This window comes from Cherax quadricarinatus, chromosome 54 (genome assembly GCF_038502225.1).
Source record: "Cherax quadricarinatus isolate ZL_2023a chromosome 54, ASM3850222v1, whole genome shotgun sequence".
NCBI classification, from domain to species: Eukaryota; Metazoa; Arthropoda; class Malacostraca; order Decapoda; family Parastacidae; genus Cherax; species Cherax quadricarinatus.
In genome coordinates, this window is record NC_091345.1 from 12168596 (window position 1) to 12240684 (window position 72089).

The 72089-nt window shown below is 40.2% G+C and overlaps 3 protein-coding genes across 12 annotated transcripts in view; 2 read left to right on the plus strand and 1 right to left on the minus strand.

Annotated features, from left to right (window-relative positions):
- Positions 1-7791: 7791 nt before the first annotated feature.
- ThrRS (threonine--tRNA ligase) lies at positions 7792-35089 on the minus strand. 5 transcript variants are annotated; one of them, XM_053791586.2, is made up of 8 exons: positions 34942-35089; positions 30651-31043; positions 25510-25659; positions 25024-25224; positions 23723-23977; positions 22714-22833; positions 22309-22459; positions 7792-12421 (listed from the first exon to the last, which is right to left on the minus strand). In XM_053791586.2, exons 2-8 carry the CDS (start codon positions 31014-31016, stop codon positions 11232-11234), a joined length of 2433 nt encoding a protein of 810 aa, XP_053647561.2. In that variant the 5' UTR covers positions 31017-31043; positions 34942-35089; the 3' UTR covers positions 7792-11231. The 5 variants fall into 5 exon arrangements, with proteins under 5 accessions (XP_053647561.2, XP_053647562.2, XP_053647565.2 ...); XM_053791587.2 differs by having other exon boundaries at positions 34812-35030; XM_053791590.2 differs by lacking the exon at positions 30651-31043.
- Positions 35090-36615: 1526 nt separating this feature from the next.
- On the plus strand, positions 36616-56927 carry LOC128699077 (Fanconi anemia core complex-associated protein 24). 6 transcript variants are annotated; one of them, XM_053791594.2, is made up of 7 exons: positions 36844-36968; positions 37863-38070; positions 48912-49053; positions 50548-50622; positions 51722-51833; positions 52081-52135; positions 56587-56927. In XM_053791594.2, exons 3-7 carry the CDS (start codon positions 48918-48920, stop codon positions 56863-56865), a joined length of 657 nt encoding a protein of 218 aa, XP_053647569.1. In that variant the 5' UTR covers positions 36844-36968; positions 37863-38070; positions 48912-48917; the 3' UTR covers positions 56866-56927. The 6 variants fall into 6 exon arrangements, with proteins under 6 accessions (XP_053647571.1, XP_069952711.1, XP_053647566.1 ...); XM_053791593.2 differs by having other exon boundaries at positions 36893-37006; XM_053791596.2 differs by lacking the exons at positions 36844-36968; positions 37863-38070 and adding an exon at positions 36616-36651.
- Positions 56928-64596: 7669 nt separating this feature from the next.
- Positions 64597-72089, plus strand: part of LOC128699064 (uncharacterized) — a 64985-nt gene continuing 57492 nt past the window's right edge. Inside the window, exon 1 of the mRNA XM_070096614.1 lies at positions 64597-64812. The gene's annotated coding sequence lies outside the window, so the exon portion shown is untranslated. The remainder of the gene's footprint in view (positions 64813-72089) is intronic.

Below are 72089 nucleotides of genomic sequence, written 5' to 3' on the forward strand. Positions count from 1 at the left end.
AAAAGAAAATACTTTCATCATTCAACACTTTCACCACACTCACACATTATCACTGTTTTTGCAGAGGTGCTCAGAATACAACAGTTTAGAAGCATACACATATAAAGATACACAACATATCCCTCCAAACTGTTCATTACCTTTATTATATTTAGAGAAGCACTAAACCACTAGGCATCATACAGTGCCTGGGAAATGGAGGTAGTGAGGTTTGATCCAAAGGAGAACAAGTACAATTTCTTGGATCAAGAGCTCCTCACAAGCATCAAGGAACCTCCAGAGAGGTCATTACCTTGAATGTCTGTGTCCAAATACCCAGAAACATACAGTGGAGAGTCATTTCTGGATAGTTTGTAATGCACTTAAGTGTGAAGTAGTGAGGTGGACTATGGTTGAAATGTGTTATGATAGCATTATTATAATCATTATAATCAAGGGGGAGCACTGAACCCGTAGGATTATGAAGCGCCTGGGGGGGGATGTGGAAGGTATTCAGGCTTAATTCAGGGAACTGGAGCACAGATTCAATTCCCTAGATCAAGAGCCCCTCACCAGCATCAAGGAACCTTCTTTGAGGGGTTTATGATAGCAAGTTACTCGTTGGCAAGTATCTTCTATAGAAAAAAAACTGTGACGAGTAAGAAGAAAAGAGATAGCCACGTGCCTTGCTGCATTTATCAACTAATAATGACATTGGGTGAACCAGAAAGAATGCCAAGAGTACTACACCACTGGTTACCACTCCTGGAACTGCGGGCCTTGCCAGATGGCCTCCGAGTCTTACCCTCAATTGATCCAATTTCCATTAGGTAGAGTGATTTGAGCATCACTGACAGCAGCCACATTACAACAGGGCTGATAGTAGTCCCCTGTCTAGGAGAATGATTTCACTGAAGGAAGCTTCTCCACTGAGGCATGGGAATGGGAGAAAAGGTTCAGTTCCTCAGACCGAGACCCCTTTGCTGCAGCAAAGAATTCCCCTTCAAGGAAGTCATAATTAATGCATTAACCAGCTTTAGTTAAGAATTCAGAGAAAATCTGCATTAAATGTATGATTTTTGAGAGAGGAATTATTATTATAATCAAAAAGAAGCGCTAAGCCACAAGGGCTATACAGCGCTGCAGGGCAGGAAGGAAGCGAGGGCATCAGGTGGCAATAGGGAGGTGGATGAGTAATAGGTTACTGATAACAGCGGAGAAGTGGATGGTGAAAGGGTAAAGGGCAGCAAGAGACTGAGCTAGAAAGGGCTGAGGGGAGTGCGTAAGCTATTATCATCAGAGTTTGTGGAGTAAATCAGTCGTTGTCAAGAAGTCAATGAGAGAGTCAGGATTAAAGGAGGGTCCATCAGCAAGAAGGGAAGGTAAAGAGAGAGTAGTAGAATGAAGACGGCGTTGGAGGTAAATTCTGCGTGCTCGTTAATAGAGAGGGCAGTCTAACAGAATGTGGCTAATCGATACAGGAACTTGACACTGCTCACAGAGAGGTACAGGGTGCCTCTCCATGAGATACCTGTGAGTAAGACGAGTGTGGCCAATGCGAAGACGGGAGAGAGTGGTCTCCCAACCACGGCACTGATGACAAGAAGACGGCCAGTAACCTATGCTCGGTTTAATAGAATGAAGTTTGTTACCAAGCAGAGTTGACCAACGTTGTTGCCAACGGGCGTGAAGGTGGGTAGCTATTGCAGCAACATAGTCCACAAATGGAACACCTCTATAGGAAATTGGTAGGTCATGTACTGCTGACCGCACAGCAGTGTCTGCCTGTTCATTGCCCTGTACATCGACATGACCAGGGACCCAACAAAAAATAATATCTTTATGCTTCGTAGAGATACGGCGTAGCCAAAGTTGGATACGGAGAACTAGGGAGTGAGATGTATCAAATTTTCGTATAGCCTGTAGAGCACTAAGGGAGTCTGAGACTACCACAAATGATGACACAGGCATAGATGCGATACGAATAAGTGCTGCAAGAATGGCATACAATTCAGCAGTAAAAATGCTAGCCGAAGATAGTAAATGCCCCCGCACGACGCTGTCCGGAAACACTGCTGCGAATCCGATGCCGTCTGAAGACTTAGAGCCATCTGTGTACACAGCAATGGCATGAGAATGGGAGTGGAAGTGATCAAGAAAAAGAGAGCGGGAAGCCACCATAGGCAGTTGAGCTTTCGAGCACGGGAGTGAGAAAGAACAGACCCGAACAGCTGGAACTTCCCAGGGGGGTAGGGAAAAGTGAGATCCTACATGAACATATAAAGGTGGTAACTGAAGGGAAGACAAGAGTGAATGTAGGCGAAGAGAAAAGGGACTGAGCAAACGGGCGGCGAACGAATAAAGAATGTCTACTAATATCGGTGACCATTCTATAAATGGAAGGATTGTGGAGATCGTGAGAGTGTACATAGTAGCGAAGGCAATGGGCATCACGGCGATCAGACAAGGATGGAACATTCGCTTCTGCATAGAGGCTCTCAACAGGGGAAGAGTGAAAACCACCAAGGCACAAACGTAATCCTTGGTGATGGATAGGGTTAAGGCTAGAGAGAGTAGCAGGAGAGGCCGCTGAATAAATCTGGTCACCATAATCGAGTTTCGATAAAACGAGGGCTGAATGTAGGCAAAGCAGAGTTCGACGATCAGCTCCCCAGGAAAGATGAGCAAGGGTTTTAAGAAGGTTTAGCCGGCTGTGACAAGTTGCCTTCAGAGAGGTAATGTGAGGTTTCCGGGATAACCTATGGTCAAAGAGAAGGCCTAGAAACCTGACTGTATCACGTTCAGGGTTACGGGAGCCATAGAGATACAAAGGATGATCGGAGATGACAGAGCGTCTAGTGAAAGTAATTTGGTGAGTTTTGGTACTTGAAAATTTAAACCCATGCATGGTGGCCCAAGTGGAAACATGGTCGACCGCATGCTGGAGAGAAACTGCAATGAGATGAGTCAGCGCCTGCACAAGCAATAGCGAAGTCATCAACATAGAGTGATGACCAAATATTGGGTGGAAGAACAGAGGTCAAATCATTTATAGCAAGGAGAAAAAGTGTTGTGCTTAGAACACATCCCTGAGGGACACCTTCAGCTTGGACGAAGTCCGGGGAAAGAACATTATTGACTCGAACACGGAAATGTCTGTCAGTTAAAAAGTTCTTAAGGAAGGATGGTAGATTGCCTCGGAGGCCTAAGGAGTGGGCCTGGGCCAAAATATTATACCTCCAAGTTGTGTCATATGCCTTCTCAAGGTCAAAAAATATGGCAATAACTGAGTGATTATTCGCAAAGGCATTATGAACATACGTATCCAAGCGTAGTAACGGGTCTACGGTAGAACGGCCCTTACGAAAGCCATACTGACTAGTGGAGAGACTGTTGTGTGTCTCTAAATACCACATTAAACGTCGATTTACGAGATGTTCCATCACTTGGCAAACTGCACTAGTAAGAGCGATGGGACGATAGTGGGAGGCATCATGTCCTGTAGTACCCGGTTTGCGGAAAGGGAGAACAATGGCAGATTTCCACAGCTGGGGAAGAACGCCTTGTGCTCAAATAAGATTGAAGAGGTGTAAGAGGAATATGAATGTCGTCAGGCCCAGCTGCCGATGATCGGCAAGCTCAGAGCGTTGCCTCTAGTTCTTGAAGTGTAAAAGGCACATTATACTGTTCTTCTCTGAGAGAAGAAAAGTCCAAGGGTACTAACTCTCTGGCAGACTTTGAGGAAAGAAACGAGGGGCATAGGTGGAGCCCCCGGGAAATACGGACCAGATGTGTGCCAAGTTCAATGGCAACGTCGAGAGGGTTTGCTACATCAACACCAGCGACCCGTAGAACAGGAGCCGTGTCAGGAGAGTATTTACCACTCAATTTCCTCACTTTTTTCCAGACTGCACTCATAGAAGAAGCAGAGGTGATGGTGGAAACATAGTCTCGCCAACAAGTGCGTTTAGCTTCACGGATGACACGGCGAGCAATCGCACGCTTCTGCTTAAAATCAAGAAGTCTCTCAGCGGTTCTATTGTACCGGTACCTGCCCCATGCAGCGCGTTTCAAACGTACTGCACAAGCACAAGCAGGAGACCACCAAGGCACGCACTTCTGAGAATGCCTGCCTGAGGTTTGGGGTATAGAATGAGAAGCTGCGGTATAAACCGACGTCGAAAAGAGGTGTAGGAGTTCATCAATGGAGGATGAAGAAGGAACCTCACTAAAAGCAGTGAGGTGTGAGTAAAGATCCCAATTTGCCCGATCAAATTGCCAGCGAGGGCTACGGAAAGGTGGTGAATAGGAAGGAGAAGTAAGAATGATTGGAAAATGATCGCTGTCATGTAAGTCCGGTAGAACAGACCAGGTGAAGTCTAGTGCAGTGGAGGAAGAGCAGACTGATAGATCGATGCAAGAGAGAGTATGAGTACAAGGATCAAAATGGGTGGGAGTACCCGTATTTAAAACATGGAGGGGGTGAGAGGCGAGAAAAGCCTCCAACTGGATGCCACGTGAGTCACAATGAGAGCCCCCCCAGAGGAAATGGTGGGTGTTAAAATCACCAAGTAACAGAAGTGGTGGTGGTAAGGATGAAACAAGAAAGGTAAAGTCTGGGATAGAAAATGCTCGAGAAGGAGAGAGATATAAAGAACATACTGTAAACCACTTATTCAAGTGGATACGGGCTGCAGTGTAATGCAGCGAGGTATGGACAAATAGTTGACAGTATGGAATATCATTGCATAGAAGAAGGGCACTTTCATTAAAGGTCCCATCTGAGAAAGGATCTGAAGAATACAATAAATTATAGCCTAAGATAGGTTGGAAAACAGCCGAGTGTAATTTTGGTTCTTGTAAGCAAGCACCAACAGGGGAAAACCTGGAAAGCAACATCTGAAGTTCACCCCGATTACCCCTGAGGCTGCGGATATTCCACTGTAAATAGGCCATGATTGGCGATGAAGAAAATACCAGGAATCCGTAGGGAAAGGCACCTACAGACTAGAGGGGTTAGAAAAGTCAACGTGTGGTGGCATTGGAAGAAGTTCAAGCAGCGAAGGAACCGAGCGTTGCGAAGAATGGGGTTGTGAAGATGGAGGAGAGGGAAGAGAAGGAACAGGAAGGGAATCAGTGTCCATTGAAGGTTTAGTCTCTGCAATGTATTCTGAAATGGCTTCAAGTGTTTCTGAATTCAAAGATGTATGGGAGACCATTTTGGAGATAGAAGGGGGAGGGTGAGTAAAGATTGGGACAGTAATGGACTGTACCAAAGTAGAGGGGGGGGGGGGAAAGAGTGTAAGGCACTGGAGATGAAGTGTGGGGGGGGGGGACAGAAGAGGCAGAAACCTGGGAGGTGGCAGAAGAGGGAGAAACTTGGGAGGGGACGGGGGTGGAAGGCATAGTACGAGGAGGAGGGTGAATCTCCACACTTGTAATAGAGCCAGAGAGAGGGGAAGAACTAGGCCCAGAGACTGGAAAGGTAAAGTGTGGAGGTGGAAGAAGGGAAGGAAGGGGCAAAGAAGATTTGAGCAATGTGGATTTTTTGGACTTCTGAGAAGTAGAGGGGCGATTGGTATTAGGTGTCGTACGAAGTCTTGTCGATACTGGGGCTTGTGAGGAAGGACGCGAAGATGTGAGAACAGACTGAGTTGTAGTCGGGACGTCAGAGCCAAGGACAGCAAAAGGATTAGATTCCGGAGTGGCTATGGGAGGGGTAACAACAGAGGAGGCTGCAGAAGATGGGACCCCAGAAGTGGGGGGATGTTTTGAAACACGAGAATAAGAAACACGGGGTAGTCTCCCTTGGAGGCGGAGATGAGTAACTGCCATAGCATAAGGGAGACCTTCTGCCTCTTTGAGGCAACGGATTTCACGTTCATTTAAGTAGACCTGGCAACGGCGGGAGTACAAAGGGTGAGCTTCATTACAATTAAGGCAAGATGGAGGTTGACTGCAAGATGTATTAGAATGGTCGTCAGCACCACAGACTGGGCATTCGGCCATAGATCTGCAATATTTCGCTGGGTGACCAAAACGCCAGCAATTTCTACACTGTTGCGGTGTAGGTATCACCTTTCGAACTTGTAACCGATGTCCCACGACATATACAGAGGACGGGAGTTCTCGGCTGTCAAAAGTTAAACGAGCTATATTGCAAGGGTAACGTCTCCGCCCACGGGCAGGAAGGACATAAGTGTCTACTGTGAGGATTGGGAGATCCTGGAGTTCCAGCTGTTCAAGAATGTCATTGCCACATGACTGGAAATTCTGTTGGACTATGGTATGGGGCAGAATGACAGTACCACTACAAGAATTGAGAGAAAGATGTTTTTCAATAGTGATAGTAGTAGTATCTATATGCAAAAGGAGAGAAAGATCATGAGCTTGGGTAGCATTCTGGACAGTGACGATGCGCGTACCGCTCTTGAGAGCATGAAATGAAATATCTCTACCAACATGACGCAGGAGCGCTTTGCCAATACTATGGTCAGAAAGGTAGGCAGAAGAAGTCGGTCTTAAAGTAAAGAATTTAGTCCATTGTGTGGTTGGAAACTGAGCGTGGAGAGGGAGTGCATGACGTGTCGGTCTTTTCCGAGTAGAATGGGAAGGTAACGAAGGAGCATCATCAGGAGATTGACGTTGGCGTTTAGGGGTAGGACCGGAGTTGGTCCGGCGTGAAATAGGCGGGCGATTCAAAAATTGCCGTACTGTAGAGGGAGAAGCCGGAAGCATAGTCAAAGGAGAGCGGAGTTCAGATAAATCGAAGGAGTCAGTCGAAGCCCCAGTACCTGAAGCGGGTGAGGAAACAGCACCAGCAAGAGGTACAAGGGCATCAGGAGGGTCCGAAGAGTGGTCTAAAAACAAGGCAGGGTCAGAATGGGGTGCGGTATCAAGAAGGGGCCCGGGGGTAGTGGGTTCATGGATTGGGTTCTCCATGGTTAGGTTACTCCTTTGCTTTTTGTTTTTAAGAAAAAAAAAGAAAGAAAAGAAAATAAAAATAAAAAAAAGAATAAAAAAAGGGGGGAGCGGGGAGGAATAGTTCCCAGGAGGAATGAAAGGGCCGGAAATCTCCCTCCGCGCCCAAGAGGACCTCAGCACCGCTAGTAGCGCAGATGCAGCATGGAACCCGTGCCATACCCTACCCTTCATGCCAGTAAACCAGCAATCCGGGATAGCAACCTCACATCTGCCGAGCTACCTCAGTGGACAAAAGAGAGGGCGGCCGGATATCCACCACAAAGCCTACCTCCTTCGGCCACCACCCCCGGAATCCGAAAGGTGGCTTCCAGAGATACACCCGTCGCCCGAAAGACACCCAAAGCTACTCCGGGATACCGGAGAGGGATCGGGACATCCCCAGGCGATCCAGATTCCACGGCAAACTACGCCATCGCCAAGAGCCTCAACAGAATGGGATGGACCCCGGTATCCTTTCCCCTACCTAGGAACTAGTGCGCCTGTGGGAGAAATCCCAAAGGCCAAAAAGAGGAAGGGCAAAAGGGAGGGGTGGGGAGGAGGAGGAGGGGGAAAGGAAAAAGGGGAGGATGGGATAGGGGAGGGGAGATTGGGGGGTAATTAGGTTTGGTGTGAGGAAGAAGACCGACAGGTCTAATTCCTCAGACCAAGAGCCTCTTCACCACGCCAAGGAGCCCCCCTTGAAGAGGTTTGAGAGAGGAAGCCAGACAGTATAAGCATATTTTTATTCTTCTTTAAAAAGAAGAAATTATACCCGTGTTGGTAATACAGCAAAACATGGAAGTGGGGTGCTGGTATCAGTAAAGTGTGAAGGTCAGGTACATGCACTAATGAGGAAAAAGTTTATTACAAATCAGCTTCACAAAGACAAATCTGAGTTATGGGACCCTTCAGATGTTCGTCTTATACAGGTTTTTCGTCATTGACTTAAAAAAAATAGCTGTACAGGAAAAAACATGCCTAAGAAAGTGCAGTTAATGTCTATTTGAGTACATACAAATTGTCATTCATTATTATTACTGTAAATTTTGGGAAGCACTAAACCCATAGGGGTCATATAGCCCCTGGAAAAATGGGCAGCAATCATGTTTGTTCCAAATGGAGGGAAAGACCAATTCCTTACATGAGGAGTCTCACTGGCCTCAAGGAACCTCCCTTGAAGGGACTATCAGTTTACTTACACCATCTATTTTCATGTCATTTTCATTTTAGACAGTGACTACCAAACTTTTATATGTGATGACCCCTTTCAGCTTCACATAGGTTATTGTGCCCCAATTTGAAAATGAAACACTTTGTATATGATAGGTATTTAATAAAACTAGAAAATTAAGGGAGCTATAGTAACTGTATATGTCAAAATATAATAAAATTGAAGAAAATAACAATAAAACCTGCTGTATAGCCCTTGTGGCTTAGCGCTTCTTTTTTATTATAATAATAATAACAATAAAACCTGAGATTATAGTGGATAACTAGGCAGATTTTTTTCTTATATTTTCATATATTACAGCCCAGCTGTTATTTTTATTTTAGAAAAAAAAAATTATTGTTGAAGAAAACATTTTCCTTGTCATAAATGTTTCCTTTGACATTTAGAAATGTTTGGCTCAGGATTAAAATTTCTAAAAGAATTTGGCCTTTTTCTAATATTTAAATTATATGAACTCTTAAGGGTCATACAGAGGCAACCAGATCAGTCCAAAGAAGGGGACATTATTACTGTACAGTATATTCCAACAATGTGCTAAATCCATCCAAGAAAAGGTCAGGTCCAATTCCTAGGATCACGAGCCCTTCAGCAAAAACCCTTTTCCTGATAAATTAGGGAAATTACTGTATATTTAAAATACCTACCATGCAGTCTTTTCATACTTCATAAATGAAAGGCATGTTAAAATTTTCATTAAAATGTATTGAAAGTGGCTCAATAAAACTTATAATGAACTTTGGTCTCATTTACTTTTTTAATAATGTTTTCATACTTCAACATTTTCTTCAAGCATTCCCATATCAAATGTTGCATATATTTTTCATTTTCATTCCCATCCCTAACACTGATAAAGCACTAAACCCACAATGGTCTTACAGATTATCGCAAAATGCACCAGACCCATGCAGGTCATAAAGTGTTCGAGTCACACACAGCTGCATCCCCCCAAAAAAAAGTTGGTCTAAGCCATAAGATTTTTTTATTATTATTACCAGCGAAGAAATTTTGGTTTCACCTCAAAAAATGCTTAGCAACACCACTTGGGGTCACCATTGCTGTTATGAACCCCAACTTAAGAAGTCAAAGAATGTGTCTAGGTATAAAAAGGTGATATTGTTCTTTTATTGCATTTTATGAAGTGCTAAACCAGTGTGGGGCTTTCAAATAATGTGTGCTCTTTTTATAATAAAAACTATCCAAATACTTTACACTGTTAGCTGATCCTGACAATTTTTGCAACAGCACTTGGCAAATTTCCACTACTTTAACTAACAGTGTCAGTGCTCCACTATTAGCCATCTTGCAAGTATTGATTCAGTAGTGGAAAATGATAGAAAAAGAGCAACTCCCTGTGGCAGACTGTAAGGTCCTTAACTGCAGAATATGCAAAGCAGTGTGGCAGCTCATTACCCTGAGCAACAGAATGGCCAGAACCAGTAAAAGATGACCTCTGTGTCTTCTGAAATGTGACACAGCAACAACTTGGATGACAAAGGTACAGTATCAATTTCACTAACTGTTAACTCTCTTGTTCATGAAGTGAAGGGAGACAATGGTTATCTTGGCAGTTCCATAATGAAGGTAATAACCACCAACATTCTAAAATGAGCACAGTAGTTAAGGATTAAGTTCATTTCATCGATATACAGTGGACCCCCGCATAACGATTACCTCCAAATGTGACCAATTATGTAAGTGTATTTATGTAAGTGCGTTTGTACGTGTATGTTTGGGGGTCTGAAATGGACTAATCTACTTCACAATATTTCTTATGGGAACAAATTCGGTCAGTACTGGCACCTGAACATACTTCTGGAGTGAAAAAATATCGTTAACCGGGGGTCCACTGTATTTTGTTTGCCGATAAATAAAATGCGTCAGTGACACTATCCCCTTTACTAAACCTCACTTCAGTTAGTTTTTATTGCCCCAATGGAGAAAATCATGTGCAAAACATAGAATATCATTATTTATTAAATATTAAATAAAGCAAAATTACCATTTTATATTACATTAAAATTATACAGGAGTCATTAAATAGTGGTATGTACAGATGTCTCTACAAATTCAAGAGCTTCCTTATTTACAGGTTTCTACTATCTAGTTTTTATTGATGGGCAATTTGCAAACAGATTTAATAATTCAACAGGTTTTCTGGTTTGATATATTTCTCATGCCCAAATCTGTCACTCAGGTCCTTACTTTTCATATCAATATGTACTAGTATTAACCAGATTAGAGTGCTCTATTAGATATGGTCTCACAGGCAAGTAGATGAAAAGTTCTTCTCTCCTTGATCATGAAGGACTTACAATTACATAAAGGCTATATTTTTTTTTGTGTGTGTGTGTTTAAATTCTTGTCTCAGAGCATTTTCAGTTGAACACTTTCAATTCTGAACTAGAATTCAGTACAGTAATTTTAAGGTTAATATTTCATAAACTGATAATTACCTTAGAATGAAACAGTAGTAAAACATGTACATGACTCAAATCTGTCTAAAAGATGAGGATCTTAGGATTTAGTAAATGTAAATTTCATTCTCTTTTTATGCCTTCTTACAAAAGATGTGAAATAAATTGAATGGAATTAAGGATCGTATAGTGAAGCAGCATCAGCCCTAGTGCAATCATTTGATCATCTGGACATGTTCTCAGATATTATTAGGTTAATGAATATCCTGGATATCAATTAAGAATGCAAGAATATTTTTTAATTGTAAGTATATAACACTCCATGAGGAGTGGAAAAAATTCTTCCTCCACAAGCCATGCTTGTCGTAGGTGACTAAAATGCCTGAAACTTTAGGAGAGAAAAAAGTACATATACAGGGTTAATTTTGTATTACTTGTGGTTTTTTTATTTCACCGGACCTCTACGAATGTGACCCCTAAGAATTTGTAGGGACGAATGTACTGCAATAATTACCATGGGTTGAAAACAAAATACTTCATCAGATGGAATGCATTAACTAAAAAATTAGGTCAAACCAATAATTAATCAATAATTAATAGCACTTACCGTATATGAAGTATTATATTAAGTACTTTAACTCATATCAAAATGAATCTTCCCAGTTTTTTACACGGTCAGCTTTAAGAACAGACAACTTTTGTATGACATCTGGAATACTGTGCTCACCATGTACCTTGTTGTCACGAGTACGCACGTTGAGAGTATTGTTGGTCTTCTCTTTTTCTCCAACCACAAAAATGAAATTGTACTGCTCAAGCTGTGCATTTCTTATTTTTTTATTCATGGTGTCACCAGGATCAGTGTCATAGTCTGCCTGGAACCCAGCATCATGAAGCTGCTTAGAAACATTCTTTGCATAATCATCGAAGGGTGGAGCCACAGGTATAACCATGCACTGGCGAGGGGATAACCAAAATGGCCATTTTCCCCCATAAGACTCAGTTAGGATGGCAATCATTCGCTCCACAGAACCTAAAATAGCACGGTGAATGATTACAGGACGCTTCTTTTCTCCAGTCTCTGACACATATTGCAAGTCAAAACGAATTGGAAGCTGGAAATCAAGCTGAATGGTAGCACACTGATGTTGCCGTCTTAAAGCATCTGTAACAACGATGTCAATTTTTGGACCATAAAAGGCACCATCACCAGGGTTAAGTTTCCACTCCTTACCAAAGTCATTAAGGGAGTTTTTAAGCTGCTCTTCTGCATCATTCCAAAATGCAATATCTCCCAAGAATTTCTCTGGACGGGTGGACAATTTAAGTACAAAGTCAAATCCAAAAATGTTATAAACAGCTGACAAAAATTCAAGGCATCCCTTAATTTCATTCTGAATCATCTCAGGAGTACAGAAGATGTGTGCATCATCCTGCTGGAATCTTCGTACTCGAGTCAAACCACTGAGGGCTCCAGAAAGTTCATTACGGTGGAGTACACCAAAGTCTGCCATACGAAGAGGCAATTCTCGCCATGACCGACTGGTATATCCAAACATTAAGCAATGCCCAGGACAATTCATAGGTTTCAGGGCATACTTTTCCTTTTCTACTTCAAAAGCAAACATATTTTCAGCATAATGTTGCCAGTGACCAGAAGTTTCCCACAATTTGGTATTATAAACATTTGGAGTCACAACCTCTTGGAAACCTCGTTTGCAGTATTCACCACGGATAAAATCAATCAACGTATTGTAAATGTATGCTCCGCGATGGGTGAAGAAACAACTACCAGGACTTAACTCATGGAAGAAGAAAAGCTTCTGCTGAATACCTGAAAGAAATAATTAAAATAGAAATGTAAGACTGGAGTTAGATAAACTTTACACAAAATTATATTTTGTATGTAATACAGTAGAACCTCAAATTTCGAACTTAATCCGTTCCAGGAGCTAGTTCTAAATTCGAAAAATCTGAAAATCGAAGCAATATTTCCCATAAGAAATAATGGAAATACAATTAATCCGTTTCAGAAACCCAAAAATATTCACAAAAAAAAAAAAAACTTTTTAGAGATTAATTACAGTTTTACATACACACAACAAATACTATAGTGCTCAATTATGTATATAAATAAAAAACATTTTTCCTTACCTTTATTGAAGATTGGTGATGGCATCTGGAAGATAGGGAGGAAGAGAGAGGGAGTTGGGGTTAGTGTTTGGAAGGAGAATCTCCCTTCATGAGGACTTCAGGTATCTAAGTCCTCTCTGGGTTACTTCTCTTCTGTCTTTTAATGCCACTAGGACCAGCTTGAGAGTCACTGGACCCCTGTCTCACAAAATAACTGTCTACAGTCCTCTGCTTCTGTCTCACAAAATAATTGTCCACAGTCCTCTGTACATCCTGGCAAGCTCAACAAGTCTCACACCACTCTTATACAGTACTTCTGTATTATTTCCTTCTTCACATCTATGGTGTTTCTCACTTTCTTTACCACAGGGGTGCCACTAGCAAGTTTCTTTGGGCCCATGGTAGCTTATTTCACAGTCCCACAAGCACTAAACACAATGAAATAATCGTAAAATGTTTGAATGAGAGCGCAGGTTACTGTTCGCTCAAGCATAAACAAAGCCAGACTGGCTCACGGCGCCTGCGTGGGGACGCGGACAGAGTGGGCTGGTGGACAGGTCCGGTACCCAGCAGTCCGAAAATAGGGGCGCATTTAATAATAGGGACAAAGTTGGTTCGAAAAAAAGGGTTCTATTTTTGAAGCGTTCGATATGTGTTACGTTTGAATTTTGAGGTTCCACTGTACAGTATATGTCATTGCACTGTGCTGAAAATCTAATATTGCAAGATATATAACTTGTCTACAGTATACTGTACTTTTGATTACTCATTTCCTAGCAAACTACCACTTTCTTGAAAGGGCCACTCACAATGACTTTTATTCATACATTTTAAACATTTTTCTAGTACACGAGACCACTTTAACCCTTAACCCGTAAACGGTCCAAACGTATATATACGTTTTTTTCAACATTTGAATGTATGTAAAAAAAGTAGATCTTCTTTTTGTTTTTCTACATTTGAAAATGTGTAAAAAAACTTTGATCTACTTTTTTTTTGTTATATTTGAAAATATGTAAAAAAACTTAGATCTACTTTTGTAGAACTACACATGCGAACGTAGATCTGCTTGGACCGTTTACGGGTTAAACTGTCCAAACGTGGATCTATGTTATTTTACATTCTTTCTTATGGGGAAAATCAAGGTCGGAGCACTACGCATGAAAATCTAGATCTATGTTTGGACAGTTTAAGGGTTAAAGAACATCTGAAGTTTAGTCATCTAATTCCATAAGCTTGTACAGTTTTAACAATTCCACATACTTAGATACTAAATAATTTCAAATGGTGGCTTAATAATCATATTGTAGTTATCAAGTGGTTGGTCACAGTTCAGTTTTTTTCTATGGTTACATTTTGCACTAAAGCAAAAATATAGTTGTACTCTGTGATCAAGTCAAAGAACAAATATTCACTATCATTTGCTCAATTACTGTCTTTTCAGACAATTAAATGATAGTAAATTCAGTAATTTAAAGTCTTCAAATTTATAAGAAATAAGCAAGCTTTAGTCAAGTTAAATTATTTTTATTTGCAGACTGTTATTGAAATTTCTAAATTATTTGCATCAAGTTACTTGTTTAGCAGAATTTAGAACATACCCATGTTTTATGGAATAACAGCTGAGAGGGATAAAGATTACAGAATGTTATACAATAATCAGTTATACTGAACATATAAATTTGGTAGAAGAATGGTCTATCAAGACATGGTGTCATCTCATGATGGAAATACTCTACCCTTCATTAATTATTAAAATTAATGTTAAATTTCTAATTCTAAATTATATTTAAATGTTAAGTTACTGTACAAATTCTCTCTGAAACACCTGACTATCCTTTTTATTCTTCTCTAATTAGCCCAGCTCTGGGACATTCATTTGTGATACGGATGAGTCCTTTCTTAATGTCTGTACTACATCCACGCACATTGCAATAACCCAGCTCCAAAATTCGATTATATTTTTCTAGTAATTGATATAGAAAATGGGGTCGCCAGCCTTTTTCTCTGGGCATTTTAGTTGCCTTCTATGACATACATGGATTACTGAAGCAGCTTAAGGGGATAGGCTGGTAAACTGAGACTCCTGGTTCGAATCCTGATCACTTCACTGAATCATTAAATTCATTCATTACAAATTTTTAGCACATTAACAAGTTACTTTGCGAACTAATTAATCACTGGTTGAGTCATAGTTTCTTCATAATCCATAACTGGGTCTTAATAAATGGCCATTACCAACCTGCACAGAATTTTGGTTGGGTAAACCACATGACTGCAGTATATATGGAGAGGATTTCGGAGGTCAACGCCCCCGCGGCCCAGTCTGAGACTAAGCCTTGTGGTGGATCAGGGTCTGATCAACCAGGCTGTTACTGCTTATGTACGAACCACAGCGCAGCTGGTCAGGTACTGACTTCAGGTGCCTGTCCAGTGCCTTCAAGAAGACAACCAGGGGTCTATTGGAAATCCCCCTTATGTATGCTGGGAGGCAGTTTGAACAGTTTTGGGCCCCTGACACTTACTGTGAACCTTAGTGATTAGATAATAATCAAAGATCATAGGCCTGAATCCCAATCACTCCACTGAAACATTTCTCAATAATTGAGCAAAATTATTATTATTATAATCAAAAAAGAAGCGCTAAGCCACAAGGGCTATACAGCGCTGCAGGGTAGGGAAGGAAGCGAGGGTATTGGATGGCAGAAGGGAGGAGGGATGATCAGTAGGTTACAGAAAACAGCGGGGCAGGGGATAGTACGGGGGTAGGGGGTAGCAAGAGATTGAAGTAGAAAGGGCTGAAGGTATCAGAATTTGTGAAGTAAGTCAGTTGTTGTCAAAAAGTCAATGAGAGTGTCTGGATGAAAGGTGGGTCCATCAGCGAGAAGGGAAGGTAAAGAGAGAGCAGCAGAGCGAAGACGACGACGGAGGTAAATTCTGCGTGCTCGTTGATAAAGTGGGCAGTCCAACAGAATGTGGCTGACTGATAATGGAACTTGGCAATTCTCACAGAGAGGAGCAGGGCGCCTCTCCATGAGATATCCATGAGTAAGACGAGTATGGCCAATGCGAAGACGGGAGAGAGTAGTCTCCCAACCTCGACACTGGTGATAAGAAGACGGCCAGTAACCCATACTCGGTTTAATAGATTGAAGTTTGTTGCCGACCATAGTAGACCAACGTTGTTGCCAACGGGTGTGAAGTTGGGAAGATATTGCAGCAAAATAGTCCGTAAATGGAATACCTCTACATGAAACTGGTAGGTCATGTACTGCTGACCGCGCAGCAGTGTCTGCCTGTTCATTGCCCTGTACGTCAACATGACCAGGGACCCAACAAAAAACAATATCTTTATGCTTGGTAAAGATGCGGCATAGCCAAAGTTGGATACGGAGGACTAAGGGGTGAGGTGTATCAAATTTCTGTATAGCCTGTAAAGCACTAAGGGAGTCTGAGACAACCACAAATGATGACACAGGCACAGATGCAATACGGATAAGTGCTGTAAGGATGACATACAATTCAGCAGTAAAAATACTAGCCGAAGATAGTAAATGCCCTTGTACGACGCTGTCCCGAAACACTGCTGCGAATCCTATGCCGTCAGAAGACTTAGAGCCATCTGTGTACACAGCAATGGCATGAGAATGAGAGTGAAAGTGGTCAAGAAAATGAGAGCGGGAAGCGACCGTCGACAGTTGGGCTTTCGAGCAAGGGAGAGACAAAGAACAGACTCGAACAGCTGGAACCTCCCAGGGGGGTAGGGAAAAGTGAGATGCTACATGTACATAGAAAGGTGGTAATTGAAGAGAAGACAAGAGTGAATGAAGGCGAAGAGAGAAGGGACGGAGTAAACAGGGGCGGCGAACAAATAAAGAATGTCTACTAATATCAGTGACCATTCTATAAATGGAAGGATTGCGGAGATCATGAGAGCGTACATAGTAGCGAAGGCAATGGGCATCACGGTGATCGGATAAGGATGGAACATTCGCTTCTGCATAGAGGCTCTCAACAGGGGAAGAGCGAAAAGCACCAAGGCATAAACGTAATCCTTGGTGATGAATGGGGTTAAGGCTAGAGAGAGTAGCAGGAGATGCCGTTGAATAGATCTGGTCACCATAATCAAGTTTCGATAAGATAAGGGTGGAATGTAGGCGAAGGAGGGTTCGACGATCAGCTCCCCATGAAAGATGAGCAAGGGTTTTAAGGATGTTCAGCCGGCTGTGGCAAGTTGCCTTCAGAGAGGTAATGTGAGGTTTCCAGGATAACCTACAATCAAAGAGGAGGCCCAGAAACTTGACTATCACGTTCAGGGATACGGGAGCCATAGAGGTACAAAGGATGATCGGAGATGACAGAGCGTCTAGTGAAAGTAATTTGGTGGGTTTTAGTGCTGGAAAATTTAAACCCACGTGTGGTGGCCCAATTGGAAACACGGTCGACTGCATGCTGGAGAGAAACTGTAATAAGGTGACAGTCAGCGCCTGCACAGGCAATAGCGAAGTCATCAACATAGAGTGATGACCAAATATTTGATGGAAGACTAGAGGCCAAATCATAAATAGCAAGGAGAAAAAGTGTTGTGCTCAGAACACATCCCTGGGGGACACCTTCAGCTTGGATAAAGTCCGGGGAGAGCACATTATTAACCCGAACACGGAAATGCCTGTCAGTTAAAAAGTTCTTAAGGAAGGATGGTAGATTGCCTCGAAGGCCTAAGGAGTGGGCTTGGGCTAAAATATTATACCTCCAAGTTGTGTCATATGCCTTCTCAAGGTCAAAAAATATGGCAATAACTGAGTAGTTATTCGCAAAGGCATTACGAACATACGTATCCAAGCATAGTAAGGGGTCTATGGTAGAACGTCCCTTACGAAAGCCATATTGACGAGTGGAGAGACTGTTGTGTGTCTCTAAATACCACACTAAACGTCTATTTACTAGGCGTTCCATCACTTTGCAAACTGCACTGGTAAGAGCAATGGGACGATAGTGGGAGGTTTCATGTCCCGTAGTGCCTGGTTTGCGGAAAGGGAGAACAATGGCGGATTTCCACAGCTGTGGAAGAACTCCTTGTGACCAAATAAGATTGTAAAGGCGTAATAGGACTGCAAGGGCTGACTGATGTAAATGTTGTAGCATACGAATATGAATGTCGTCGGGCCCAGCTGCTGATGATCGGCAAGCTGAGAGTGTTGCCTCCAGTTCTTGAAGTGTAAAAGGCACATTATACTGTTCTTCTCTGAGAGAAGAAAAGTCCAAGGGTGCTAACTCTCTGGCAGACTTTGAGGAAAGAAATGAGGGGCATAGATGGAGTCCCTGAGAAATACGGACCAGATGATTGCCAATTTCATCGGCAACATCTAGTGGGTTTGCTATATCAACACCGGCAACCAGCAGAACAGGAGCCGGGTCAGGAGAATATTTACCACTCAGTTTTCGTACTTTTTTCCAGACTGCACTCATAGAGGAAGCAGAGGTGATGGTGGAGACAATCTCGCCAGCAAGTGCGTTTAGCGTCACGGATGACACGGCGAGCGATCGCACGCTTCTGCTTAAATTCAAGAAGTCTCTCTGTGGTTCTATTGTACCGGTACCTGCCCCATGCAGCGCGTTTCAAACGTACTGCACGAGCACAAGCAGGAGACCACCAAGGCACGCATTTCTGAGAATGCCTGCCCGAAGTTTGGGGTATAGAATGAGAAGCTGCAGTTAAAACGGAGGGCGAGAAGAGGTGTAAAAGCTCATCGATGGAGGACGAAGAAGGAACCTCTCTAAAAACAGTTAGGTGTGAGTAAAGGTTCCAATTTGCCTGATCAAATTGCCAGCGTGGGATGCGAAGAGGTGGTGAATATGAAGGGGAAGTAAGAATGATTGGGAAATGATCGCTGTCATGTAAGTCCGGAAGAACAGACCAAGTGAAGTCTAATGCGGCGGAGGAAGAGCAGACTGAGAGATCGATGCAAGAGAGAGTGTGAGTCCGAGGATCAAAATGGGTGTGAGTACCTGTATTTAAAACATGGAGGGGGTGGGTGGCAAGAAAAGCCTCTAACTGAATGCCACGGGAATCACAGTGAGACCCCCCCCCCAGAGGAAATGGTGGGCATTAAAATCACCAAGTAACAGAATCGGTGGTGGTAATGACGAAACAAGAAAGGCAATATCCGGAATAGATAATGCCCGAGAAGGAGAGAGATATAAAGAACAGAGCGTATACCACCTATGCAAGTGGATACGGGCTACTGTGTAATGCAGCGAAGTACGAACAAATAGCTGATGGTACGGAATATCAGTGCGTAGAAGAAGGGCACTTTCATTAAAGGTCCCATCAGGAGAAGGATCTGAAGAATACAATAAATTATAGCCTGAGATGGGAGAGATAACAGCAGAGTGTAATTTTGGTTCCTGTAAGCAAACACCAACAGGGGAAAACTGGGAGAGTAACATCTGAAGCTCACCCCGATTACCCGAGGCCGCGTATATTCCACTGTAAATAGGCCATGATTGGCAATGATAAAGATACCTGAAATCCGCAGGTAAGGGTTCCTACGGACTAGAGGGGTTAGAAAAGTCCACATGCGGAGGCAGTGGAAAACGTTCAAGCAGCGAAGGAACGGTGCGCTGTGAAGAAAGGAGTTGCGCAGATGGAGTAGAGGAGAGAGAAGGAGCGGAGGGTGGATCAGTGTCCATTGATGATTTGGTCTCTGCAATATATTCAGAGATTGCTTCAAGTGTTTCAGAATTCAGAGACGTAGTATGGGAGACAATATTGGAAATGGTAGGGGGAGGATGAGTAAAGATTGGAACTGTAATGGACTGTACCAAGGTAGGGGGGGACGGAAGGGTGGAGGGAACTGGAGAAGCGTGGAAGGGGACAGAAGAGGCAGAAACCTGGGAGGTGACCGAAGAGGAAGAAACTTGGGAGGGAACAGGGAAGGAAGGTACAGTACGAGGAGGAGGGTGAACCTCTACACTTGTAACAGAGCCAGTGAGAGGGGGAGAACCAGGTACAGAGACAGGGAAGGGAAAATGAGGAGGTGGAAGATGGGTAGGAGGTGTTAACGGACCTTTTTTTGACGTTTGAGAAGTAGAGGGACGATTGGGAGGTGTCATACGAGATCTCGTCGCTACTGAGGCTTGTGAGAGAGAACACGAAGAAGCAAGATCAGACTGAGATGTTGAAGTAGGGACGTCTGAGCCGAGGACAGCAAAAGAATTAGCTACAGGAGTGACTATGGGAGAGGTAACCACAGAGGTGGGTGCAGAAGATGGGATACCAGAAGTGGGGGGACGTTTTGAAACACGGGAATAAGAAACACGAGGTAGTCTCCCTTGGAGGCAGAGATGAGAAACTGCCATGGCATAAGGGAGACCTTCTGCCTCTTTGAGGTAACGGATTTCCCGCTTGTTTAAGTAGACTTGACAACGGTAAGAGTACGAAGGGTGAGCCTCATGACAATTAAGGCAAGAGGGAGATCGATTGCAAGACGTATTAGAATGGTCATCGGCACCACAGACTGGGCATTCGGCGATAGATCTGCAATATTTCGCTGGATGGCCAAATCGCCAGCAATTTCTACACTGTTGCGGTGTAGGGATCACCTTTCGAACTTGTAACCGATGTCCTGCTACATAAACTGAGGATGGGAGTTCACGGCTGTCAAAAGTTAAACGAGCCACATTGCTAGGGTATCGTCTCTGCCCACGGGCAGGAAGAACGTAAGTGTCTACCTTGAGGATTGGGAGATCTTGGAGTTCCAGCTGTTCAAGAATGTCAGTGCCACATGTCTGGAAATTTTGTTGAACTATGGTATGGGGCAGAATGATGGTACCACTACAAGAATTGAGGGAATGATGCTTTTCAATAGTTACAGGAACAGTATCGATATGGGAAAGACGAGAAAGCTCATGAGCCTGGGTAGCATTCTGTACGGTGACGATGCGCGTACCGCTCTTAAGAGCATGAAAAGAAATATCTTTACCAACATGGCGTAGGAGTGCCTTGCCAATACTGTGGTCAGAAAGATAGGCAGTAGAGGAAGTCGGTCGTAAAGTGAAGAATTTAGTCCACTGTGCAGTCTGAAACTGAGCGTGGAAAGGTAGTGAAGGACGTGTCGATCTTTTCTGAGAAGAACGAGAAGGTGGAGAAGTATCATCAGCAGGTAATTGTCGTCGTTTAGGCATGGGACCAGAGTTGGTCCGATGTGGAACGGGCCGGCAATTCGAAAATTGCCGCACCGTAGAGGGAGAGGCCGGAAGCATAGTCAGAGGAGAGCGAAGGTCAGATAAATCGAAGGAGTCAGTCGAGGCCTCAGTACCTGAAGTGGGTGAGGAAACAGCACCGGCAAGAGGTACAGAGGCATGAGGAGTGTCCGAAGAGTGGTCCAAAGACGAGGCGGGGTCAGAACGGGGTGCGGTATCAAGAAGGGGCCCGGGGGTAGCAGGTTCATGGACTAGGGCTGCCATGGTTAGGTTACTTCTTTCTTTTTGTTTTTAAGAAATAAAAAGAAAGAAAAGAAAATAAAAATAAAAAAAAAGAATAAAAAAAGGGGGGACCGAGGAGGGATAGTTCCTAGGAGGAATGAAAGGGCCAGAAATCTCCCTCCGCACCCAAGAGGACCTCAGCACCGCAAGTAGCGCAGATGCAGCATGGAACCCGTGCCATACCCTACCCATCATGCCAGTAAACCGGCAATCCGGGATAGCAACCTCACATCTGCCGAGCTACCTCGGTGGACAAAAGAGAGGGCAGCCGGAAATCCGCCACAAAGCATACCTCCTTCGGCCACCACCCCCGGAATCCGAAAGGTGGCTTCCAGAGATACACCCGTCGCCCGAGAGACACCCAAAGCCACCCTCCGGGATACTGGAGAGGGATCAGGACATCCCCAGGCAATCCAGATTCCACGGCAAACTACGCCACAGCCAAGAACCTCAACGGAATGGGATGGACCCCGGTACCCTTTCCCCTACCTAGGAACTAGCGTGCCTGTGGGGAAAAAAAAAAAAAGGCCAAAAAGGAAGGGCAAAAGGGAGGGGTGGGGAGGAGGAGGAGGAAAGGAAAAAGGGGAGGATGGGATAATGAACGGGGGATTGGGGGGTAATTAGGTTCGGTCTGAGGAAGTAGACCGACAGGTCTAATTCCTCAGACCAAGAGCCTCTTCACCACGCCAAGGAGCCCCCCTTGAAGAGGAATTGAGCAAAAGCTTCTATAAAAATAAGGTGCTTCATTTTGGAGAGGTTTTGGGACAATAATTAAGTTATTACAGTAAATCTTATACACAACACCATTCTGCCCTTATCCTCAGGTTTCTTTCAACTTATTCACTATTGTGTTTAATGTGGGAAAGGAAATTTGTATATTTTTTGAAGCAGTCCTCGGTATTTCCATTTATTTATTTATGTAAGCAGTGGTAGCTAATCCATACGAGTGATTAATTAACTTTTTGTATAAATTCTTGCTCCTTTGTGTTTCAAAACATTTGTTAGATGTGTAAAGTGAACATTTTATGCAAGTCCATTCCTGAATGAATCCCTCAACAAACATGGTTTGCAAAGATATAAGAAGACTTAAAAATAATTTACCAATTTTTCTGTGATCTCTCTTGGCTGCCTCCTCTTGGAAATGCTTCCATTCCTTCAGTTGTTTTGGATCGGGGAAGCTGATCCCGTAAACTCTTTGAAGAGATTCTGCCTCACTGTTTCCTTCCCAGTATGACGAAGAGTTCTTAGTCACCTGTTAGGTTAGCAATATTTGCCTATTACAACTGCTCACTGTTATTTTTTAACCCCTTTGTATTATTTTTCTAACAATTCTTTGTTTTAAGGTACAGTATTCTTATTGATATAGACTACATTCAACAATAAAAAAGAGGGATGTTTATTTGTTAACATACTTAATGAGTGAAATAAGAATATTTTTCATTAGTAATATTGATTTATTAACTAGTAAAACTTTTTCCAAGCCCAAATTAAGTGAAAAATAATTACCGTAAAGGCTTTAACCTTCCCAGTGTGGCGAACATGTGGACCTCGGCACAAATCAATGAGAGGTCCACAGCGGTATACAGTGGTGGTGTCAGTCTTCACTTTCTCGTTCAACAAGCGCACCTACAAAGCAGAAAAATCTCATAGGGTAAAGGAATTAAGGCAATTTTTACTTATGATGCAATGCCTTTCCATAATTATGCTTGATAAACATTATACATTTTACTAGAGTAAATTATAAACCAAATACTGTATATGAGTTGTCAAAGCCCAGTACAAACTACTGAACTTTATAAATCATTTGAATAATCAAGAGTATATTTATATGATTCAGTGGGTCTGAAGTTTGGGCTGATTTTTGAAGCTAGATCAACAGAATACATTTCAATACTGTACTTTCTTATCTCTCTTTATAATCACCCTGTAACAGGTAAAAACTAAGCATTTGTTTCAATACTCATTTTGTGTTGATTATCCAGAGATCATCTTTATTAATTATTATGATTATTACCACTGACATACGTACTCTGTTAACTGAGTTTAATCATTTCTTAAGCTGCCACAAGACACTGAGAATGTACACACACAGATGAACACACCAGCTAACCCCTTTACTGTAAACTTCTTTTGTACTTCCATTTTCCTCTTGTTTTTCCTCTTCCAATTGCTGCTGCACTTCTATCTATCTTGTACTATGGGGTGCAAAATAAAGTATAAATTTGTAAAATATGTATTCTTGGAGACTGAAAGCTAGTGTACTGAGTGGCTGCAGGAAGGAGATTGAGATGCCCGACGCTGAGATGTCGCGCTGCCCGTTTCTATGACCTAAGTTCTTGTATGGCATACAATACCGACTTGTCAGAGAGCCCATCGTAACTCCGAGTTTTCAGTAAACGAGTACATCAGTAAGTGAGGAGAGGCTGTACGAGTATAAGCACTGTATAATTATAAATAAAAAAATTTGGAAAAAAAAAGTTAACATGGAGCTACTGTATTTATAACAAAAACTAACCTTAAATTTATTGTATTTAAACATCTCGAGTAGATCTTCCTTTTTCATCTCTAGTCTTTCAAATGGTTGTTTTTCTTTGGTGATCTTCTTCATCACCTCTTCAATGCCAGGAAAGTCCAGGTTGGACACCCCTGCACCCTCTGTGTACATATCATAGTAGTAGCCCTCCTCAATGGGAGGTCCATAACAAAGGTGTCCACCATACACACGCTCTAATGCTTCACCCAAGATATGGGCAGAGGAATGCCAGAAGACCTGTGTATGGAAGAATAATTATGAGAGTACGCAATACTTGAGCAATATACTGAATCACGGCTACTTCAAAATATTTTTCAAGTTCCTTCCTAAGTAAACTTAAAATTAAAAAATTAATAACTCATAATATACCCATTACAGTACTGTATGCCAAGATATCTTGCCGTGGTGCTACCATATGTTACACTTTGTAATTTGCATAATGGTGGGTAATTACATTATACTGTACATAGTATATAGGTATATTTAGGCTGAAATAAAGCATTCTAATCTAAAATAACTAAAATTAATTGAAAGCAGAAATAAAGAACTTTCAAGAAGTTGATGCATAGTATTGTTTTGTACTGTATACAGTAATGCACAATAAAATGAATGGTTTAATTCGAGGCTAGGTTGCTACTGTACCTAACACAGGAGTGTCCAGGACAGATATACTATAAATAGAAACTGGACATCCATTATGAGTTTTTAGAAAGCCTAGGCTACCATAGAGGCCAACTCCTTATACAGATTCAAAAATAGATAGTCCATTTCTCTAAACAATTATGGTACATCAAAACTAAACATACAGGACAGCCTCCATATCTATTTCAAGGCACGTATAAAAAGTTTAATTGTTTTTTGCAGCTATAAACATGAAATCACTCTTCAAGGTGCATATTTTCTCAAACATTCCCTTGAAAATACTAATTAACAGTATTTTTTTCTCTTACAAATAGCGAGTACTAAATTCAGTTTTATGCTCAAATTCATCATATATCTTTGCTTTCTTATTAATTACCATAAAAAGAATATGTAATGAGGCTAATTTAAATACAAATACAGAACAGGTACTACAACTTCAGAGGTTTTACCTAAACAGACAAAAGTAAAATGTATTAGTACAGAGAATTAACATAATTTTTACAATTAAAATGCAAGGATAAATTAATTTTTTGGTATTACCCATCACCAAATTAAATTTTCAAGTAAATTCAATGTTAGCTAATATTTACAAAAGTAAAGATAAATACTGTACAGTATTAAGATTCTTAATGAACACTTACAGTTTTTGCCTCATCATCATCAAACTTGAGCAACTCTAACTTGCAATCTTGTTCCAATGGACGATCGAGATCCCAGACTTCTCCATTCACTTTAGCTACCACAGTGTTTTCTGCCAGACCCTGAGAGATACTTTGGGCTACTTCATATGGAGTAGTTTGCCAAGATTTACCATCTTTGACTGCACCATCAGGCAAAGTAATCTAAAAATAATATTTGCAATTAATAATTTTTTTAATCCACTGGCTATCTCCTGTACTTACTTTATACAAAAGATAATTACTGGCAACTTTAAACAGTAATAAAAATTTTAAATAGTCAAATGAAGAATAAAAATAAATATACTGAGGCTGGAACATATCACAAGCAAATTAAATCAGGAGCTAGATACTTATGATCTGTGGGCTTGTAATCCAGCATAGACATTATCAGTGTAGCATTTAATATTACAAGTGCATTACTATTTAAAAAATTTAATGTGTACCTACTTTAATGGGTTCAGGAACTTTAGCTTTTAGAATTTCGTCTGCTTCCTTCTTAAGTCTGTCCCACATGTTGAGGCGCTCATGGATGTAATCTGGCCATGGATTCAGCTCTATTGCACCCTTGCCATTTCCTCCACCTTTTTCCTTTTTACTCTGCATAAACAGAAAATTATTAAACGTGTATTATTATATGGTACAGTATACCATATGTAAACAACTCTAGACAGTAGGAGTGCCGTATCCACAGGTCTGGCTTCTGTAGTTTCAGTTGTCTGTGGTTTACCATGACCTGAAAATATAACCCTTAATTTTGCTTAATAATGACACCAAAGTGCAAAAGTAGTGATGGTGACACTTCTTTAAAGCCGAGAGAAGTCACGAAGTGCTTCCAATCAGTGAAAAAGTGCTAATTCTCAACTTACTGTGTGTAATTTATCAATTAAACTTTATCATAGGCATATATGTAAGTGAAATATTACTTAAATACAAGGTTTGCTACTATCCACATTAGGTCTTGGAACTTATCCCCCATGGATACGGGGATCCTACTGTACATAGTTTAAAAAAAATTACATTATACTACCCATATAATTTTTACTAATACAAATTATCAGAAATAAAATTCACAGAGTACACAACTGCAAAAATGTTATTCAGATTTTATGCATTGCTACAGATCCACATTCCATGACATTAACTGAAACTGTCAATGTAAGCAGGAAGCACATGCAGTACTGTATTTGGGTATCTGTTGATGTTTTAAAACACACAAATACAGTGATTGCCTAACAGACTTTCTCTTGCCAGAATTTTCACCTTAATTGCAAACACCTTACCAGTTCAGATATAAAAAGTGATATAGTTGTTTCAGGTTAAAAACTTGAACTGTCAAAAACACATGGTTATTTACTTTTCATTTAAAAAATTACATGTAGTATTAAAATACAATTATTATAGTACGTATTATTATTATTATGCTTTGAAGAATACGTATTTATTAACCATCAGAAATAAAATACTGTACAGTATAAGACATGATTAGGGCTGGGAAGGTACCAGAATTTATGCTGAGACCTATACTCAATTTTAGGCTAATACCAATAACATCAAAATTAGTCAATACCCACCAATACTGGTAATTTGGCACACCCCAAGACATGATAATATTCTTATGACAGAATATGTATTTAGTGTCATGTGTACATGTACTATATACCGTATTATCAAAGCTTTTATGTATACATTTCATTGTTTGCGAGTTGGTTAAATGAATTTATATTTAAAAAAAAATATGTCTATGAGTAATGCACACTGATCTAGTTTTAAAAAAGGGAGAGGAATTTCAAGTGTGTAAAAACACCTGTGCTAGCAAGTGTCCTCACAGGAAAGGCATGGCAAGTGCTACTTTGCCTGCTGTAGGAAATATATGTGAAGTCACATTTCTCTACCTTGTTTATCAAATGCATTGTATATTTTAGGAAATGGTGGATTTGGTAATTAATTACTCTACTATATTTTTCTTTCTTTTAAGCTAAATGTTTTTACCCTAATCCTTGTTAGTAACTACAATGATTGGGATTTGTTTTAAATTACAATTTATAATCACACCAGAATATTTAAAGTTTACCTGAACCATTCTTTGCCAGGAATAGCTTACATCATATTATTCAATTATGTAATTTTTATTTGTCTCTGAGAGGTTGGTTTGTCAGTATCAAAAGTAAGCCATACCATTTTTTTGGTTCCAAACATATAAATTATTATTTAAATGTCAACAGTACATCATGTGCAACAACAATCACAGCACATGCCATTCAGATTTTCAGGAAATCCCAATGTAATACACAGTTTTGACATTTTTTACAGATACATCAATGCTCTCCAAAAGTCCACTGCAGTCTGGTGACTAAATAAAATTAAGTTAATAAAATAAAATTAAGTTAATATATAAATAATTGACCTGACGATCTGTTGGAGTGTGAGCAGGGTAATATTTAGTGAAGGGATTCAGGGAAACCGGTTTTCATATAGTCGGACTTGAGTCCTGGAAATGGGAAGTACAATGCCTGCACTTTAAAGGAGTGGTTTGGGATATTGGCAGTTTGGAGGGATATGTTGTGTATCTTTATACGTATATGCTTCTAAGCTGTTGTATTCTGGGCACCTCTGCAAAAGCAGTGATAATGTGTGAGTGTGGTGAAAGTGTTGAATGATGATGAAAGTATTTTCTTTTTGGGGATTTTCTTTCTTTTTTGGGTCACCCTGCCTCGGTGGGAGACGACCGACTTGTTGAAAAAAAAAAAATAAATAAATAAATAATTGGTTGCTATGTCTGCTGCTTATTTTGAGGCCCATCTTATTGGACCCACCGCATCCCTTATCGAAATGAGGGTACTGTCTAGACAATGAATAGGTAGACACTACGGTCACCAAATACAGTACTGTACCGCCTCGTCCTTAGAAAAAATTAACCCACATGCCAACTAAAAAGAAAATCATGGTAATACAAAAAATAAGTTATTAAATATTATACAGGATATGTATAAGGTCAACTAAGAGATTTCTTTGGCATCACAAGAGCAAGGTTACTGGCACATGCAGCAATGAAGGGGATGATATAACAGAAAATGGTTTGTATATACATAAGGAGAAGCAATTAATTTATGAAAAGTGTTGTGGTATAAAATGCTAGTTGGCAAACAATAAGATTATAGAATAGTCTTTCAGTTGATGTCCCACTGTTCACACCAATCACAAACAGCATCCAACGCTAATCTCTTTGACCAATGTTGGTTTATTACAAATAGGATATTCCTCCAGCAAGAGTGGCTTATCTTTTAAAATATGCATTCAAAGCTAATCCATTCATCAGTTGCTTACAAAACTGTACTGTACTAAGGATGGCGCCCAGATTTGGTTTTATATCTGTGAACCAGTTACAGTTTTAAGACAAGCCAACAGAATTATGTATGTATGTATATGCTAGAAATTAGCTAAACTTTAATTATGATAAGTTGGAGCTGTATTCTATAACAAATGACCAAAACTCAGTTAATGGAAAGAATTACATACAGGTAACTACCTGTTTGAATCTACAGAAGCAGAGTAAAGATTATGGTGTCCCATCATTCATACTATAGCACTCCTGTGCATACACAGTATCGTGCAGTAATTTTTCCACTTAATGACTATGACAGGTTCCAAGGAAAAGTATTTGTTTGTTTTTTTTTACTTGGAGTGAACTCCAGTTTCTAAAACAACCACACTATAATCCAAGATGTGTTCCAAGAAAATATTTCAGTTATACTTGTTCTATTAAAATTTTAAAGAATCAAATAGGCACCAACATGAATATGATTAAGCTCTGTATAGAAAAGTACAAGTTTCTGTATTACTTTACAGTTATTTTTTTTTTTGTGCAAATTGAAGTGACCAGCCACTGAACATCAAAGTTATGATACTATTTACAGTAACAATATGTACTATTAAAAAATAATTATGTACATATGTAAAAATCTCCTCCATGGGGAAGTGGAACAGAATTCTTCCTCCGTAAGCCATGCGTGTTTTAAGAGGCAACTAAAATGCCAGGAGCAAGGGGCTAGTAACCCCTTCTCCTGTATATATTACTAAATGTAAAAGGAGAAACTTTCGTTTTTCCTTTTGGGCCATCCTGCCTTGGCGGGATACGGTCAGTGTTTTGAAAGAAAGATGTAAAAATCTAATACAAATTGAAGCAAAAATAGTAGTCACTATTTTAATCATACAAATGCATACTGGACAACTAATGATGCCTATATATATTCACATTTTTTATTTGAACACAATAGACAAAGTTAAAAATACATATATACAGATTTTTTTTTTCAATATTTAGTGGTAATCTTGATGTTATACTGCCTCAATCAGTTCAATTAGCCTAGTCTGAATACTGATAGAGTGGGCACAGCATAGGTCATAACTAGATCGTGCTTTTGTATAGTTTGAAACCAAACAAGAAAATCCTAGATTACGAGAGAAAACAGGTTTACCCCCAACAGCTGCACCCAATAAGGAGATGAAAATCTGGCAAAACTCATCTTTCCCAAAGATTAAACCATTCTTGGCTTCCATCAACTCCATTGCCAACCTTTTGGTCATCCAAATCCAAAGCATTTCTTACACAGTTGTGCTTCTGAAGAGTAACATTTTGAGGCAAGTATTGATCCATCTTACTTTTAAGTTTCAAAACCCCAGCAACCTAATCAAGGAACCCTTATGACCCTAATTTGGGTTAGGGCCCTGAGGTTGGGAACCACTGGATTTAACAGTTAGGTTAGGTTAGAAAGGGAAGGAGGGTGTGAAAAATTGGAGTTGCCCAACAGCAGATGCTGAGGCAACTACTGCAGCTCCAAATTATACAAAAAATTATACTGTACGTTGAAGCACAATTTTATGATGAATATTGAAATCCCGCAAATTCTCACTAACGAGGCTTAAATTATATCAAGTATTTGTAAAAACATATTTGGGGCCACACACTGAAATAGAGGAAGTATCCAGAGAGTATAAGACCTTTAGAGAGACCTGTATATTAGCAATTTACAGTATCAGAAATTAAAAATAATACACTAGGTAAAAATTTAATAGAAGTGAAGGCTAGTACAGAATAATACAGTACTGTACACAGGTGGTGACTATACGAACAAGCATTAAAATACAAAAAATGTTTGCAGCAGACTGCATGGAGCAGCACAAAGTCTACAGTTATTAACCCTTAAACTGTCCAAATGTAGATCTACATTTATGTGCATAGCACTCTGACCTTGATTTTCTCCATTTGAAAGCACGTAAAAAACTTAGATCTACGTTCAAAATGCTATGCGAGCAAATGTAGATCTATATTTGGACAGTTTAAGGGTTAAAAAGTGTCTAACCATTTGTTATTCATACATGGCTGCTTGACCTGATGAAGGAGGTTGATTCACTGTCAACCTTTCAAATATTATGTAGCTACTGCAAACATTTTCCATGCAGAACAGTGGGTGAGCCCATCCTCCTAACTTTGAAAGTATTGTAGTGTAATACAGTAATTATATTATGTAAATACAAACTTTAATCAATTCACTCAAAAGAAAACTTTGTATAAAAGTGCAGAGCCTCACCTCCACCTGACCTTTACTTCCAGATGCTTTCTGAGGCTCTGATTTCTGTTCTTTCATGGAATTCCTCACAAACGGAGCAGTTCCTTTTGGTTTTAATTCTGGAATCTGCTGTTTCAACACAAATGTAATGGAAGCTTCTGGAAAGTTTTTACTGCTGGCACCAAAGCTGGCAATATGGTGGTACCAGCGAGCAACGTGAGGAAAGTCAGCCTCTGGGACTTTACCAATTGCCCTCCAAGCTGCTACATCTGCTTTTGTGGGATGATAACCACTGACATAGCTCTGGTCACCCAACAGAGCATCAAGTGCAGCTATGTCCAGCTCCAAGGATTCCATTATGTGAACAAATTTGTTGACTGTTTCCATGAGCAAGTTATTTTACAGATAATACTCCTAATGTAAGAAGGAAAAATTACAACAGAAATTAATATTTTTCATTCCAGATTTTCAATGTTACACCGTACTAAGAGTGACTGCTTAAAAATGCATTAATCCTTAAACTGTCCAAATGTAGATCTACGTTCACGTGCACAGTGCTCCGACCTTGATTTTCCCCATTTGAAAGCATGTAAAAAAAAAAGTAGATCTACGTTTGGAGCCCCCCCCCCTCGCACGTGGACGTAGATCTACATTTGGACAGTTTAAGGGTTAAATATCATCTACAGACATATATTTAGTTAATGAAACACTGATTCCCTTTTACATATTACACATTCAAAATAGTATATAGTATACTGTACATAAATTTAATTTTCAAAAGCTATTAATATTTAGCACAAAACATTGATTTTGTCTCAAATATTGTACTATACAGCATTCTTACTATAAAGTTTATCTATTTTAATCAATCACCTATTACATTACTGCCATTTTAGTTTTTATTAATAACAAAATTAATACAGTATTTCAATAATACTTATTATTATAGCAATATATAGTACAGTATGATAATTTGCAAAAAAAAAAAAAAAAAAAATTACAGGTTGCATTTCACATATTCAATGATTACATTATTTAAAGTACAAGTACTGTGATAAATAGAATTTACATAGAGGTATCTGTAAGGGTCATTTAGGGCTGCAAAATTCATCAAAGTGCTGCACTACACTATAACCTTCATTTGCCACTATTATTATTACAACCAAAACTAAGTGCTAAACCCAAAATGGTCATACAGTGCTGCACCATTTGTCACTAAAACTTTAAATGATAGGAGACTGAATGGTTGCACAACAGCAACCTTACCATATTTTTTGTCAATACTGTGCTAATCATCTGATTTTCCCTCTGTACATATACAGTACTGTACTGTAATAAGTGAGGCAGCCACTACTTTCAATGTCACAGTAATACAATTTAAACTATCACTTACCCATTTATGTACTTACATAACTGGGTCATTTAAGCTGTACATATTCTGTGTAAAGCTTACCTAACTTAGAAAGGTGACTGAACTAATCAAATTAAGTCTATTAAGTACCATGGTGCTGAATTCAATACATCAGCTATTGATGTAAATAGGTATTACTGCAAATTGTCAGGGCACATACAGCACACAGCACTGTATGAAGTTGTACAGTACACTAAACAAAATATGTTTATATAAAAAGAAAACCTTTTTCTCCTCCTGCCCTACTCTAGTTTAATAATAAAATAAGAAATAGATTTAAGGTGGTGAAATTCTATCTGCCAGTGTTTATGGATGTACTGATGCATTTTACTCTATTTTTGAGTCAAATACAGTGGACCCCCGGTTTACGATCACCTCCCAATGCGACCAATTATGTAAGTGTATTTATGTAAGTGCGTTTGTACATGTATGTTTGGGGGTCTGAAATGGACTAATCTAATTCACAATATTCCTTATGGGAACAAATTCGTTCAGTACTGGCACCTGAACATACTTCTGGAATGAAATAATATCGTAAACTGGGGGTCCACTGTACTCATGGTTAGTTTAGCAGTGTTTTCTCGTTTACAATAGTGCCAATCACTACGTAAACAGCTATTGTGGCATAATCACCAGCTAATAAAATAAGATAGTTGCTGATGGTACAAAGAATTGTGGAAACGGTAGCTGGCACTCGAGTAACAATATGATGAGATACTGCCAAACCTGGCCAACCTACACTCATGCCACCAGTCCGCTATTCCCTCAAAAAAAAAAAAAAATCTTTGTGTGGATGAATACAGCAATATGTCTACTGGATAATGCTAGGCAAGGCCTACTTACACCCTATACTGACACATTATGTTGATAAGTATATAAGTATACAATTTACTATTTTTCATGTACAGTAGTTTTTTTTATTCTGGCTAAGTTATAAGTAGAAGCTTATGAGAAGATAAGCTTTATTCAGGATATTTGCAGGCAATTTTAGAGAGTACTATAAATTTGAACAAAAGTTCCAAAATGCACTTAAATATGGCATACTGTACACTGGTGGTAATTACAATTATAGGCCTATTCAAACTGCTGTACAAGTTTATAATACTGTCTGTTTAACAATATAGATCATTAAACTGAAAATACTGATACTGAAAAGTCACCTTTGATAAAAAAAAAAAAAAGGCAACAGTTTATGCTGACAACCTAGGATACCCTTTGAGGGATGTTTGTTGATGCTTGGTGAGGGGCTCTCAGATCAAGGAACTGGACCTGATTTTCCCTTTCTTGGATCAAACCCTATTGCTTCCCAATCCCTCAGGCACTGTATGACCCTTTATGAGCTAAGCACTCCCCCCACTTGAATGTTAACCTAGGACATGCTTCCAATTCCTCTGGCAAACAAGCTTACCATTACTGGTGACAGAGCAACAAGTAGGCATAAAGACAATGCAGAGCAAGCCTTTATTTTAGACATTTCACTCAGGAATGACCTTCATTAGATTTGACAGTTCACTCCTGACCAAATCACCAAAACTAAACACTGCAGTACATCTTATGCCTTATATGCACTGTACATATTTTAAGTGATGGGTGTGTTTAGCTAGGAGGCTTTATTATACTGTTTTAGCCCCCATAATTTAAATATACAAGTCCCTAAGATGATCCTATCCTCCAAGAGAGACTTTACAAGATGTATTTATATGTATAGCATGTTTATTTGTGGTTTATAGAGTAACCTGTTGTAAACAGAAAGGCCAACAAAGGGTTTTGCTGTTAATCCCAACATTGTTAAACCTATGATACAGGTACAATGTTTTTAGATAATGCCACTCATGGCTCAGTTGCATCTTCAACTCACAGCCATGGGGCCCAGGTTTGATCCTGGAGGAAGTGGAGACACTGGGCATGTTTCCTACCACCTACTGCTTCTGTTCTCCTAGTATTAATTAGGTACCTGGGTGTTAACAACACATGTGGGATGCATCCTGGGGAAGGTGATCAAAGGACACCAACGCAAATAAGTTGCACTAATTGACTTCCGTAGTTATCCTGAGTTAACTTTCCAGTTTAGAAATATGGAGCTCATAAATAGGAGAATGGCCAGGGACTTGAACTGTGGTTCTGGCAGCAGCAGGTTTGATTCTGCCCCACTGAGAGTTGGACACAGTTCGAGTCCCCATTTTCTGTTTATTCATCGAGACATTGTTAGTCTATCTGAATCTTGCATTAAACACATTATCATAGGCAAACAGAAGTGATAAATCATTTAAGATTTGACCTAGAACTCAAGACAAATAGTACAATGAACAGGTAGAAACAGGACCTATATTCAATATTGACCCAGTTTATTTGCACTAGGTTCCCTAGTTTATTTCATTCTAGCATGTAGAGAAAAAAATCTGTAGCCTTAACTGTACAATTACTATATTAATTATATCTCATGCAGGGAACTCCCAGTGACCTCCATTACACCTAATAGTAACCATAATTTCCATGGTACCATGCAGTCACAAATACTGTACAGTATGACACTATATTGCGCCTCAGACTGTGGCTTAAAAACTAAAATTTATCACTAAACAAAATTCTTATGGATTACTCAGCCTCAGTATGACCCTTACTGACCCTCAAACGTGACCAACATTAACCAATAACTGCTCACCCACTGTTCAAACTTGCTAAGTAACCTTAAAACACATACATAAAACTCATTTACACACGATGGAGGGATGCTAAAAGCTGTAATAACTCAAAAGAAATGGGTTACCAACCCGCCTAACTTTTACAGCAGCTGTTCTCTGAGAATATGTCTGAGTTGAGAGTTCCCTCTTAACAAAGTGCCCAGCACGGGCTAGAAGTCTCACTACTCCCATGGCTTAACTAACAATCGCTCACAACCACCTTATTTTCAGACATTATGTCCGGCTGAGACACTGGGTGTAACGTGGAATCACTATTTCGTCAGACAGGAGAAGCAACCTGGCAAGAGAAGATTAGTGTGCGCACTCTCTCTCTCTTTATATGATAACTCAGTCTCTCGTACACTTGTTTGTATAGTTCTTGTACTCTCTTGTCTTGCTCAACAAAACTCACTATATCTCAGGTGTTAATAGGTTTATTTAGGCACAGGTACACATGAGCACATTATAATATATAGTGTAAATTACCCAGAATATCCCACCAAAAAGTCCAACAAAGTTACTTATTTCCATTGGGTCCTAATTTAATAATGATACTACTACTACTACTACTACTACTACTACTACTACTACTAATAATAATAATAATAATAATAATGATAATCTTTATTTCTACAAGTATATGACACGTCTAATACAAGCCTAATTGACATCACTGGCACATTATGTAAAAAAAAAAATCCTTGGTTATGTAGAGCACTTCGGGCAACTTAAGGACTCCAATGGAAATAAGTCACTTTGACTTTTTTGGGGTTATCCTAGGTAACTTATACATGTCATTATGTATGATAATTTGTGTAACTGTGTACCATTACCTAAATAAAATTACGGGTTTACCAGAACAGTCCTTATTAGTTGAATATGCATATATACCCTTGTTTTTCTTAGTACATAGTTTGTGTAACTCAGGGGGAGTGAATAAACAAGGTTTAAAATAAGATAATAAGATATTATCACCTTTATATTATAATAATAAGGTAAAAGAACCCCAGTGGAAATAAGTCACTGACTTTTTTGGGTTATCCTAGGTACTTTACACATATGCTGCTATGTATGATAATCTATGTAACTGTATTTGTGTGTACCTGAATAAACTTACTAACACTGGGACATACTTGTTAGAAAACGTTTCGGTCCTGAGACCTCACACAAATAACCCGCCCGTACTAAGGACTGAAACTTTTCTAAATACGTATGTCCTAGTGTTTGCTCACATATCTTTTTAACCCACTTCAAGGTAAGTAAGTTTATTCATGTATACACAAATACAGTTACACAGATTATCAAACATAGAAGCACATATGTAGAAAACCCAGGATAACCCAAAAAAAAAAAAAAAAAAGCCAGACAGTGACTTATTTCCATTGTGGTCCGTATAGAAATAACAATTACCACTTTTTTTCTTTTTTGACAAGCAGTGTAGTACAGATATTATGTCATTATTAATACCATTAATATTATTGAAAAAAAAAGTCTGAATTGTTGTAACAGGAGTGAAGTAACTGAAAAATATTAAGGAATATGAGGCAAGGCTTTTGTTCTACTGGTAAGAAATGGCATGAAATATACCTACAAATGTGAAATGAGACATATTGCGCAATATTAGGATACTTTAATGTGTCTTATTTTGCATGTTCTGCTGGTGGTATTATAAGATAAGATTGCAATTTTTTTCTAGGAATTGTATGCAGACTTAAATAAATTGAATTCTTTCGTTATTCTACATTTGTCTAAGGTTCTAAGGACTCTCAATTTATTGTGATCGGTAATATGGATAGTAATAACCGATAATGAATTATTTCAGGTCATTGATAATGACTGAAGAATGATGTTTTTTAAGGAAGTTCAAATTTCAGATTGAGTGGGAGTGGAGTGGCAGCCTTGTGTATGCTGCTCTGAGCTGATTTCTGGTGTAAATATTATATTAATTTGATGTTACATGAGTTAATAACTGTTGGAACTTATTCGACCCCAATGGAAATAAGTCACTCTGTCTGACTTTTTTGGGTTATCCTAGGTTCTCTACACATGTGCTGCTATGTATGATAATTTTATGCAACTGTATTTGTGTATACCTGAATAAACTTACTTACTCGATCCTAAAGTTCCACAGGGCAGATACGTTGTATGAAGGCCCTTATATTCCACGGAAAGGCCGTCTGAGTTCTGCTGGCCCTCACATCCACCCCAAAACACATACACACCCGAGTTGGCGAAGGTGGTTGGAAGGTACATTTTAATTGATATATTTACCCGTCGAGGAAGAGGTAGGTAATTTATACTGTTAGTGAACTAATATTAGGACAGTTGAGGCAACTGGGACCAAGAGAACATGTAGGCCAGGATAAATTACAGCAGTTGGATATGCCGAATGTTGAAGACAGTAAAACAACTGAAGCTAAATCATGTTTATAAAATTGCTCACAAACAGTGTCCAGAATATCTTGCTGTCAATTTTGTCAAGGTTGGGAACCAAAGCAATCATAGTACTAGGGGGAGAGAACACAACTTTGTAGTACTCACAGTCAGTGGCCAGACGTCAAATACCTTTTATTGTACAGCAATAAAGGAATGGAACAGACTGCCCGCACATGTCAAAGCCAGTCATAGCATGAACCAGTTCAAGAAGAGTGCCAAAAGGTGTCTGATGAATGTAGCTACAGAAAGGGAGGGGGAATGATTTTTTATTTTTTAGCAAACATACGTGTAAATTTTACCTTATTCCTAGTAATGACCCTCGATTTGTAGATAGTCTTAATGACCCTCGTGTAGTAGATAGTCTTTTTAGTATGATAATAAGATGTTATCTTCATTATAGAATAATAAGAAAATATTATAACCTTTATATTATAATAATAAGGTAAAAGGACCCCAATGGAAATAAGTCACTCTGTCTGACTTTTTTGGGTTATCCTAGGTTCTCTACACATATGCTGCTATGTATGATAATTTTATGCAACTGTATTTGTGTATACCTGAATAAACTTACTTACTTAAGACCTTAACATAGGTAGAAATAGGCCAGTAATATAGGCAAACACTAGGTTATATTAGCCAGGGAGGCTGTATAGCCCTTGTGGTTTAGCACTTCTTTTTGATTATAATAATAATAATAATAATTAGCCAGGGAGAACTGGCAGCCCAAGTTTGAATGCTGGGGCACGGGGTTTTGAGACCGCAGTGGCTCCTTCTAAGATCAGACACCTTCAGAACAACAAGTGCCGTGAACAGCAGGGTGGCGCCCCCACATGTCTTCACATACTAGACCTGGGGAAATCTGGTGGAGGCACCTCGAAGTACCGTAGATGACCTCCTCCATCAGGCTTATACAGTAAGACGAGACCTTCCTTTCTTTCTCAGTATTCTGGCCAGTTTCTGGGGGAAATTGCGAGTGAGTTGAGCTGTGGGCCTTTGTGCAGGCGGCAGCCCATGACCAGTACGTACCAGCGTCTCCTCGTTAGGCCTAGAAGCTAGTGTCACTTTCTGCATAGTTATACTAGGGGATACACACCCCCTTGGAAACAGGAATTTCTGAGGTGCAGGCAGGTCACTAATCCCGACTGAATATTGCAGGAATTAAGGCTCCTGGTTGCATGTAGTTCTGAGGGAAAGTCCAGAGGGGCTAAAGCTTAGGGAGGTTGAAGACTGGGATATATTCTCCAACACCAAGTAAGTTAGTCCTTTATACGTGCATGCAGGCGAGATTTCTTGCAACATCAGTCATTTATGGAAATCTGTCCTATAAGCCACTTGTGAGGCTGAGGTACCGACCTCAGAGCTTGGTGTCAACAGAGCTTGCTAGGGTAGGCAACTCACATGGAGGCAGTCCAGACAAATTTTCTCAATGACTATTGTTATGGTCTGTAGCATCTAGGGAAAATCCTATATCTGCTGGGGGATTGTTTATATTAAGAGTAACAGTAAATAAGGCTGGGGACCCCAAGTGTCCAATTCAAATTGGCAGCCAATAATTTTCTTCATTTCATGAAATGTATATCCTTTGTAACTCGATTCTATTATAGTATAATTAGTAATTATGGTTTCCCCTTGGGTATTAGCTAACACTGAAGCTACAGTATAATATATTTTTTGTACATATAAATGAGGGAGAGGTTTTTTAGTGCCAGGAAGGAGAAAAACTGGCAGGAAATGGCACAAATCGTACACCAAATCCAGTCATTCCTGGAGTGGAACCACAGTCGATGGCCTCCACTCCAAACCAACAGATACAGATACTAATGCCGGAAAAAAAATCCCCCCCCCAGTACCAACAATACCACCAGTCCGATGACATTCTTCTTTGCAAATATACAGGGTCTAAAGCCAGCAACAAACAACAAAATACCTTTCATCCGTGGACTGCTTGCAGAGGCAAAGGCAATGTTCGCGGCTTTCACTGAGACCCACACAAAGGATCACTTGGACAACGAAATATGGATCCCAGGTTACAACCTATACAGATGTGACAGAGTGAATAGGCAAAAAGGGGATGGGGGTTGGCCTGTACATTGCAGAGTCACTTGTTTGCACAGAACTGCTAAATGCCTCAAATGATGTAGTGGAAGTTTTAGCAGTAAAGGTCGAGAACCAAAACTTAGTCATTGTGGTAGTCTACAAGCCTCCGGATGCAACATCCCAGCAATTCCAGGAACAGCTGCTAAAAATTGACCACTGTCTGGAAAATCTTCCAGCTCCTGCACCCAACATCTTGCTCCTGGGGGATTTCAACTTAAGGCACCTAAAATGGAGGAATATAGCAAATAATATTGTTGCAGTAATAACACCAGGAGGCAGCTCTGATGAAAACTCACACTCACATGAGCTTTTAAATCTCTGCACAAAATTCAATTTAAACCAGTAAATAATAGAGCCTACTAGACTGGAGAATACACTAGACCTCATCTTCACTAACAATGATGATCTGATAAGAAATGTCACCATATCAAAAACAATATACTCAGATCACAACATAATTGAGGTTCAGACATGTATGCGTGGAGCCCCAGACCGACATAATGAGACTATTCACGAGGGAGCATTCACCAAATTCAACTTCAATAACAAAAACATAAAGTGGGACCAAGTAAACCAAGTCCTAACCGATATAAGCTGGGAAGATATACTAAGCAACACAGACCCCAACGTATACACAAATAACCCGCACATAAAAGACAGAAGCTTACGACGACGTTTCGGTCCGACTTGGACCATTGACAAAGTCACACTAACAGAGGAGGAGCAGGACGGCTATATATAGGCAGGAAGAGGTGGAGGTAGTAGTAGTGGTAGTAGTAGTAGTAGTAGTGGTACAAGAATTGTATATAATACCGACAGGATGAAATGACACATGCACAACACCCGGGCAACCCCACCGTAGACGTTTCGCCATCCAGCCAGCCACTGGATGGCGAAACGTCCACAACAAAGACAACCAGACGCCGTACATGTGTCTAATTTCATCAGTAGTTGTAGTAGAAGAAGAAGAGGTAGTAGTAGTGGTAGTGGTAGAAGTGGGAAATAAGGAAGACGAGCCAGTCAAATACAAAGGAAGGGGAGCACTGCAAGAGAGCTAGAAACCCACAGAGGGAGAGCAAGCGCACCGAGGTGCGTGAAAGGGGAAGTGGTGAAATAAAATAAAGAAGGAACAGAAACACGAGACAGGAGAGAGAAAGACAACCCAGAGGAGAAAAGGAGAGAGGAAAGGGGAAGACGAAGAAGTAAAAGAAGAAGAAGAAGAAAAATGAGGATTCAGGTTAAGTCACGGGTGTTCTGAAGTTTGGAGCATTTTACAATGTAGTGGGAGAGGAAGGCATCTACAGAGACGAAGCCAGGGCTAAGGTTCATACAAGGAAAGTTGTGTATAAGAGAAGATTCAACTAAACGGCGACTGTTCGAGTTGGAAGTAGGGAAGACAGTTTTAGCAGAAGACCAGTCAATAGGATGGCTATGATCTCTGACGTGACAGAAAAGAGCATTGTTAGTGTCGGCAAGCCTAACACTATTTTTGTGCTCCCTAAGTCTGTCAGAAAGAGATCGACCAGTTTCTCCAAAGTATTGAAGAGGACAGGAGGAGCAAGAAATAGAGTAGACACCAGGAACATCTGTAGAGGGAGGAGAGGTATGAACGAGATTAGTGCGAAGAGTGTTAGTCTGGCGGAAGGTAAGCTTGATGTCTAAGGGACGGAGAGAATTGTTGAGATTAGAAAGACCGGAAATGTAGGGAAGGCAGAGGATAGAAGAGTTCCCATGAGTAGAGAGTTTGGGAGAGAAGAAATTGCGTTTAGCACGTGAGAGGGCAGAGTCTATGAAATGGGAAGGGTAGCCAAGACGGGAGAACGAATTATAAAGAGTGGAAATTTCTGCTGGAAGGAACTGAGGATCACAGATGCGGAGGGCACGGAGAAAGAGGGAGATAAGAACACTTCTCTTGACAGGGGAAGCATGATAGGAAAAGTAGTGAATGTACATGCCACTGTGCATAGGTTTACGGTCAACGTCTACGGTGGGGTTGCCCGGGTGTTGTGCATGTGTCATTTCATCCTGTCGGTATTATATACAATTCTTGTACCACTACTACTACTACTACTACCACTACTACTACCTCCACCTCTTCCTGCCTATATATAGCCGTCCTGCTCCTCCTCTGTTAGTGTGACTTTGTCAATGGTCCAAGTCGGACCGAAACGTCGTCGTAAGCTTCTGTCTTTTATGTGCGGGTTATTTGTGTATCGTTCCAGTCACGGTATTGTGCCTTTTTGTTATTTATGGACCCCGCAGTTAAGCGTCATATTCTCTCCAACTTTTTTAATGTTCTTCCCTCTTTTAAACCCCTCTTTCGATCTTATGAGGCTGCTCTTATTGCTACCCGGCGTCGTAAGAATCAGCTTCGCTTCCTACGTGACTGTCTTGCTGAACAAGTTCTGCCACCTTCCTTCTCCCACTTCCTGAAAACCAACCCACTGGGCACTCCCTTTCCTGATCATGCCCGTCTCCTACTTCAACAGCTCATTCTTTCTACTAAATCACAGGTTGAAGATGCCTTCTTTACTCTCCGTCAACGTCAACGTGCTCTCTTTGCGGCTCTACCACAGGATCTCTGTAACCTTCTCTCTGCCATTGCCTTTGACACTGCTCGCCTGAATGCGCAAATTCATTCTTCCAAACTACAAAATAAACTTCAACGTCTCATCTCAGCTAGCCCTTGGTCTAAATTCTCCCTCACTGACTGTGTTACTAATCTGTCTTCTGTCTCACTCTCTCAGTATGAGCTTGAACTTCTTGGTTTTGGTCTTTCCTTTGCCACTTCGCCTACTCCTCGCGCTGGTATTTCCCTGATTAGCTCTTTTGATTCCTTTCGTCAATCTCGCTTCCGTAATCTTCCTGACTTGTCCACTTTTCGTGGTGCTCTCCTTCCTGCTCTTGTTAGTCTGTTTTCCAAGAATCACCACCTTCCACGCCGTTACCAACTTGCCCTTTCTTCTCTTAAATCTAACACTAACATTGTCATACTATCTTCTGACAAAGGTAATTCGGTAGTTATCCTTGATCGCGAGGATTACCTCCGTAAAGCTGATGTCTTGCTCTCTGACTCACGCACCTACACTCCTCTCGTTTCCAACCCTCTTGATCGCATCAAGAGAACTTTCAACAAAAAACTAAGGACTCTCTCCGACCTCTGTCCTCCTGACTTTGACCTTGTTCAACGGTTTCGTGTCATCTGTCCCTCTCTTCCCTATTTCTATGGCCTTCCCAAAACTCATAAACCTGATATTCCTCTTCGTCCTATCATATCCTCTAGAGGTTCTGTCTCTTATTCTCTTGCTTCTTGGCTGGCCAAAACCCTCACTCCCTTTCTTGGTACTTTTTCTCCTGCCCACCTCCGTCACTCTCAAGACTTCATTGAACGGGTTCGCTCTCTCCCAACCTGTAAGATGCTTAGTCTTGACGTTGAGTCCCTCTTCACCAATGTCCCTCTTGATGATGTCCTTGATTTCCTTAGAGAGAAGGCCCATGAAGGGTTTCTTCATCTCCCTATCCCCACTGATGTCTTTCTTGATCTGATCCGCCTCTGTGTGGACTCTAACTCCTTTTCCTTCCAAGGGAAATATTATTCCCAAACCTTCGGTGTCGCTATGGGCTCTCCTCTCTCTCCTGTCCTTGCTAATCTTTACATGGAATACTTCGAGACTGTTCTTCTTCCTACCCTCGATGTGCAACCTTCACTCTGGCTCCGCTATGTGGATGACATCTTTGCTCTGTGGCCTCATGACTCCAGTCTCTTCCAACCTTTTCTTGAAGCTCTTAACCCTTTCAGGGTCCAAGGCCCAAATCTGGAGTCACGCACCAGTGTCCAAGAATTTTAAAAAAAAAAATTTGTTATTTTTTCTTATGAAATCGTAGAGAATCTTTTTGTGAAGGTAATAAAACAAAAAGTACGAAATTTGGTGGAAAATTGACGAAATTATGCTCTCGCGAATTTTGATGTGTTAGCGATATTTACGAATCGGCGATTTTGCCGACTTTGACTCCCATTTTAGGCCAATTACATTATTCCAATCAACCAAATTCTTAGCTATTTCACTAGTATTACTTCTATTCTATCGATTGAGCACAAGAAATCGCCAAGTCAACTGTTTCAACTACAAAATAAAGTGATCGGAAATTGTTAATTTGGCCAATTTAACACAAAGTTCAAAATATTCCAATTTCAAAATAGGGTCCAGAATAAACAATGTAGGCATTCCTGGCACTAAACTAACATTTCCTCTGTTCATTAGTCATGTTTTGAGGCTTTACAAATAAATTCCATTTTGATTTTTTATTCACATAATGAATTTTTATTCACACCAAAAAATAGAAGATTTACTGCTATGCAATACTGTAATAATTGTATAAATATCATCACCATATTTGTGAATGTATATTAGACCCACCAGCTGACGTGTATTAGACGTGTGAGGTCGTTTGTTTACTCTTGAATATCGGCAAAAATATAACATTTCCGCTACTTTGAGCTCAGTTTCAAGCCATTTCCAGTGCTAAAACCAATCAAAATCATCTCTATTTCTGTAATATGTCTTCCATTCTATCAAATGAGACCAAGAAATCGCAAATACAACTATAAAAAACATACGAAAAAACACTGCAAAGTTGCTGTTTTAATCGAAAAATCATGATTTCAGTTTTTTTCTCTCATTATACACAGTGTGCTGCAGGATCTGTTTTATGTGGTGCACACATACCACATAGATGTATTCTCTCATATCTAGGCCCAAATGTACCACTCACAGTTTATCAGAGTGAGCTGAGCTCATGGCGTAGATCTACGGTTTGGACACTCACTATAAAGCCGTAGATCTACGGGACGGACCCTGAAAGGGTTAACAATCTTGCCCCTTCCATCAAGTTTAAAGCTGAATGGGAATCTAATTCCTTACTTCCTTTCCTTGATGTCCATGTCCACCGCTCAGATACAGGTTTTTCCTTTTCCGTTTACCGTAAACCTATGCACAGTGGCATGTACATTCACTACTTTTCCTATCATGCTTCCCCTGTCAAGAGAAGTGTTCTTATCTCCCTCTTTCTCCGTGCCCTCCGCATCTGTGATCCTCAGTTCCTTCCAGCAGAAATTTCCACTCTTTATAATTCGTTCTCCCGTCTTGGCTACCCTTCCCATTTCATAGACTCTGCCCTCTCACGTGCTAAACGCAATTTCTTCTCTCCCAAACTCTCTACTCATGGGAACTCTTCTATCCTCTGCCTTCCCTACATTTCCGGTCTTTCTAATCTCAACAATTCTCTCCGTCCCTTAGACATCAAGCTTACCTTCCGCCAGACTAACACTCTTCGCACTAATCTCGTTCATACCTCTCCTCCCTCTACAGATGTTCCTGGTGTCTACTCTATTTCTTGCTCCTCCTGTCCTCTTCAATACTTTGGAGAAACTGGTCGATCTCTTTCTGACAGACTTAGGGAGCACAAAAATAGTGTTAGGCTTGCCGACACTAACAATGCTCTTTTCTGTCACGTCAGAGATCATAGCCATCCTATTGACTGGTCTTCTGCTAAAACTGTCTTCCCTACTTCCAACTCGAACAGTCGCCGTTTAGTTGAATCTTCTCTTATACACAACTTTCCTTGTATGAACCTTAGCCCTGGCTTCGTCTCTGTAGATGCCTTCCTCTCCCACTACATTGTAAAATGCTCCAAACTTCAGAACACCCGTGACTTAACCTGAATCCTCATTTTTCTTCTTCTTCTTCTTTTACTTCTTCGTCTTCCCCTTTCCTCTCTCCTTTTCTCCTCTGGGTTGTCTTTCTCTCTCCTGTCTCGTGTTTCTGTTCCTTCTTTATTTTATTTCACCACTTCCCCTTTCACGCACCTCGGTGCGCTTGCTCTCCCTCTGTGGGTTTCTAGCTCTCTTGCAGTGCTCCCCTTCCTTTGTATTTGACTGGCTCGTCTTCCTTATTTCCCACTTCTACCACTACCACTACTACTACCTCTTCTTCTTCTACTACAACTACTGATGAAATTAGACACATGTACGGCGTCTGGTTGTCTTTGTTGTGGACGTTTCGCCATCCAGTGGCTGGCTGGATGGCGAAACGTCTACGGTGGGGTTGCCCGGGTGTTGTGCATGTGTCATTTCATCCTGTCGGTATTATATACAATTCTTGTACCACTACTACTACTACTACTACCACTACTACTACCTCCACCTCTTCCTGCCTATATATAGCCGTCCTGCTCCTCCTCTGTTAGTGTGACTTTGTCAATGGTCCAAGTCGGACCGAAACGTCGTCGTAAGCTTCTGTCTTTTATGTGCGGGTTATTTGTGTATCGTTCCAGTCACAGTATTGTGCCTTTTTGTTATTTACCCCAACGTATGTCTAGAACAGATTAACTTGGTGGCACTCGATGTATGCACAAGGCTTATTCCTCTAAGAAAAAGGAGGAGTAGATGTAAAATAGAAAGAGACAGGCGCTCCCTTTACAGGCGACGGAAAAGAATAACAGAGTGGCTAAAAGAGGTCAATATATCTGAAATGCGTAGGGAGACACTGGTCAGAGAAATAGCAAGCATCGAACTCAAGCTAAAGGAATCTTATAGGAGTCAGGAATCGCGGGAAGAACTAAAAGCCATGAATGAAATCGAAAGAAACCCAAAGTATTTCTTCTCCTATGCCAAATCAAAGTCGAGAACAACATCCAGTATTGGGCCCCTACTTAAACAAGATGGGTCCTACACAGATGACATCTAGGAAATGAGTGAGCCACTCAAGTCCCAATATGACTCAGTTTTTAGCAAGCCGCTAACCAGACTGAGAGTCGAAGATCAAAACGAATTTTTTATGAGAGAGCCACAAAATTTGGTTAACACAAGCCTATCCGATGTTATCCTGACGCCAAATGACTTTGAACAGGCGATAAATGACATGCCCATGCACTCTGCCCCAGGGCCAGACTCATGGAACTCCGTGTTCATCAAGAACTGCAAGAAGCCCCTATCACGAGCCTTTTCCATCCTATGGAGAGGGAGCATGGACACGGGGGTCGTCCCACAGTTACTAAAAACAACAGACATAGCCCCACTCCACAAAGGGGGCAGTAAAGCAACAGCAAAGAACTACAGACCGATAGCATTAACATCCCATATCATAAAAATCTTTGAAAGGGTCCTAAGAAGCAAGATCACCACCCATCTAGAAACCCATCAGTTACACAACCCAGGGCAACATGGGTTTAGAACAGGTTGCTCCTGTCTGTCTCAACTATTGGATCACTACGACAAGGTCCTAAATGCACTAGAAGACAAAAAGAATGCAGATGTAATATATACAGACTTTGCAAAAGCCTTCGACAAGTGTGACCATGGCGTAATAGCGCACAAAATGCGTGCTAAAGGGATAACAGGAAAAGTCGGTCGATGGATCTATAATTTCCTCACTAACAGAACACAGAGAGTAGTCGTCAACAGAGTAAAGTCCAAGGCAGCTACGGTGAAAAGCTCTGATCCACAAGGCACAGTACTCACTCCCATCTTGTTCCTCATCCTCATATCCGACATAGACAAGGATGTCAGCCACAGCACCATGTCTTCCTTTGCAGATGACACCCGAATCTGCATGACAGTGTCTTCCATTGCAGACACTGCAAGGCTCCAGGCGGACATCAACCGAATCTTTCAGTGGGCTGCAGAAAACAATATGAAGTTCAACGATGAGAAATTTCAATTACTCAGATATGGTAAACACGAGGAAATTAAATCTTCATCAGAGTACAAAACAAATTCTGGCCACAAAATAGAGCGAAACACCAACGTCAAAGACCTGGGAGTGATCATGGCGGAGGATCTCACCTTCAAGGACCATAACATTGTATCAATTGCATCTGCTAGAAAAATGACAGGATGGATAATGAGAACCTTCAGAACTAGGGAGGCCAAGCCCATGATGACACTCTTCAGGTCACTTGTTCTATCTAGGCTGGAATATTGCTGCACACTAACAGCACCTTTCAAGGCAGGTGAAATTGCTGACCTAGAAAATGTACAGAGAACCTTCATGGTGCGCATAACGGAGATAAAACACCTCAATTACTGGGAGCGCTTGAGGTTCCTGAACCTGTATTCCCTGGAACGCAGGCGGGAGAGATACATGATTATATACACCTGGAAAATCCTAGAGGGACTAGTACCGAACTTGCACACGAAAATCACTCACTACGAAAGCAAAAGACTTGGCAGACGATGCAACATCCCCCCAATGAAAAGCAGGGGTGTCACTAGCACGTTAAGAGACCATACAATAAGTGTCAGGGGCCCGAGACTGTTCAACTGCCTCCCAGCATACATAAGGGGGATTACCAACAGACCCCTGGCAGTCTTCAAGCTGGCACTGGACAAGCACCTAAAGTCGGTTCCTGATCAGCAGGGCTGTGGCTCGTACGTTGGTTTGCGTGCAGCCAGCAGCAACAGCCTGGTTGATCAGGCTCTGATCCACCAGGAGGCCTGGTCACAGACCGGGCCGCGGGGGCGTTGACCCCCGGAACTCTCTCCAGGTAAACTCCAGGTAAATAGTTTTAAGTGTGTCGTAGCTCGATTGGTAGCACACTCATCTCTCACACTGAGGTCTGGGGGTCGATCCCCGGTACGGGTGTTAACATTAGGACATGTTTTCTTCTGCTTCTTCTTCTTCTTCTGTTGGGTTTCAGGGCCACTGACAGCATACGCCGTATCGAGCCCGGCCATCCAGTGCTAGGAGAGGGGACTTTGACCAAAGTGGAAGAATGTTTTGACTAATAACTATGTATCATATGTCCCTGATACGCCCTGAAGCCAGCAAGAAGGAGCAGGTACAGGCCAATATCTCCTGACGGTCCAGAGGGCGAAACCCCTCCCCGTTGAGAAGGACAGGTAGAGTGAAAGTGTGCACCTCAAGCGTGCGCAAGGCCGCACGGAGAGTAGTCTGTGCAGAGTGATAACGTGGGCTCCACAGCAGGAAGTGTTCCACCATCTCAGGCTGTGAGGGACGCCACGGGCAGTACGGAGATTAAGACACCTGCTGTCCATCTTCACCTAGCAGTAAAATGGGTACCTGGGTGTTAGCCGACTAGTTTGGATCACATCCTGGGACAAAATTAACCTAATTTGCAGGAAATGATTTGCATAACAAGGGGCTTACTGTATAGTAGTTATGTCATTGATGTTAGCTAGGCCTGTATATCTTGTACATGTACTTGTGGAAATAAAGATATTATTTCACATTTTTACATGTTTATTTGACATTTTGCATGTTCTTTTTAAGCTTTTCACATTTATAGGCTTTGGGCTGCATCCTGGGGAAGAGGATCAAAGTATACCAGTGGAAATAAGTCAGACAAAGTGGCTTTACTGGGTTATCCTTGGTTGATAAACCTCCAGGATAATAATCCAAAGAAAATAATTTTTTGTCCTCAAAATCTTTGTAAAAAAATATTTACAGTATATTATTTGTATATATTTAATGTCCAGATAAACTTACCTAATATATTTAGCACTTCCCCATCAATAAAATAGTGAATATTAAAAATTATAAGTGCATTAGTGCACTTATTAATATATAAAGTAATACTAGGCTCATTTTATATCATGCATATGACCATGTAACTACAGTGCTGTGTATATATTTTCAGGGCATCATGAGTGTAGTCTCGCAGTCAGCTCCTATAAATAACCATGTTGTTCCACCTGGACATATTTTAATGTCTAAATGCTGGAGAGGAACTCAGTTGGCTGGCCACCTCTCAAAGCTTATCCCTATTCACTACTCAGATGGTGAGATATTAAACTAAATCACTGTTGCCCAAGTTTTGGCATTTGTTACTCAAAGTTATATGACCCTTGTGGGTTTTTGTTTTTAAATGTACTGGGAATAAATAATTTAACGTTCACAACTTATCGCTGATGTGCTATCAGTGTTTAATTAATTCTGATTTTTATAATGGAATTTTCTTCTTGGAAATGGGATTGAAAGTCACCAAACATTTATAATAAATGTGTTTGACAGTGGGATTAAGATATGATAGTGCAGGTATATATGGGGCTCTGGCGGCCTGGTGGCTAAAGCCCTCGCTTCAGACGGCGAGGGCCTGGGTTCAATTCCCAGCCAGGGTAGAAACATTGGGTGTTTCTTTACACCTGTTGTCTACGTTCCCCATCAGTAAAACGGGTATGTACTTGGGTGTTAGTCGACTGGTGTGGGTCACATCCTGGGACATTGACCTAATTTGTCCGAAATGCTCAGCATAACAAGGGGCTTTCTATATAGTAGTATGTAATAGATGTCAGCTAGGCCTATATACCTTGTATGTACTTGTGGTGGTCACTGCATGTATAAGTTTACCAATTTTCAGAGGCCTGAGTGAGGCATTTGTAAGTTGGGTGAAAACCTCAAAAATGTAGGATATCATTATAGTCCAGTGCTGATACTCTGGCACACCACTATTAAGAATATCCAGTAAAGAAAGAAATATACTAACAGAAGAGGTTTAAATGAAGGAGCTATTAATAGGGACTAGAAATATCCAACCAAGAAAGGACTCATAACAATGATTTCAAGTTGGATAAATTCAGATTTGGAAAGGATATAGGAAAGTGCAATACTAGTTTACCAGTTGTCTTGTAGATGAGTGGAACAATCTCTCAAGTATTATTGAACATTGAAGCTAATTAACACATAAGGTAGCTTTAAAAAAATAGGTTGGACAAATATATTAGAAAAGATTTTGTTTGGATTTTTTAACCCCAGAGGGTTAGCCTCCCAGGATAACCCAAGAAAGGCAGTGCAGCATCAAGGGATTGTCTGTCTTTTTTCCATTGGGGTCCTTCACTCTTGTCCCTCAGGATGTGACCCATACTAGTCAACTAACACCCAGGTGCCTATTTATTTGCTAGGTGAATGGGGACTGTAAGTGTAAGGAACACTTACATTTACTGTGAGGCGAGGTGAGAGAGTTGCCTGCCAGCCCAAGAGACCTTCCTTGGGTAGGAAGGGTTGAATTTCAGAAGATCGTGCCTAGCATGGGTTAGTAGGTGTGTTGCAGTGCTCCTCTGTCCTTATTTCCGTTTACCTATAGTCTCATTCTTGTTACATTGATGTTATTTGTAGCTTCTTTTAAAACATAACATGATCATTAATAAGTATGTACTCTCAGATGAAACTAAGACAATGTTTTGGTCTATCCTGGACCATAATCAAATTCTAGTTTTCCTCTGAATTTTTTAGCACAGTATTGCATCTGGTTTCAGTTTTACTCTCTTATTTTTTAGGTCTTGGAATTGTTGATTTTTGTCCATCACAAGATGCAGCACTAATATTTATCAGTGAAGCAGATATAATTTCTGGTAAGTGTACAAATACTGACAAATACAGGTGCACTCCATCTGTAGCACCTTTATAAGTGGTTTTTGTTCTAGTTCAGTTCTCTCCGATATGTTTCACATAGAGTACTTGTGAGTTTTTCAGAATATTTATGTAGATTGTAATTTTAAAATTACATTAACCAAGTGCATCTAAAAAAGCACAGTACTGTACAGGACAGTAATATTGCAGTATGTATTATTATTATTATGTGTATTCTTATTATTTGTTGTTCAATTAAGGAAGGTACCCTGAGGCTGGAAAAGGGCTCTTTGATTCTCCCTTTCCTTGTCTCAAACTTTATTACCCACTACCTCTACTTTTCCCATTCCCTAGATGCTCTATGATCCTTATGGCTCACACAAGGGATACATTGAGCACTTTTTTTAAAATATTGCTTCAAATTGTTTCACAGGCAAACATACTTGGATTGTTTCTTAACATAGAAATACAGATTGGCTAATTTGTCAGTGATATTTAATGATCCACAGTAAAGAGTTATAGAGGTAGACATTTCAAGAGAACAAAAAGTAAACAGTTTGATGCATCACAATGGTATAATATGTTGAGGAGGCAGAATAGTGATTGTTCCAGCCAAATTTTGCATGAAGTATACTATTTCTCAGTCCAGATAAGTCTGAACATAAGATTATAAAACTATAGTATTTCAAAATTCATAGTGCTTCTTATATATTTAATTAGTGTAAGCCAGTACATTAAATAGAATATAAATAGAGTGTAATCATAATCATATACCATATGCAAAATTTTCATATCTGTAGTATAGGTATAGTGCCCATGTTTAGGGCAGGAAGCCCATCCTTTATTGAAGTTATCCTACTCAAGACCAGGGCTGTGTCCAAATTATCAATCATCCAGTTATTAACCTTGCTCTGTAATAAGGAAAATCTTAAATTATGTGATCTATATGCCATTTCTTTTTCACCTCATTAAGTCCCATCTGCAGCATATCAGCTAATATATACAGCATTATTATTAGTAATGGATATTTGTTAGTTTCCATTATGTCTTACTTATATTCATTCATTATTTAAAAGAAATTTATGTATGTTACATTTCCAGGAAGTAGCTACAAAGAGCGGGTAATTAAATTTCGCAAAGTTAATGGATTTCTTAGAGGAATTGTCATGGCTCAAAACACTCTTACAAGTGATGAATTCTACAAACTACAAAGGTATATTTCATTAAAATTAATTGCAATGCATATATCTTCCTCCAAGCATGATAGTGGCTTTCCTTGTACCAATCAAATTATGAAATGTAAACACGCATTGTAACCTTTACAAAGAAATAAAATTTTGATTTTGATATTTTGAAGCATGTTCTGTGTATTTTATTTGACAATGTTGCAAACACATTAAGTGATGTTTACTGGCAATCCTAAATGATGAGCCTAATTGTCCTGTTGCCTTTTTTTCCAGATTTGTGTGTGTTGAAATTGGTTTAGCCATTTTGCCTGTTCAGACTATTGAGGAGGTAAGTTAATGTAGCCATCTTTGAGAGTTAAAAGGTTGGAAGCATTCTCCATGGTTGCTCCAGCCAGATACATCTTCTCTCATAGTACTTAACTTGCATAAAACTGTTTCTTGGCCTACATAAGTTTGAAAATAACAGTGCTTCTTACATATTCAATTGGTGTAAGCTATTACATTATAAGGAATATAAATGGTTTAATCATGTCATATCAAGCAAAAGTTTGGTGTACGTAGTATGGTATAGTGCCCAGGAAGCTCATCATTTACTAAGGATTTTCATAGCCAACACCAAGGCTGTGTTCACATTGTCACTCACAGTCATTGGCCAGGCCTAACAATGATTAACCTGATGCATCAAGTGACAGGCACATCATCTTATTGCTGTATCAATCACAGTGGCCTTTTTCCAGTTTTCTGTACTGCACATATAGCTGCATCTAGCAAAGCTGTTATAATTGATAGTGACTGCAGTTGGTGTGTGAAGAATGTTGAATGTGGTTATCACCATAATTATTTGCTGCTTTCTTTAAATGCACTAGCCATATCCCTCCAAGGCAAGGTGGCCCAAAAAGAAAAACAAGTTTCTCTTTTTAAATTTAGTAATACTATATACAGGAGAAGGGGTTACTAGCCCCTTGCTCCCAGCATTTTAGTCACCTTTTATGACACGCATGGCTTACTGAGGAAGAATTTTGTTCCACTTCCCCATGGAGAATTATTTGTTTATAACTAATAATTTCTAGGTAGTAGGTTGGTATAGCTGTATAGCTACTGCCCAGGAAGGTACTACCATCCTGCCAAGTGAGTGTGAAACGGAAGCCTGTAATTGTTTTACATGATGGTAAGATTGTTGGTGTCTTTTTTCTGTCTCATAAACATGAAAGATTTCAGGTACATCTTGCTACTTCTACTTACACTTATGTAACACTACACATGCATGTACTGTACAAGCATGTATATACATACTCTTCTGGGTTTTCCTCTATTTTCTTACTAGATCTTGTTTATTTCTTCCTATCTCCATGGGGAAATGGAACAGAATTCTTCCTCCATAAGCCACGCATGTCGTAAAAAGAGACTAAAATGCTGGAAGCAAGGGGCTAGTAATGCCTTCTCCTGTATATATTACCAAATGTACAAGAAATTTTTGTTTTTCCTTTTGAGTCACCCTGCCTTGGTGGGATAAAGCCAGTTTGTTGAAAAAAGAATAATTAATAATTTGTCCAATTAGATCCTCAAAATTGTGAAAATTAAGGATAAAAACCTTGTAATAGTATTGGTAGAATTACCGACAATATGTTAGGTAAAGGATATGTTCAACTAATGCGCCATTATGGCAACATTTCGCTCTCCAGAAGTTTTGTCAAGGCTCCTGGAGAGCGAAACATTGCCACAAGAAAATGTTGCATTAGTTGCATGTGTCCTTTTACCTAACAGTGTAAACCCTATTCTGCCATTCTAAGATAGAAAGTTTAAGTCTATATTAGACTAATCATTGATGCAGAATTAAAGTTTTCATAATTGTATTAAAGAAGTTAGAATGTGGATCCTATCATGGAAAAACTGGTACTGAAGTTTCACATCAGTGTAATGTGAGTTACTGCTTTTAATTATTGTAATGGATTAGCAACACAGTAGTCCCAAGTTTGATCCACATTGAGGAGGTAATATTAATTTCTAATCTGGTGTAAGCTAATCTTTATCATCCACAAAAAATATCAAGCCTCTTACAGGGTAATCAGCTGTTGATCTGGTTAGAAAGATTACCAGCCTGCTGGCTTCATAAGTTTATTAGTTGGAAAATTTTCTGTGGTGCTTTTAATATTGTGTTTTTAGAACCTGTAATTGTATTTTATTTTTGTACTAGTGCAAAAAGCAATCTGAGGGAGTGATTTTTAAATTAATAAATTACTGCAGTGTATCAGTACTGCATTCAGATGGAGGGTGTTTTTGTGACTACAGGGTTCTGTGGGGGCTATGCTGCCAGCTACCATACTTTTAGCATAGTTCTTTTTCCCAGTGCCCACTCCAGTCATGTACAAGATTTCCTGGACATGTAATGGGTTCAGGAGTTTTGCAAATAAAAAATTAGCATGACCAGTTATTTTGCCTCTAATTGATATAGTATTTTACTGTACTATAGTTTATTTTTGATAATCAACCTGTTTCATTTTTACTTATAACTTTGAGCTGCCACTTAGCCATAGTTTGTTTTACCTTGTGTCTTAGCACAGCCACAGTAGTTATCTTTCTTGACTAATACCCTAGTACAAGAGCCAAGTTATAACAAGTAATGCAACACCTAGTAATAGTTGATAAAAAGTTAGTTCCAGTCATCAGTTAGATTACACTAATCTGAGAATTCAGCAACAGAAGTGTGTACATAGTTTTTTAAGGAAATTAATTTGGATGTTTTTAATTTAAACAAATAACAGTATAAGGGATGTTGTTTCTATTATTTACTCAATAGAGGCCACTGGCACAATGAACAAATTCTAAAAAAATAGAGAATACAAGAAAAATCCACATGCAGATAAAAAATAAGGAAGAATGGTTGTCTGTATAAACCTCCAACTGAGGTCCTCTTCAGCAGATACAAAAGAGTGAGGAGAGAGCAGGTACAGTATACATGAGGTGTTGTGTGGCAGAAAAGAGTAAAGGCCATGTTCAAATAATGGAGAAAAATGCAGGCCTGGGTGAGATCAGAGCTCTGAAACTTAAGTTATGGTACAGTGGAACCTTGGTATACGACAAACTCCCTATTCGAGCAAAGCTCAGCACTTGACCAAACAAATACAACCTGCCAGAACTTCGCTGTAAAGTATTTCATGTTTTTTCATCACATTATCACACTGGCCGATTCCCACCAAGGCAGGGTGGCCCGAAAAAGAAAAACTTTCACCATCATTCACTCCATCACTGTCTTGCCAGAAGGGTGCTTTACACTACAGTTTTTAAACTGCAACATTAACACCCCTCCTTCAGAGTGCAGGCACTGTACTTCCCATCTCCAGGACTCAAGTCCGGCCTGCCGGTTTCCCTGAACCCCTTCATAAATGTTACTTTGCTCACACTCCAACAGCATGTCAAGTATTAAAAACCATTTGTCTCCATTCACTCCTATCAAACACGCTCACGCATGCCTGCTGGAAGTCCAAGCCCCTCGCACACAGAATCTCCTTTACCCCCTCCCTCCAACCTTTCCTAGGCCGACCCCTACCCCGCCTTCTTTCCACTACAGATTGATACACTCTTGAAGTCATTCTGTTTCGCTCCATTCTCTCTACATGTCCGAACCACCTCAACAACCCTTCCTCAGCCCTCTGGACAACAGTTTTGGTAATCCCGCACCTCCTCCTAACTTCCAAACTACGAATTCTCTGCATTATATTCACACCACACATTGCCCTCAGACATGACATCTCCACTGCCTCCAGCCTTCTCCTCGCTGCAACATTCATCACCCATGCTTCACACCCATATAAGAGCGTTGGTAAAACTATACTCTCATACATTCCCCTCTTTGCCTCCAAGGACAAAGTTCTTTGTCTCCACAGACTCCTAAGTTCACCACTCACCCTTTTCCCCTCATCAATTCTATGATTCACCTCATCTTTCATAGACCCATCCACTGACATGTCCACTCCCAAATATCTGAATACATTCACCTCCTCCATACTCTCTCCTTCCAATCTGATATCCAATCTTTCATCACCTAATCTTTTTGTTATCCTCATAACCTTACTCTTTCCTGTATTCACTTTTAATTTTCTTCTTTTGCATACCCTACCAAATTCATCCACCAATCTCTGCAACTTCTCTTCAGAATCTCCCAAGAGCACAGTGTCATCAGCAAAGAGCAACTGTGACAACTCCCACTTTGTGTGTGATTCTTTAACTTTTAACTCCATGCCTCTTGCCAAGACCCTCGCATTTACTTCTCTTACAACCCCATCGTGTTTCTTCACATTATTTTGGTGTTTTGTTTTTGTATTATTTGTATAAATAAGTCACCATGGGGCATATGAAGATTAGTGATAACAGCCAACCAAACAGAAAATTGGTTGGGAAGAACTTGTTCGACACTCAAAAGGAGTGGCACTTGAACAACCCTTTGGAACGAATTAAGGTCACATGCTGAGGTTCCACCGTACTTTGTTTTGGGGCTTTGAGCCTGACTTATAGATGTGGAAGACAATACACACAGACAAAATGTTAAGGAATTGATCCATTCACTAACCAGGTCTTTGGTCATGGTGGCACTTATGTTTTCCTACCTCAAAGAGGTAGGAAAAAATGGGTGGCTCCTTATGATTACTGATGTGATCATAATCAAAATCATTAATTTTCTAAGAACATGCATTTGTTTTACTAAGATTTGTTAAATGGGAAAATCCATTGTTATGCAAAGTATGCCACTTGTGTCTAAAGCCATTTTTGTCTTTTATACAGGCTGCACAGCTGCTAGCTAATTTGGTGATGTGCGAAGCAAAGTTTAACTCAAATCCATTTCGAATGAAACCAAAAACAGCAAGTTCTCCAGATGCCGATTTGCTGAAAACTACAGCAATGATTCCTGGCTTGGGTGATAAACGTGTCCGAAAAATTCTCCAACACTTTGGCTCTTTAAAAGAACTAGCAAATGCGACACAAGAGACTCTTGAGGAAGTAGTTGGGGCAGCCACTGCATCTTCTGTGTATAATTTTTTTCACCAGTCATTTCTTTTATGAAACATGTTAATAGCTACTAAATAAACAAAATAAATTTTTCTTAATATTGTACATATTTATAACCACAGTTTTTTATCCCTCTTTATAATTAGAACATGGATTTTCTTTCATATTTTACTTATTAAACATTTGAGCATTTTCATGTATATACATCATATCATAGTGCAGGTGTCACTGGTTTATAGACTGCTCTGTATATGTATATATTTCTTATGCCTTTGATCCTAGTGTATACAGTCTTTAAAAAGGTAGCTATGGAAAAATTGCTTTGCTGAGACTTCCCTTCAATCTCTCTTTCATAATTTTCATTAATGTAAAACTTCTTTATAGTACATACTGTATACCTTAAGTCCCCATGGGGAAGTGGAACAGAATTCTTCCTTCGTAAGCCATGCATGTTCTAAGAGGCGACTAAAATGCTGGGAGCAAGGGGCTAGTAACCCCTTTTGCCTGCCTTCCACTAATGGTCCCACCTTTAATGTGGATTCTCTGATTTCTCATATGTGGGGTATTCAGTGTTAAATTCACACAGATTTAGCCTTGAATAAGACACATGAGCAACACAAGGGGCATTTTTTCTGAAACTTTTTACCATTACAAGAGGCTTCCTTATTTGAATATAAAGCTGGAGACATAAATAGTAGTTTTCACATAATCATTCTGTCAGCCATGGTAGGCTAGGGGCAGTCCCTTTAGCAATCCCACAGGTGCATTGCAACACTCTTTGAAGATTGTCGGGTTGCTCTGACAGTCCAACATATCTTGATTGATTACCTTGATCTTTAGAGAGCATCCCATCTTCATTTCAAACACCTTCTCCAGTGCTCTTATGTGCTTACTCTGTGTGCCCTACTGACACTCCCACTTTTAATGCAGACACTGTACTTTCCTATATGTCACTGGTTTTGTAAGTGCCATACTTTCAGCCAATGTTCTTTCAGGAATACTGCTTCTCATCTCTTACAGATCCACCATACACTGCTGTATGACCCTTATGGGTTTAGCACTTTCCATGAATATAATTACAATGAATAACCTTCAGTGGTTTAGCGCTGATTAAAATACGGGTTAAGCAATGAAGGACCAACATGGGTTTGGCAGTGAATAACCCACACTGGATTAACTTAATAAGTGAATAGCCTACAAAAGTTGTATCATATCAGTATAGTAATGGCATGCAATACCAGTTAGGCATTTTTATGTGAAATGTTTTGACAGATGAAGCCTACTGTGTAGGCTTCATCTGTCAAAAACAAAGATGTCGAATGTGGAAACAACAGCAGTAGAGAGGTAAAGATGATGTGATCAGTCCATCAACCTTAAAGTAGTAGTTTGAGGTAGTCAGTCCCTCAGCCTGGAGATGTGTTCATCTTCATAATGTTGAATGAAGTGAAGCTGAAATTCAAGAATGGAGTCTTTCGTAGTGCCAGAGGTAAGGTGCAGATAATGGAGATGACATCACAGGAAAAACAGGAAATGAGGAACACTAGCAAGCCTACTGGTCCATACTAGGCAGGTCCTCGACTACAACTCTTCTCACTCATAACTAGTGGTTGGGTGTGAAGCGTGGGGCCCCTTTTCCCATGGCATCATCATCATTCTCCGCATCTCAGCTATGGCACTACAAAAAGCCCCATTCTCGTGTTTCTGTTTCACATCGTTCAAGATTACGACGTTGAACACATCTACAGGCTGAGGGACTGACTACCTCAAACTGCTGCTTCAAAGCTGATGGACAGATAACATCATATTTACCTCTCCACTGCCTCTGCTTCCTCTATATTTACTGCCTCGGTATTTAACTGATGAAGCCTAGTGTTAAGGCCTACTTAACCACAGATTAGTACTGAGTAGCCTACACAGATTTAATGTTGAATAAACCACACACATTTAGTGCTGAATAAACCAAACAGATTTGGCTCTGAATAAACCACTTCTAGTATGAATGCACCACACAGGTATAGCACTGAATAACCACAGGTTTAGTGTTGAAGAACCACACAGGTTTAGTACTGAATAAACTAAAGTTTTACCACAGAATAACGACACCAGCACTGTATGACCTTTGTGGGTTAAGCACTTAGTTATGATTGTAATGATAAATAACCACAGATTTAGTGCTGAATAGCTGTATAGTCCTTGTGGCTTAGCGCTTCTTTTTTGATTATAATAATAATAATAGTGCTGAATAAACCACCCAGGTTTAGTACTGACTAAACAGATTTAGCACTGAATAATCCACAGGTTTAGCACTGAATAAACAGATTTAGCACTGAATAATCCACAGATTTAGCACTGAATAAACCACAGGTTTAGCACTGAATAAACAGATTTAGCACTGAATAATTCACAGGTTTAGTGCTGAATAAACCGCATAGGTTTAGTACCGAATAAACCACAGGTTTAGTACTAAAAACAGGTTTAACACTGAATAAACCACAAAGGTTTAGCAATAAATAAATCACATATATCCCAGTGTTACCTAAACGAGTCTAAGCACTTATGTAAAACACCTGTTTAGTACATTAAATCATACAAGTTTAGTGTTGTTACTATAATTTCAGTACCTTAAGCTATGTCATTGTGTCCCTAATTTGCATGGCACTCACACTGATGTATATTAAAACAGTTGAATCTCAAAGGGATGTAAATTTTATTAATGTATTGAAAAAATAGATTCTGAAATTTTTTTATAAGCAAAAATAGCAGAAATGAATCGCTGAAAGATGGGAAATATTATTTATAAATAAAAATAGCAGAAAAGAAGCATTGAATAACGGGACATAAATACAGGCGCTGGAAGATTCAGAAAAGTGAAATAGAAATTGGGAAGGGAGAAAGAAAAAATATGTAGCTAGTATCTATGAAGGACAACATGATCTGTAGCACTAAATGATTCATGAAATGCTTATACATCAGTTCAAATTATGAATTAGTACCAGTAAATGGAATTGTCTGAAACGCTGCTTCTCGAGGGAGGTGCCTTGGTGCTGGTGAGGGGCTCTTGATTCAAAGAATTGGCAATATCCTATTCCTAGATTCGAACCCAGTTATCCCCTAGTTTCCAGTTGCTGTAAAACCCCTTGTAATGTGGAATATCAGTTTTATTCTCTTTTTAAATTTCAGATTGACACTATTTCATTAATCAGGAAGTTTCAATAATGTTCCTTGTATCAGTTATACCTACATGAGATGCTGGTGAAGGTACCCAGATCATGAGGAAGGGATCTATGAATTATAATAAAAAAGAAGCGCTAAACCACAAGGGCTATACAGAGCTGCAGGGCAGGAAGGAGGGATCTATGAAGCTGATGGCCGTCTCTGGGTAAGGTCATCGGGACGTAGGTAGCTGAGGCAATTATGAATGGCCCAGAATGATATCAATTTCGTGAATATATCAGTTACGTGAATATATCAGTTACTTGAATATATCAGTTACATGAATATATAAGTTATGTGAATACATAAAGTTATATGACATGGAAATGAATTCTCATACGCTTAGGCGTGAGACAAAATAAGTCTGGAAGGCAATAAGAGTCAGCAAAGACACATTCACTCAGTCTGTTACTCAGTCACTGATTGTACTGTGCTGCTATTTAACTGATTTCTCTTTGTCACCAGTTGGGTCAGTCTCTGGTTGTTGCCAGGGACTCTGCATATCCCAAGTGCATTTATTTAAGTATTTGTCCCCTGCAACGTCCCTTTCCTAGTGAAGTTATGTAATGGGTTGTATTGGATGGTAACCATTATGACAGTATTAAAATAAAGGGCAAAATGCTAAACCCGTAGGGATCATATAACACAACTGGACTGTTTGAAGTTTGAACTTTCAGATTCTAAAGGAACTGAATCTAATAACCTTGTAATGGAGAAGGACCAGATTAGATTAGATTTTGCTACCGAAGTGGCTAGTTTATTGTGCACCCCATATCCATCCTGTGGACGGTAGCGCGAGAGCATGTGGATACACAAAAGGCCTAGGAACTAGGCCCCAAAGGGTTAACAGGAATACATATGGATTTATATCTACATATCTATAGTTCACTTATCTGTTACAAGCAAATTTAGGAAATTTGCTTCGTATATCTGGTATCTTATTTTCATTAATAAGATATCTTGACATGTCACATAGGTTATTATACTGTCTGTCTCTGTATTCCTCAATAAGTGGACAATTAAGCACATAGTGTTCAAGAGAGTGACCATATGCCTGATCACATAATTTACATTTAGTTTGATCATCTGTGTGTCTCCCAAATTGCCAGAAGTACTTGTAACCAAGCCTAAGCCTGGCCACTACAACATCAGTCAGTCTGTTCACATTGCAAGTTGCTCCATAAACATACTTATCTACGTTCATGTTATCATAGTGGGTTATAGATCTACTCAGGCTTCTAACTGCATTCCTATAACAATCATTTTCATTATTTACTTCTCTCCTAATATTATTCCTAATGCTAGACACAGTTATACCAAAGAGAAGGACCAGAGGTGATGAATGGTTTGAAAAACCGACAAGTTGAAGATTGAGACACTTATGCAGCATATGGGAATCTTTATTCAGGAAACGTTTCGCCACACAGTGGCTTCATCAGTCCAACACAAAGAGGAAGGCGTAAGGAGAGGAGGAGTATGAGGTAATCAGTCCCTCAGCCTGGAGTCGATGTGTTCAGTCCATCAATCTTGTAGAATGTACAGCATAGGGCCGTAGACGTGGCTTATATACTGTAGTGAGGTGAGGTGAAGCAGGCAGAGGCGGGTTCATAGTGACCCCGCCTCCGCCTGCTTCACCTCACCTCACTACAGTATATAAGCCACGTCTACGGCCCTATGCTGTACATTCTACAAGATTGATGGACTGAACACATCGACTACAGGCTGAGGGACTGATTACCTCATACTCCTCCTCTCCTTACGCCTTCCTCTTTGTGTTGGACTGATGAAGCCACTGTGTGGCGAAACGTTTCCTGAATAAAGATTCCCATATGCTGCATAAGTGTCTCAATCTTCAACTTGTCGGTTTTTCAAACCATTCATCACTACTGTCAGACACTACAGTATCATGGGATCTTGTTACAAAGAATTCTTCAACACTTGTTCAACCTTTGGACGAAGACCTACTTCGACTAGTGGATGGTACCACTATGACCCCGCCTCCGCCTGCTTCACCTCACCTCACTACAGTATATAAGCCACGTCTACGGCCCTATGCTGTACATTCTACAAGATTGATGGACTGAACACATCGACTCCAGGCTGAGGGACTGATTACCTCATACTCCTCCTCTCCTTACGCCTTCCTCTTTGTGTTGGACTGATGAAGCCACTGTGTGGCGAAACGTTTCCTGAATAAAGATTCCCATATGCTGCATAAGTGTCTCAATCTTCAACTTGTCGGTTTTTCAAACCATTCATCACTACTGTCAGACACTACAGTATCATGGGATCTTGTTACAAAGAATTCTTCAACACTTGTTCAACCTTTGGACGAAGACCTACTTCGACTAGTGGATGGTACCACTATGACCCCGCCTCCGCCTGCTTCACCTCACCTCACTACAGTATATAAGCCACGTCTACGGCCCTATGCTGTACATTCTACAAGATTGATGGACTGAACACATCGACTCCAGGCTGAGGGACTGATTACCTCATACTCCTCCTCTCCTTACGCCTTCCTCTTTGTGTTGGACTGATGAAGCCACTGTGTGGCGAAACGTTTCCTGAATAAAGATTCCCATATGCTGCATAAGTGTCTCAATCTTCAACTTGTCGGTTTTTCAAACCATTCATCACTACTGTCAGACACTACAGTATCATGGGATCTTGTTACAAAGAATTCTTCAACACTTGTTCAACCTTTGGACGAAGACCTACTTCGACTAGTGGATGGTACCACTATGACCCCGCCTCCGCCTGCTTCACCTCACCTCACTACAGTATATAAGCCACGTCTACGGCCCTATGCTGTACATTCTACAAGATTGATGGACTGAACACATCGACTCCAGGCTGAGGGACTGATTACCTCATACTCCTCCTCTCCTTACGCCTTCCTCTTTGTGTTGGACTGATGAAGCCACTGTGTGGCGAAACGTTTCCTGAATAAAGATTCCCATATGCTGCATAAGTGTCTCAATCTTCAACTTGTCGGTTTTTCAAACCATTCATCACTACTGTCAGACACTACAGTATCATGGGATCTTGTTACAAAGAATTCTTCAACACTTGTTCAACCTTTGGACGAAGACCTACTTCGACTAGTGGATGGTACCACTATGACCCCGCCTCCGCCTGCTTCACCTCACCTCACTACAGTATATAAGCCACGTCTACGGCCCTATGCTGTACATTCTACAAGATTGATGGACTGAACACATCGACTCCAGGCTGAGGGACTGATTACCTCATACTCCTCCTCTCCTTACGCCTTCCTCTTTGTGTTGGACTGATGAAGCCACTGTGTGGCGAAACGTTTCCTGAATAAAGATTCCCATATGCTGCATAAGTGTCTCAATCTTCAGAAGGACCAGAGTTGTGACAATGACGAAAAAGATGTTCAGAGAATTACAGATCAGATGAGGAGTTTATTCGGATTATTAACCCAGATTAAATCCAGTAAAATAAGGATGTCACCTGACTGTCTTCTTATTTCTACTGGGGACTTCTAAGACCTCTCTAAAGCCCCTAGTATGCGAACCAACCCAGTCGCCTGACACTAAGGTACCTAATTACTGCTAGGTGAATAAGTGCAGCAGGTGTAATGCAACATACCCAACATTTTTACTTCTCTGAGGCTCGAATCTCGATCTCTCAGTGTGTGCTGAGGCTGCTACCAAGTGAGCCACGAACACCAGATAGAAAAGACTTTGAAATGTGAGACGAGTGAGACATCGTCGATGGCAGCCCAGACATGAGGTGTCTTAGGGATGTTAGAAACTACTTTTTCAGTCCTAAGGTGGTAAGCAAGTGTGGAATGAGCTGACTGAGGAAGGGGTGAAAGCAAACGCCACATATAGTTTCAAGAACAGGCATGACAGGACCATGAGGACAGTAAACAGTAACGCAGGCCAATTGAAGGTTATGAGGGAGGGTCAGGAGCTAAGACAAACACAACTCTAAGTACAACCATGTGTGCACCATTGGCAAGGTTGTAAATTCATTGATGGTGTCATTCACGCGGCTCTTGATATTTGTGGTAGATTGACTTCAAACTTCTATATTTCGTCCATATGAGTTTTGAAGTTAAATATTCATTCTTGTGCTATCAAAAGTTAGACAATGACGTCCCTCTGAGGGGAAGGGTCCTGCATGACGGTGAAGGTCTCTTCGTCTAAGACATTTAAGCTAATTCTCCATTTCTTGGATCAAATCAGATTACCTTCCATTCCCAAGGAATGACCCCTCACGGGTTTAGTGCTTCCCCATAAATGCAACAATAGCTTAGTGAATAAGTTTAGTAACTTCACACAAACTGTTTTCCTCATCTGTACTAAATTCAGCTGCTGGCGGCGCACGATAAAACTAAAGAAGCTGATTCCCTGACAACAGATACAATAATATATACATTTGCCTTTATTTAGTTAAAAATCAAATCCAGCACAAAATATTTCTCCTAATGCGAAAAACCATAATTGACATTCTAGAAATTTTTACACCGTACGATGTTTTTCCTAATATGTCTTTACATATATATATATATAAATAAAAAAAGTTTGCTGACAAGTGTTGTGCCACCACACTGTGATGCTTCCTTTCACCCTCTAAAACATATATATTATTGCAGTAAAACCTTGGCTACATGTCTATGTACGTCAATTGCGTCCTAATAAAGCTTGTGGGATAATCTAGAGCATCGCTAAGTCGCTTCATCTATTAAATAAAGACTGAGACAGTGATTTAGAATCCTTGGGTCTGACACGAGGATGTAACCACTATGTAGGGGTAAGTAGTTATTTGTTTTTATGTTTCTGTTGCCTATGTAGGGTAAGTAGCTATTTATTTGTGTCTGTTGCATATGTAAACGTAAGTAGCTACTTGTTTTATATATCTGTTGCCTATGTAGGGGTGAGTAGCTACTTGTTTTGTGTGTCTTGCCCAGGTAGGGGTAAGTAGTTGTTTTGTGTCTGTGTGGAGGTAAGTAGCTACTTGTTTTATTTGTGGGTCTAGCCTATGTGGAGTTAAGTAGCTACTTGTTTTATTTGTGGGTCTAGCCTATGTGGAGGTAAGTAGCTACTTGTTTTATTTGTGGGTCTAGCCTATGTGGAAGTAGCTACTTGTTTTTGCCTGGACTTATGTAAGGGAAATTGGCGACTTGTGCTATGTATCTGTAGCCTATTGGGGAATAGCTAGTAGTTGTATGTGTGTGTACTCAGCTATTTGCGGTTGAAGGGGTCGAGACTCAGCTCCTGGCCCCGTCTTTTCACTGATTGCTACTGGGTCCTCTCTCTCCCTGCTGTGTGTGTGTGTGTGTGTGTGTGTGTGTGTGTGCAAGAAAGGTATAAAATACCGACAATATGAAAGTTAAGACACATGTGCAACATCTGGATATCTTTATTGTAGACGTCTACAATAAAGAGTGTGTGTGTGTGTAGAGCCTATGTAGGGGAAAGTAGCTACTTGTTTTTGCAGCAAAGGTTACGAGAGAGACAGCGGCTGGGTTCATTTGTTGATCTGGAACTGGCAAAATATTAGTTCGTGGTGTATATACACTTAGAAATGCACACCTCTCGGTGTATATATGTCAAGAGATACCTCTGACAGATGCGAATCCCTTAGTGCATATGCACACTTATTTGTATATACACTTAGATATACAACCTCTCGGTGTACATACACTGAGATACACCGCTGTATACTGTTCACTAGGAATCTGGGATACACACCTCTCAGACAACAGACAACGTTGAACATATTTCCTCACCCTTGTTGCCCCTGTTCACCTAGCAGTAAGAAGGTAACTGGGGGTTAGTCTCGTTACACGTGTTGTCACTGCTCACCTGATAATAAATAGGTACCTAGTCGGATGTTGCGGGTCGCATCCAATGGAAGAGGATCCAAGAGGCACCATGTAAAAGTTATTTCATAGTCATCTTCCTCTTTGAACACAGAAGTCCACTCAACTACTGTGTGTGTGTACTCACCTAATTGTGGCTGCAGGGGTCGATTCATAGCTCCTGGCTCCGCCTTCTCACTGGTGTGTGTGTATGTGTGTGTGCGCGTACGCCCGCTCACATAGTTATTTTTGAGGGTTGAATCCTGGCTCCTGGCCCCACTTATGCTTCATCGAACGACCGTGCTCATTTTGCTCTCACAAAACTCCATTTGGAGTTAGTGTACACAAGTTCTGCGTTCAGTTCGTTTCACTTTCATGCTATCCTAAACCTGAAAAAGGACTTCAGTTTCCATTTATGTCGTATTTCAAGGAGTCTTTGTGCGGATTTTCCCTATCTGTGTCTTATTCCATTTCTGAATATATTGTACATATATTGTTATGATGTCTCCCGTAGTCATCTCTCTCAGGGTCATTGATTCACTCTTTAGTACGTGGTAAGAATACACTAACGGTAGCAACGTGTTAATTGACGGTGTACTATGAACTTAAGGCGAGTCATTGATATCAATAACCATTGTAGACGGTGTAATGTAGACAGTGTAGTGTTGACAGTGTAGTGTAGGCAGTGTAGTGTTGACAGTGTAGTGTAGACAGTGTAGTGTTGACAGTGTAGTGTAGACTGTAGTGTTGACAGTGTAGTGTAGACAGTGTAGTGTTGACAGTGTAGTGTAGACAGTAGTGTTGACTGTAGACGGTGTAGTGTAGACCAGAGTAGACAGGTTACTTCAGTGTAGTGTAAGCTCGAGGCGAAGCATCACTGTCAATGTAGCCAGGATGAAGCACCAGTGTTATGATGCAATAAAACCTGTGATGTGTCCTAGTGGCCGCTGACACCACAATGCACGACCCTGCTGCTGACACCACAATGGTCGACCCTGCTGCATCTCACACTCCCATCCTCCTTGACATTTTCTCCTAGCTTCTCCTTGACAGTCTCCTCTTTTATCTTCTCTTTTCTTCATTTACTATGCTTTAGCGTCTTGGCATTATCTACTCTTCCTTTTTTCTTATCTTCACTATCTCTTTGACATTCCTTTTTCTTCTGCTCTTATCTTCGCCATTTGCTTATCTTTACTTTTATATTTGTACTCCTTCATTGGTTAATATAGTTTAACATCGATAAAATACATCAGTTTTGTAATGTTACGAGAGATTTTTGCAGTGTTGCAAAGAAAAACGCAGCACTGCATAGCCCTTGTGGTTTAGCGCTTCTTTTTGGTTATAATAATTGGATGGAAAAACTACCATTGACTAATAAGGGTAGTCGGCAAGTGCTGGCTATGAAGCAAGACAGTCTCACTCGCTCATCGTATGTGCATCAAGAATTTTTTTTTTTTTTTAGTCCTGTGACTGTTGACATTATCTTATCTTGATCCTGTATATGCTCGTTTAGATCATTGGTAAGAGTGCTTGATCCTCCTCCCACATGAAGTAAAGTGTTTACATAGGTGTCCGTGCTATACAGTATTAAACATTCATCTTGGAAGCTGGATTAATAATTTATAGTACGATAAAGGGATATGATATAATTAAAGGACGGAGATATATCTTGTGTACCAATGTCATGTATATCTATCATATATATATATATATATATATATATATATATATATATATATATATATATATATATATATATATATATATATATATATATATCCTAGGTAGTAGGTTGGTAGACAGCAACCGCCCAGGGAGGTACTACCGTCCTGCCAAGTGAGTGTAAAACGAAAGCCTGTAATTGTTTTACATGATGGTAGGATTGCTGGTGTCTTTTGTCTGTCTCATAAATATGCAAGATTACAGGTAAGTCTTGCTACTTCTACTTACACTTAGGTCACACTAAACATACATGTACAAGCATATATATACACACCCCTCTGGGTTTTCTTCTATTTTCTTTCTAATTCTTGTTCTTGTTTATTTCCTCTTATCTCCATGGGGAAGTGGAACAGAATTCTTCCTCTGTAAGCCATGCGTGTTGTAAGAGGCGACTAAAATGCCGGGAGCAAGGGGCTAGTAACCCCTTCTCCTGTATATATTACTAAATTTAAAAGGAGAAACTTCAGTTTTTTCTTTTGGGCCACCCCACCTCAGTGGGATACGGCTGGTACGTTGAAAGAAAGAATATATATATATAATGTCGTGCCGAATAGGCAGAACTTGCCATCTTGGCTTAAATAGCAACGCTCATCTTGCCATATAGGACAAGTGAAAATTTGTGTATGCAATAATTTCACCAAAATAATTCTGAACCTAACGAAAAAAAATATATTTCACTGGGTTTGTTTAGTATTAAATTATTGAAAACAAATCTGAAATATATTAAGTTGGGTTAGGCTAAAATAAATTGCTCTTGTTATAATAAGGTTAGGTAAGTTTTCTAAGATTCTTTTGGTGCAAAATTAAAAATTTTTACATTAACATTAATGAAAAAATATATCTTTAAACGTATAAGAGAAAATTTCAGTAAGGACTTAATTTTAAATGAGTTCTTGTTAATTGACCAGTTTTACATATTCAGCATATATATATATATATATATATATATATATATATATATATATATATATATATATATATATATATATATATATATATATATATATATATATATATATATATATATATATATATATATATAAAGTTTTTCTTCTCTTTTTTTTGTAAATGTCTACAGGAGAAGGGGTTACTAGCCCATTGCTCCCGGCATTTTAGTCGCCTCATACGACACGCACGGCCTTCGGAGGAAAGATTCTTTTCCACTTCCCCATGGACAATAGAAGAAATAAAGAAGAACAAGAGCTATTTAGAAAAAGGAGAAAAACCTAGATGTATGTATATATATATGCATGTGCGTGTCTGTGAAGTGTGACCAAAGTGTAAGTAGGAGTAGCAAGATATCCCTGTTATCTAGCGTGTTTATGAGACAGAAAAAGAAACCAGCAATCCTACCATCATGCAAAACAGTTACAGGTTTCTGTTTCACAGTCATCTGGCAGGACGGTAGTACTTCCCTGGGTGGTTGCTGTCTACCAACCTACTACCTACAAACCGGCAGGCCGGACTTGAGTCCTGGAGATGGGAAGTACAGTGCCTGCACTCTGAAGGAGGGGTGTTAATGTTGCAGTTTAAAAACTGTAGTGTAAAGCACCCTTCTGGCAAGACAGTGATGGAGTGAATGATGGTGAAAGTTTTTCTTTTTCGGGCCACCCTGCCTTGGTGGGAATCGGCCGGTGTGATAATAAAATAAAATATATATATATATATATATATATATATATATATATATATATATATATATATATATATATATATATATATATATATATATATATGTATGTATATATATATATACCTGGAGTTTACCTGGAGAGAGTTTCGGGGGTCAACGCCCCCGCGGCCCGGTCTGTGACCAGGCCTCCTGGTGGATCAGCGCCTGATCAACCAGGCTGTTGCTGCTGGCTGCACGCAAACCAACGTACGAGCCACAGCCCGGCTGATCAGGAACTGTCTTTAGGTGCTTGTCCAGTGCCAGCTTGAAGACTGCCAGGGGTCTGTTGGTAATCCCCCTTATGTGTGCTGGGAGGCAGTTGAACAGTCTCGGGCCCCTGACACTTATTGTATGGTCTCTTAACGTGCTAGTGACACCCCTGCTTTTCATTGGGGGGATGGTGCATCGTCTGCCAAGTCTTTTGCTTTCGTAGTGAGTGATTTTCGTGTGCAAGTTTGGTACTAGTCCCTCTAGGATTTTCCAGGTGTATATAATCATGTATCTCTCCCTCCTGCGTTCCAGGGAATACAGGTTTAGAAACCTCAAGCGCTCCCAGTAATTGAGGTGTTTTATCTCCGTTATGCGCGCCGTGAAAGTTCTCTGTACATTTTCTAGGTCGGCAATTTCACCTGCCTTGAAAGGTGCTGTTAGAGTGCAGCAATATTCCAGCCTAGATAGAACAAGTGACCTGAAGAGTGTCATCATGGGCTTGGCCTCCCTAGTTTTGAAGGTTCTCATTATCCATCCTGTCATTTTTCTAGCAGATGCGATTGATACAATGTTATGGTCCTTGAAGGTGAGATCCTCCGACATAATCACTCCTAGGTCTTTGACGTTGGTGTTTCGCTCTATTTTGTGGCCAGAATTTGTTTTGTACTCTGATGAAGATTTAATTTCCTCATGTTTACCATATCTGAGTAATTGAAATTTCTCATCGTTGAACTTCATATTGTTTTCTGCAGCCCACTGAAAGATTTGGTTGATGTCCGCCTGGAGCCTTGCAGTGTCTGCAATGGAAGACACTGTCATGCAGATTCGGGTGTCATCTGCAAAGGAAGACACGGTGCTGTGGCTGACATCCTTGTCTATGTCGGATATGAGGATGAGGAACAAGATGGGAGCTAGTACTGTGCCTTGTGGGACAGAGCTTGTCACCGTAGCTGCCTCGGACTTTACTCTGTTGACGACTACTCTCTGTGTTCTGTTAGTGAGGAAATTATAGATCCATCGACCGACTTTTCCTGTTATTCCTTTAGCGCGCATTTTGTGCGCTATTACGCCATGGTCACACTTGTCGAAGGCTTTTGCAAAGTCTGTATATATTACATCTGCATTCTTTTTGTCTTCTAGTGCATTTAGGACCTTGTCGTAGTGATCCAGTAGTTGAGACAGACAGGAGCGACCTGTTCTAAACCCATGTTGCCCTGGGTTGTGTAACTGATGGGTTTCTAGATGGGTGGTGATCTTGCTTCTTAGGACCCTTTCAAAGATTTTTATGATATGGGATGTTAGTGCTATTGGTCTGTAGTTCTTTGCTGTTGCTTTACTGCCCCCTTTGTGGAGTGGGGCTATGTCTGTTGTTTTTAGTAACTGAGGGACGACCCCCGTGTCCATGCTCCCTCTCCATAGGATGGAAAAGGCTCGTGATAGGGGCTTCTTGCAGTTCTTGATGAACACAGAGTTCCATGAGTCTGGCCCTGGGGCAGAGTGCATGGGCATGTCATTTATCGCCTGTTCGAAGTCATTTGGCGTCAGGATAACATCGGATAGGCTTGTGTTAGTCAAATTTTGTGGCTCTCTCATAAAAAATTCATTTTGGTCTTCGACTCTCAGTCTGGTTAGCGGCTTGCTAAAAACTGAGTCATATTGGGACTTGAGTAGCTCACTCATTTCCTTGCTGTCATCTGTGTAGGACCCATCTTGTTTAAGTAGGGGCCCAATACTGGACGTTGTTCTCGATTTTGATTTGGCATAGGAGAAGAAATACTTTGGGTTTCTTTCGATTTCATTTATGGCTTTTAGTTCTTCCCGCGATTCCTGACTCCTAAAGGATTCTTTTAGCTTAAGTTCGATGCTTGCTATTTCTCTGACCAGTGTCTCCCTGCGCATTTCAGATATATTGACCTCTTTTAGCCGCTCTGTTATTCTTTTCCGTCGCCTGTAAAGGGAGCGCCTGTCTCTTTCTATTTTACATCTACTCCTCCTTTTTCTTAGAGGAATAAGCCTTGTGCATACATCGAGTGCCACCGAGTTAATCTGTTCTAGGCATAAGTTTGGGTCTGTGTTGCTTAGTATATCTTCCCAGCTTATATCGGTTAGGACTTGGTTTACTTGGTCCCACTTTATGTTTTTGTTATTGAAGTTGAATTTGGTGAATGCTCCCTCATGACTAGTCTCATTTTGTCGGTCTGGGGCTCCATGCATACATGTCTGAACCTCAATTATGTTGTGATCTGAGTATATTGTTTTTGATATGGTGACATTTCTTATCAGGTCATCATTGTTAGTGAAGATGAGGTCTAGTGTATTCTCCAGTCTTGTAGGCTCTATTATTTGCTGGTTTAAATTGAATTTTGTGCAGAGATTTAAAAGCTCGTGTGAGTGTGAGTTTTCATCAGAGCTGCCTCCTGGTGTTATTTCTGCAACAATATTATTTGCTATATATATATATATATATATATATATATATATATATATATATATATATATATATATATATATATATATATATATATATATATATATAAAAGATATTTGTCGATGTTATTCATAAAATTCAAGACTAGCTAAAAGGAAAAAGTAATTTCTTATTCGTTGTCAAGGTAAAAAGGC

Bases quoted from the DNA above. Each gene is read 5' to 3' on its own strand.
- ThrRS (XM_053791586.2), bottom strand. From the start codon at position 31,016: ATGGAAACAGTCAACAAATTTGTTCACATAATGGAATCCTTGGAGCTG. The intron at 25,660-30,650 runs GTGAGGCTCTGC...CTGTTTATGCAG, and splicing joins GAAGTAAAGGTCAGGTGGAG to AGTAAAAAGGAAAAAGGTGG. The intron at 22,834-23,722 runs GTTAGTTTTTGT...TCTGCTTTGTAG, and splicing joins TTAAATACAATAAATTTAAG to GTGCGCTTGTTGAACGAGAA.
- LOC128699077 (XM_070096610.1), top strand. From the start codon at position 36,782: ATGATAATTTTATGCAACTGTATTTGTGTATACCTGAATAAACTTACT. The intron at 36,969-50,547 runs GTACATTTTAAT...CTTATTTTTTAG, and splicing joins TTGGCGAAGGTGGTTGGAAG to GTCTTGGAATTGTTGATTTT. The intron at 51,834-52,080 runs GTATATTTCATT...CTTTTTTTCCAG, and splicing joins GAATTCTACAAACTACAAAG to ATTTGTGTGTGTTGAAATTG.